General features: G+C 42.5%; 1 protein-coding gene across 1 annotated transcript; it reads right to left on the reverse strand.

Moving 5' to 3' along the window:
• Positions 1–33,423: 33,423 nt before the first annotated feature.
• LOC123443525 (glucosidase 2 subunit beta) lies at positions 33,424–41,697 on the reverse strand. Its single transcript, XM_045119916.1, has 16 exons — positions 41,497–41,697; positions 41,288–41,401; positions 40,920–41,015; positions 40,512–40,751; positions 40,252–40,430; positions 38,502–38,576; positions 38,339–38,410; positions 37,674–38,025; positions 37,467–37,571; positions 37,285–37,386; positions 36,653–36,710; positions 36,488–36,556; positions 34,231–34,318; positions 34,073–34,134; positions 33,922–33,973; positions 33,424–33,834 (listed from the first exon to the last, which is right to left on the reverse strand). The coding sequence occupies exons 1-16, from the start codon at positions 41,588–41,590 to the stop codon at positions 33,775–33,777; spliced, it is 1,818 nt and encodes a 605-aa protein (XP_044975851.1). The 5' UTR covers positions 41,591–41,697; the 3' UTR covers positions 33,424–33,774.
• Positions 41,698–72,089: the final 30,392 nt, after the last annotated feature.

The raw sequence follows: 72,089 nt of genomic DNA on the forward strand, positions 1-72,089 counted from the left end.
ATCTATATTGGGGTTGGGCTACTGTATTCTCACTTTTCCATGCCTAGTACCCCCCGATACTAACCATAGTTTCATCAAAACAAGCAACCAACTCAACAAAAACAGAATTTGTCAAAAACAGACCAGTCTGTAGCAATCTGTATACTTTGTATACTTATGGTACCTCAAAAAATCTGAACAATTACGACTGCCTGGTAAAAAGGCATATTGACCAGAAGCAAAAAGAATCAACTCAAAAGCTCTTTCTGAATAAAAATGAAAAATCATCTTGTGAGCGAAATGTTTCTGTCTTTTTCCAGCAGGATCAAACAACCATTACCAAGACTAGTCATAAAGGTTTTGCTTGGCACAAACACAAAAAAGAAACACAAAAAACACAATCACAACAGAATTATGATGGTGTGGATGCAACAAAACATAAATAAAAAGATAAATCCATTGGGTTGCCTCCCAACAAGCGCTATTGTTTAATGCCCATAGATTAGGCATTGATAATTCAATGATGCTCACACAAAAGACAGGAATTGAGGCACAACGAGAGCATCATAAAGCATGTGAAAATCACATCTAAGTCTAACATACTTCCTATGCATAGGCATTTTTTAGGAAAACAGATTGTCAAGACAACCAATAGTTACCATATGCAAGGAAGAAGAAAGAGACAATAGCAATCTCAACATAACGAGAGGTGATTTGGTAACATGAAAGTTTCTACCAAAATATTTTCCTCTCTCATAGAAATTACATGTGGGATCATATTCAAATTCAACAATATAGCTATCACAAAGGATATTCTTTTCATGATCCATATGCATGCAAAGTTGACGCTCTTCAAAAATAGTGGGATTATCATCAACTGAAGTCATGAATTCTCCAAACCCACTTTCAATCTTATTGCAAACATCATATTCATCATGAGGCTTAAACAATTTTTCAAGATCATAAGAAAAATCATCACCCCTATCATGATCATTGCAACAAGTAGGGGGCATAGCAAAACTAGCATCCCCAAGCTTAGGGTTTTGCATATTTTTAGCATGATTGACACTAATAGGATTTATAGTGAAACCATTGCAATCATGCTTTTCATCCAAGGAGCCCTCGTGAATCACTTCATAAATTTCTTCATCACGATTTTCAGATTCACGCATCTCAAGAAAAAATCCAAAGAGAAAGTCAAGTGCACTCAACTCACTAGCAATTGGACCAACATAATTGGATCTCTTAAAGAGATTAGCAAGTGGATGAGGATCCATATCACTAGATTTTTAGCAAGCGAAGATGCAAGCATATTGGAGGCACATAGCACACAAGCAAAGGAAAGGCAAACTAAAAAGGCAAATTGGTGAAGTGGGGGAGAGGAAAACGAGAGGCAACTGGCAAACAAAGTAAATGCAAGAGATGAGTTTGCGACACTTACTTGGATGAGTTCTTGACTTGATCTTCCTCCCCGGCAACGGCGTCAGAAATCCTTCTGCTACTTCTGAAACAACAGCGCCAGAAATTGACATGTTGACGGAGACTTGCTTGCGTTGGTTTTTCCCTTGAAGAGGAAAGGGTGATGCAGCACAGGAGCAGTAAGTATTTCCCTCAGTTTCAGAACCAAGGTATCAATCCAGTAGGAGAATCTTGCCAAGTCCAAAGTACCTGCGCAAACACAAAAGAGCTTGCACCCAACGCTATAAAGGGGTTGTCAATCCCTTCAAGCCTGTTTGCAAAGTGAGATCGGAAGGCGGAAAGTGCAACGAAGTAAAAAGTGTAAGGCTGAAAATATGGTGTGGAGTAGACCCTGGGGGCCATATTGTTCACTAGAGGCTTCTCTCAAAATAGCAAGTATTACGGTGGGTGAACAAATTACTGTCAAGCAATTGACAGAACCGCGCAAAGTCATGATGATATCTAAGGAAATGATCATACATATAGGCATCACGTCCGAGACAAGTAGACCGATACTTTTTGCATCTACTACTATTACTCCACACATCGACCACTATCCAGCATGCATCTAGTGTATTGAGTTCATGACGAACAGAGTAACGCCTTAAGCAAGATGACATGATGTAGAGGGATAATCTCAAACCAATGATGAAAACCCCATCTTTTTACCCTTGATGGCAACAACACGATACGTGCCTCGCTACTCCTTCTGTCACTGGGTGAGGTCACTGCACGGTATGAACCAAAAACCAAGCACTTCTCCCATTGCAAGAATCATAGATCTAGTTGGCCAGTCAAAACCCACAACTCGAAGAGAATTACAAGGATATGAAATCATGCATAAGAGAGATCAGAAGAAACTCATATAAGATTCATAGATAATCTGATCATAAATCCACAATTCATCGGATCTCGACAAACACACCGCAAAAGAAGATTACATCGGATAGATCTCCATGAAGATCATGGAGAACTTTGTATTGAAGATCCAAGAGAGAGAAGAAGCCATCTAGTTACTAGCTATGGACCCCTAGGTCTATGGTGAACTACTCACGCATCATCGGAGAGGTCATGGTGTTGATGAAGAAGCCCTCCATGTCCGAATCCCCCCTCCGGCAGGGCACCAGAACGTGCCCCAGATGGGATCTTGCGGAGACAGAAGCTTGCGGTGGCGGAAAAGTACTTTCGATGATCTTCTGATTTTTTGTGGAATTTTTGGGGATATATAGGTGCAAAACCTAGGGCAATGGAGGTCCAGGGGGCCCACAAGCCTGAGGGCCGTGGCCTCCCCCCTGGCCGCGGGGTGGGGGCTTGTGGGGCCCCTGGGGACCCCCTGCCTTGGCTCTCAAGTCTCCTGATCTTCTTCCGTTACGAAAAAAATCTTTTCGGGGATTTTATTCCGTTTGGACTCCGTTTCAAATTCTCCTCTGAAAGGGGTCAAAAACATGGAAAAAACAGGAACTGGCACTTGGCACTGAGTTAATAAGTTAGTCCCAAAAAATATATAAAAGGCATGCAAAACATCCAAAGTTTGACAAGATAATAGCATGAAACCATCAAAAATTATAGATACGTTGGAGACGTATCAACGACCCTTATCTATTTTACCTGATCAAGAAGAAGTTGGCGGAGGCCTTCCGAGCTATTGAGTTCCATGCTCCTGGTTGGATTCACCATGAGCCTATTAAGGTGCGACAGAAGAACAAACGGGCCAACACCACCACTACACATGTTGTTGCCACTGTGGATTCTGGTGAGGATGAGGTTGCGGCTGAGGATGAGGCCATTCCAGAGTCACATGTGCCTTCCTCTGACGAGCCATCTTGGGCCAAGAAGCTCACGGACTGGATGAAGACCTTATTCTGCATGTAGGCGAAGGGGCAGTACATGACTCATCTTGCTCAGAAGGAGAGCCATGAGCACGACAAGCTGATTATGAGGAAGCTCGACGTGCCCATCTCCAGTGGGCCTGAGCAATACATCACTCCTGAGGCTGCTTGGATGAAAAATAACAATCTTCAGTGGGTTGAGTCTGACAAGGAGTCTGATGAGGAGACAGAAGTCGAGACTAATGAGGAGTATGTTGAGGAGTCTGATGGCTGAGTCCTCTACAGTTCGAGCTACCACATGTGTCGTAGGTGTCATCTTTGCCTTTTTGGTGTCCCGATGCCAAAGGGGGAGATAGTGTAGGGTTTTCGAGTTTCCTCATTTTCTATGTTGCTTTATTTGTTGAACCTTCGTTGCTACTTTGGTTGTCTTTGCTTTGCGTGCGAGACAAGGAGACATCGTACTTTATCATATGGTGTGAGACATATGCTATCACTCATCTATCTTTATTATCTCATTATTATTCAGTTTATTAGTAGCTTATGAGTCTAATTATTATGTGCCCTTATCTTCATGCTCACATGATATGCCTTGCTTCCATGCTTAGTGTTTATTTAGTTTGTTGCAAGGATTGCCTCGTCTATAAAATCTAGGGGTGCTTTTCTTTGGTTGTGTGATGGGCAGTCCATATCCTTTATCTAAAGTATGCACACATCCAGGGGAGCCTGTCTCTAGTTTGTATATTTTGGGTTTGCATATGCTATTGTTATATCCTTTAGTGCAAATCATGTATTGTCATCAATCCACCAAAAAGGGGGAGATTGTTAGGGCATATTTCTCCCTAAGTGGTTTTGGTGATTGATGACAATGCATATGTGGACTAATCGTGTGCATTGAGCATTTCAGATAATTCATGACTAGGCACAAGACAATTCGGTGCCCCTCGGAGTCTTTCAAAGACGGTTGCTTTGACGTTTCTCTTTGGTGGATTTGAGTCGTGGGAAAGTCGTACTATTAAGAGGGGGTCTGCTTCGAAAAGGTTTGGGTAGAATCAACACGTACACATTTCTATTGCACCACCTTTCCCTTTCTTCAAATGGGGCTCCAACCATGTTTTCCATGTATGTGCAAAAGAGTCAGCGGTAGTACCGCTGGCAAAGTGGTAGTACCGCCCTCGGGGCAGTACTAGTTTTTTACTACCGCTCTTTGGGTGGTAGTACCGCCCTCTGGGTGGTAGTAGTTTTTTACTACCGCTCCGTGGGACTTTTTGCGCATCCTTTTTGCCTCAGTTGTGGTAGGCACGGTAGTATTTTCTTACTACCGTGGTTGGTGAGTTGTCGTGCGGTAGTACCGCTCCTAGGAGCGGTAGTACCGCTTGGCTAGTGCAGTAAGTGGGGGGTAATGGTTGGATTGTTCCCCCCACTATATAAAGGTGTTTTCTTCCCTAAGAAGGTCACCTCTTACCTCCCTAAGCTCCATTGTTTCTCCAAAGCTCATTCTTGCCCGATCTCTCTCCCTAGCCAATCAAACTTATTGATTTCCTAGGGATAGGTTGAGAAGGCCCTCATCTACACTTCCACCAAGAGATATTTGATTCCCCCCGCTAATCCCTTGCGGATCTTGTTACTCTTGGGTGTTTGAGCACCCTAGATGGTTGAGGTCACCTCGGATCCACATTCCATTGTGGTGAAGTTTCATGGTCTTGTTGGGAGCCTCCAAGCTTTATGTGGAGATAGCCATAACCTTGTTTGTAAATGTCCGATCGCCGCCTTCAAGGGTACCAATAGTGGAATCACGGCATCTCGCATTGTGTGAGGGCGTGAGGAGAATAAGGTGGCCCTAGTGGCTTCTTGGGGAGCATTGTGCCTCCACATCGCTCCAATGGAGACATACTTCATGTCAAAGGAAAAGAACTTCGGTAACACATCCTCGTCTCCACCGGTTCCACTTGAGGTTACTTCTTACCTTTAATTTGTACTTACTATTGTTGTGGTGTATTCCTTGCTTGCACTTGTTGTCCTTGTTTTTAACATCATATAGGTTGCTCACCTAGTTGTTCATATACATAACCTTTTTTGCTAACCCTAATTTGTTAAAACAAGCTAAAAATTGGTAGTTGCCTATTCACCCACCCACCCCCGTCTAGTCAACCATATCGATCCTTTCACCAAGCCTTCCACCTTATACCAAGTATATATGTGCATTAAATTAAATAGCAATGCTAATGTGATATCTCAATAAATCCATGTTGTCACATGGAAACAACCTGCACCTGGGACTAGCAATGTTATAAGAAGGGAGCTATGATGACGAGATGATGGATATACTTCTCGCTCCTTGTTGGTTACCACAAGTGGAAGGTAGATATGTAGTCAGCAGCAAGTTTTCCCTTACACGGAGATTGTAAGGTTTATCGAACCAGGAGGACTCCTAGGATCAAAAAGTAGGTGTCCCCTGCCCTGGCGCAAGCAGAATACATGGACCTGCACACATAGAAATAACTTTGCTCCCAACGAGTACAGAGAGATTGTCAATCTCTCCAGCCTTGTAGTTTGCAAAGGATCAAAACACAAGCGGGAATAGTGATAGTTATTGCAACGGAAAAGTAAATGAAAGCAGTAAATGATGGGGGTGTAAGCAATGGTGGTGATATGGACCGGAGTCACATGATGTTCACTAGTGATGTCTCTCACCCAAAAGACTATAAACAACTATGCTTTGGTAAACAAATTACAGGTGGGCAATTGACAGAATTATGAACGCACCGCAATGCTAATTATGCTACTTCAAAGTTAGAGGCTCAATAGTAATGGCCAGTACGCCAAGACAAGTAGATCGTTTATTCATCATCATCTTCTTACTAATCATCCACCTTGAGATATCTATCCAGAACATCTCGCTGGTATTAAGTTGCGAGCCCCACCCAAAGTGTAAACTCCAAGCAACGGACAACTACATTAACGAACTATGTGTAAGGTAAACAATCCTTGCAACCGTGGTCACAAGCACCGTCGTTTTCTCCCTGGTGGCAACAGCACATACCCTAGTCTCAAGTTTCTGTCACTCAAGCTAGACATGAGGGGGCATGAACCCACAATCATGCATAATGCTCCCTCTTGGTGTTACAATCTACTACTCGGCAAAAGAAATACAAAGCAACAGAAAACATGCATGAATCACTAAGGAACATAATATAAAAGGATAATCAAATATATAACTCAAAACAATCTGAACATAATCTCGTAATCCATCGGATCCCAACAAATCGAGCATAGCAATAGCAAGAAAATTACATAGATACCTTGATCATGTAGGGCAACTCACAAGGGATAATTATGGAAGCATAAGATTGGAGAGAAGACATCACATAGCTACGTCATGCACTCATGGTTCAAGGAGGACTACTCACGGCACGTCCGGGAAGCATCCATGGCGGTGGAGAAGCTCCCGGAGGTCAATCCTCCCTCCGGCAGGGTGCCGGGAAGAGGTCTCCTGACGCTCCCAATCTCGGAAGCGCTGCGGTGGCGGAACGATGGAGAAATTCGCGATTATGGATGTTATGGAAGGGTTTCCTCTTGGAGGAGTAAATATAGGCCAAAGGAGGGCGTCAGAAGAGGTGGGGCCCAACCAAGTGACCTGTGGGCATGGCTAGGGGCCAGGCCGCCAGGACGTCGCCTGGGCAGCCCTGCCTCCCCTCTGGCCCATCTTCGGTGATCTCGAAGCTTCCATTACGCTAATTTTTATATATTTTTATCGGGATTTTTGGGGCTCCAGAAATTTGGATAAAAGCTCGTGCAAAAAAGACATCAGCAGACAGAAACTGGCACTGGGTGCACTGAGTTAGTAGGTTAGTCCAAATATGTGTAAAAAGACATAAAAGTGTAGCAAAACATATAACAATGTCACCCAAAAGATCATGGAGCAAGAAGAAATTATAGATACGTTTGGGACGTATCAACATCCCCAAGCTTAATTCCTGCTTGTCCTCGAGTAGGTAAATGATAACACAATAATTTATGTGGTGACATGCTAACACACATATAAGAACTTCAAAGTAAAGCAAGTAAGATATGAAATTCAAGTCAAGATAATAACAAGCAAGAGTCTATATTTAGTATTGAGTTTAGCAAAGTAAGAACATAAAGGTGCAAGAGCTCTCGTTGTGCGTGACTCGAACGTCTCCAAATGGTGTTTGCGTGCAAGAAGTGGGAGATGGGTTTAGAGAATAAAATATATTTTTTAATTGAGAACTCAATCTACTAAACCTCACGCCTGGTCTCCTTCGGAATCTTACTTTGACTCATCCTGGACCACTAGTCAGGCACAAGTCAAAATGATCCTCTCCCTTTCGACTTTGAGCACTCATCTAGTGCAAGCAAGATATGTTGGCACTTAGAATGGCAAAGAGAATAATGATGGGGAAGGAAGAAAAAAAAGGTGTGAAATTCTCACATCAATGAGGACAACCATAGGCGAGAGAAAGCCAAATGATAGATATGATGTGAGGAGTAGGGATTGCCATGTAACGGATGCACATAGGAGCTAAGGTAAGGTCTCCAATGGAACTAGTGGGGGTGCATCCAACTTGCTTGCTCATGAAGACCTAGAGCTCATTTGAGGAGGCTCATCATTGGAATATGCAGGCCAAGTTCTATAGTGTAAGGGTCCCCACATAGTTATGCATGAATGATAATCTCGATGTAGTACACATATAGCAATGGAGTACGAGTGTGGATCTTTCAAAAGGAATAGTAGTGTTGCCCCCTTCTCTTTTTTTCTATTTTCTTGTGGCCTATTTGGCTCTTTCTATTTATCTCTCGTTTTTCCTCTTTGGGATCTTTTCATTTGTCCTCTTTGGGATATTTTCCTCGCTTAAGGGCAATACTCTATTTTTACAAGAATAAAAAGAAGATCATCACACTTTATAAGAAGTACTCAACATAAATACAAGTGAAAACTATCATGATGTATGCAAATGTATGCCTCTGCTAGTGTAGCAGGATATGCAATGAAACTAGCGTGTCATGTAGCAATAATAAGGGCAAGGCCCAACTAGCATGCGGCTCCTCGATCAAGAAAAAGCATGTATGACATGAAGATCAAGTCATGAGATGGTGGATGTTGCATGGCAATGTATCTCGGAAAGGCTATGGAAATGCCTTAATAGGTAGGTATGGTGGTTGTTTTGAGGAAGATATAATGAGGCTTATGATGACAGAGCGTATCATGCCAAGGGTTTGGATGCACCGGCGAATTTTGCACCAACTCTCAAGATAAGAAAGGGCAATGCACGGTACCGAAGAGGCTAGCAAAATATGGATGGTGGAAGTGCCAACAATCAAATACTCACATTAGTCTGAAGAACTCATACACTTATTACCCGTAACTCTCTATCTAGTTAGGAAATTCACAAAGAGACAAGTACCCCGAGGAGGAATGTTTGGGGGTTTGGTTATCCTTGCGCATCCTCGACCCATGGTAACGTGAGGATACTCTATATATTCCAACCCCTCCAGAGGTTAGCGATCAATTTAGTAGCTAGAGTTCCCAACTATTTTTTATTTTTTTGAAAAACACACGGATTTCCCAAAATAAGACACCTAACACTAATAGGCTCAAGCTCTTGGCACCAATAGTCCAAACATTACTCAAATCAATACCTCAAAACTATTGAAAGTTACTACTATACTTAAATAGCAACATCAATTACCTACTCATGCAAGACACACAACTCAGTGCAACGAGCCAACTCTCTAAACAAGATAAGTATGATAACTCAAGAGAGTTCCAAAATAAACCTAAATAAAAGCTCTTAAAAAGATATAGCATGAAAAATAAGCGCTAAGCATGACAGTAGCTATGTAAAGATAGAGAACACACAAAAAGGATAAGCATGAAAAACTATGTTGTGTTCTAGAGTGGAATGGAGCGTGTTTCTCTACCAAACAAGGTAGGCTAGGTTCCTACTTGTTATGAACAGCAAGCAAAACTAAAAAAACTAAGAAGTAAAGAGCGGGACGCTCTAAGCATAGCACATAACATATGAAGTGATAAAACTATATCATGGAGATGGACGAATTGATGATTGATGATAGAGAAGGGGGTGCATGGGGGCATCCCCAAGCTTAGACACTTGAGTCTCCTTGAATATTTATTGGGGGTTCATGGGTGCATACCCAAGCTTGAGCGCTTGACACTCCTGGATCTTCTTTCATCATCTTCCATCGCATACTTAAAAACTCCCTTCATACGAAACTCATCATAAGCTGATTAGCGTGGTTAGTACCCGTGATAAAATAATTCATTAACTAATGAAATAAAGATTTTCATGAAAATCTACTGTTTCTCATGATTGCCAAAAGGTTTTTGCAAAGGAAAAGCAAGCTTAAGATTTACAAAATGGTGAAAACACAAAATGTGGCAGAATCTGTGAAAAACAGAACAACGGGTAGTAGATAAATTTTTCGGGGCACTTCTGCAACTCAAATCCAAAAACTCAGAACATATACTAGAAAGACAATTATATATATCATGCTCTAAAAAAATTCAGATCAAAAAGATGATCTGGTGATTTTTGGCGAATTGTTTCGTCAAGCAGACAAAATCTGTTTCTGGACAACATGTCACAATTTTTAAACTTTCTTGCAAGCGGAGGCTAAAACTTGGCACAAAGCTTTAAAATAAAGATACAATGATGTTGCTACAGCAGTAACAAGCATCAAGACCACTAAAACTGAAAATAAAGACAAATTGGGTTGCCTCCCAACAAGCGCTTTCTTTTATGCCTTTGAGCTAGGCATGATGCAAAAAGATCAAGTATTATCAACTCCATAAGAATAACTTGACCGAATAACGGACTCATAAGATAACTTAATCTTTTTCGAGGGAAGTATTCCATTCCCTTTTTAAGAGGAAATTGGAATCTAGTGGTCCCTTCTTTCAAGTCAATGATAGCACCAACGGTGCGGAGAAAAGGACGTCCCAAAATAATTGGACATGAAGGATCACACTCAATGTCCATAATAAGAATATCAACGGGCGCATATGAAAGGACGTGGATGTCGCCCAAAGGGGAGGTGAATAGGCGCTTTAAAATAATTACGGCTTAGGCTTTAACAAATGCGGAACAAAACTAACGTTTAATTTGTCAAGCACAAAACCTACAACAACTAGGCTCACCTATGTGCACTAACAACTTATGCTAAGCAAGATAAACAACTAAGTGATAGCAAGATATATGACAATAAACAATATGGCTATCACAAAGTAAAGTGCATAAGTAAAGGGTTCGGGTAAGAGATAACCGAGGCACGCGGAGATGAGGATGTATCCCGAAGTTCACACCCTTGTGGATGTTAATCTCCGTTGGAGCGGTGTGGAGGCACAATGCTCCCCAAGATGCCACTAAGGCCACCGTAATCTCCTCATGCTCTCGCACAATGCAAGATGTCGTGATCCCACTAAGGGACCCTTGAGGGCAGTCACCAAACCCGTACAAATGGCAAACCTTGGGGCGGTCACCGATACCCATAAAAATTGCTCGGGGCAATCTCCACAACCTAATTGGAGACCCCGACGCTTGCCCGGAGCTTTACACCACAATGATTGAGCTCCGCGACACCACCAAGCTTTTAGGACGCCAAAGAATCCACGAAGAACAATATCTAGGGTACTAAGTACCAAAGGTAATAAGCTTCTCAAACTTCACTTCCACGTATCAGCGTGGAGAACTCAAACCGATGCAACTAATGCAATGGCAAGGGCACACGGAGTGCCCAAGTCCTTCTCTCCCAAATCCCACCAAAGCAACTAATGCTAGGGAGGAAAATGAGAGGAAGAACTAAGAAGAACACGAAGAACTCCACGATCTAGACCCAAGGGGTTCCCCTCACTTAGAGGAGAAAGTTATTGGTGTAAATGTGGATCTAGATCTCCTGTCTCTTTTCCCTCAAGAACTAGCAAGAATCATTGGAGGGATTGAGCGTTAGCAAGCTCGAAGAAGGTCAACAATGGGGGAAGAACTGTTGGAATTATGCCCTAGAGGCAATGATAAATATAGTTATTATTATAATTCCTGTATCAAGATAATCGTTTATTATCCATGCTATAATTGTATTGAATGAAGACTCATTTACATGTGTGGATACATAGACAAAACACCGTCCCTAGCAAGCCTCTAGATTGGCTAGCCAGTTGATCAAAGATAGTCAGTGTCTTCTGATTATGAACAAGGTGTTGTTGCTTGATAACTGGATCACATCATTAGGAGAATCACGTGATGGACTAGACCCAAACTAATAGACGTAGCATGTTGATCGTGTCATTTTGTTGCTACTGTTTTCTGCGTGTCAAGTATTTATTCCTATGACCATGAGATCATATAACTCACTGACACCGGAGGAATGCTTTGTGTGTATCAAACGTCGCAACATAACTGGGTGACTATAAAGATGCTCTACAGGTATCTCCGAAGGTGTTAGTTGAGTTAGTATGGATCAAGACTGGGATTTGTCACTCCGTGTGACGGAGAGGTATCTCGGGGCCCACTCGATAATACAACATCACACACAAGCCTTGCAAGCAATGTAACTTAGTGTAAGTTGCGGGATCTTGTATTACGGAACGAGTAAAGAGACTTGCCGGTAAACGAGATTGAAATAGGTATACGGATACTGACGATCGAATCTCGGGCAAGTAACATACCGAAGGACAAAGGGAATGACATACAGGATTATATGAATCCTTGGCACTAAGGTTCAAACGATAAGATCTTCGTAGAATATGTAGGATCCAATATGGGCATCCAGGTCCCGCTATTGGATATTGACCGAGGAGTCTCTCGGGTCATGTCTACATAGTTCTCGAACCCGCAGAGTCTGGACACTTAAGGTTCGACGTTGTTTTATGCGTATTTGAGTTATATGGTTGGTTACCGAATGTTGTTCGGAGTCCCGGATGAGATCACGGACGTCACGAGGGTTTCCGGAATGGTCCGGAAACGAAGATTGATATGTAGGATGACCTCATTTGATTACCGGAAGGTTTTCGGAGTTACCGGGAATGTACCGGGAATGACGAATGGGTTCCGGGAGTTCACCGGGGGGGCAACCCACCCCGGGGAAGCCCATAGGCCATAAGGGTGGCGCACCAGCCCTTAGTGGGCTGGTGGGATAGCCCAAAAGGTCCCTATGCGCCATAGAGATAAAAATCAAAGAGAAAGAAAAAAAAGGGAGGTGGGAAGGAAGGGAAGGACTCCCACCCACCAAACCAAGTCCAACTCGGTTTGGGGGGGGAGCCTTCCCCCCTTGGCTCGGCCGACCCCCTTGGGGCTTCTTGAGCCCCAAGGCAAGGTCCCCTCCCTCCCACCTATATATACGGAGGTTTTAGGGCTGATTTGAGACGACTTTTCCACGGCAGCCCGACCACATACCTCCACGGTTTTTCCTCTAGATCGCGTTTCTGCGGAGCTCGGGCGGCGCCCTGCTGAGACAAGGTCATCACCAACCTCCGGAGCGCCGTCACGCTGCCGGAGAACTCTTCTACCTCTCTGTCTCTCTTGTTGGATCAAGAAGGCCGAGATCATCGTCGAGTTGTACGTGTGCTGAACGCGGAGGTGCCGTCCGTTCGGTACTAGATCGTGGGACTGAACGCGGGATTGTTCGCGGGGCGGATCGAGGGACGTGAGGACGTTCCACTACATCAACCGCGTTCTCTAACGCTTCTGCTGTACGGTCTACAAGGGTACATAGATCACTCATCCCCTCTCGTAGATGGGCATCACCATGATAGGTCTTCGTGCGCGTAGGAAAATTTTTGTTTCCCATGCGACGTTCCCCAACAAGAACATGAGCTAAAGAGATAAGGTTCAATGGGGAAGAAGACCCCCTTTTATAGGTGGGGAAAAATCCAACCGTTAAGCCTCACAGCCCGCACAGAGCGGTACTACCGCTCATGGAGCGGTACTGCCGCTCGGTAGGTTCACCAACCATGTTGAGGCCAAAAAGGATGCAAAAAACAGTCCGACGGGACGGTACTACCGCTCCTGGAGCGGTACTACCTCTCCGGGGGCGGTACTACCGCTACACGAGCGGTACTACCGCTAGCACCAGAAGCGGTACTACCGCTGGATACTGAAACTGCTGTAACTTTCGTATACGGACTCCGAATTCAACGAAACCAAGTTTGTTGGAAAGCTAACGACATGGGATAAAACCATATTTATAGAAATAATAATAACAAGCAAGTGAGAAAAGTCCCATAAGAAAATGGTGAGAACCCTTCTTCGAATAAGACCGCTAAAAACTCTGAGCATCGAAAACATCATAGAAGATGCATATGGACTCCGTTTTCGATGAACTCGAGCTTGTCATGAAGATTACCATAAGCTCTAAAAATCACAAAGAGAAACACCAAACAAGAATCAAGAAGTATGATGCAAGGATGCAAATGGTTTGAGCTCGCAACGAACGATACGATCAAGCTACTCACTTGAGAGCCCCCCTTGACAGTACGGCAATCTATCCTAAAACAGAAAACCTATCAAGGGCAAACCTAGACCTGACACCTCGTCCTCTTGAGCTAGATGACGATGATCTTGGCTTCCTCAATATGGACCACCTTTCTTGATTACGTTGGCTTGATGAAGACTAGTTGATTGCTCCCCCATACGCACTATGGGTGAGCCGCTCTTCAACATATCTTCACAAGTCTATTGCCACCATCCTCCACCACTTGACGTCATCCTCCATGGGTTGTATGAGATTTTCCCGTAGACGCAAGCCCATGGAAACACACCTAACCCCACATAGAACTCTCATGAAGACCGTGGGTTAGCACACAAACACGTAATGGACAATGCTTACCATACCATGGGATCACTTGATCCCTCTCGGTACATCTTGTACGCTTTGTGTGTTGATCATCTTGATTTACTCTTTGTCTGAGATCTTGATCAACCTTGAGTCTCTATAACCATTCTTTGGATAATACCCTGAATACCTCCTTGGTCATCATATAAACTCCTTGAACCCAACATATGGACTTCAAGAAGTGCCTATGGACAAATCCTATAAATATAACTTAAGGCAACCATTAGTCCATAGGAATTGTCATCAATTACCAAAACCACATATGGAGAAATATGTTGTAACAATCTCCCCCATTTTGGTAATTGATGACAACCACTTAAGGAGAGTTTATATAAGTAAATAAGCATAACCAAGCACACACATGCAAAGCAGTAATGCATGCGTACAAGATGTAAATGCTTATGCAATAAAAGCAAAACCCTCTAAGCATAGCCAAACTAAACTCTATAAACATCTCCCCCATTGGCATCGATTGCCAAAATGGACAAAAAGTTTAGAAAGCCAATATAGTAGGTGGTCCTCCAAAAAGTGTGTACTTCTCAACAAACGTGTGCGGAGAAATACACATATACAGTGATAAGAAGTTGGAGGAAAACGAACTATGTCGAGGACCTAAAGATTACAAATAAAATGATCGTATGCCACAAAGACATACGAAAATAGAGGCAAGCAATCAAAAGATACCAGATGGAACAAACAATCATATGGTCCTTCGAACCACATGAATAAAAGATATTATGATAAAGGCAACAGAGTGTTTTATCAAAGCTAAAGAAGCTCCCCATGATTTGTGCACTAATAAGAGATTTTTGTATTTGATACAAGTCCACAAAATAGGGTCGTTGCTCCCCCAAAACTAATAAAAAACACAACGATTGCAAGAAGATAGATGAGACAATAAGCATATCACTTTGCACAAAACAAATGGTTAAGCAACATGTAAAAGAAGCAACTTAAGAATAGGCTCAACCAAAATAATGTGTGTGAGTCATGGCAAAGCACTTGAGAAGACTAAGATAAGGATGAGCATTACTCATCAACATAGTCTTGATGAAATGAGAAACAAAGTGCAAGACATATCATTCCCACACACATACACACACACTAGAAGATGGGTTCACAAGCTTACTAATAAACGAAATAAGAACCAACGCTTGTGACAACCCATGGTGAAGATAGGAAATAAGAACCTTGTCAAGAGGAGGGATACCAATCGAAATGGCAAAACCCTCATCAAGACAAGCATGAGGAAAAATAATCTTCACGGCCAAAGAGTGCATCAAGATGTAGGAAAATAAGATACGCACTCAAGACAAATCTTTTCATGAAGCCACCAAAACTAAAAAAGGAAATGCAACGGTGGACGTGAAAGAAAAGAGGATATCAATTAGAGATGTAACTTCTCTCATGTGTAAAAAATTCTAAGTAGAAGACAATCATGATGATATATATCCACAAAGAAGGATGTACACACGAAATGGTTACAAGAAGGAACAAACAAGATATCCAAAAGGAAGTCATAAATATATCAATAAGATATTTGCTTGGAAGCATAGCACATGGCCTAATATTTTCTTATTGTACAATATGAAATTCCAACATACGAACATCAAAGACATCCCAACTAGCAATAAGACATCATCGTTTGGATGCTTTGAGAAAGGAAACAAGTACTACAAGAAGGAATCAAGAGATCCATGCCATGATGCAACCTGGAAAAGAAAAGACAGGTTTGGGCCTTTGCAAGAAATGAATGCATGAAGTAGATACTTGTTACTGACACAACAATGGATTGATGTAGTAGATAGTTGTTCGTTGATCATCCTAACTTGGCTCCAATAATCACATGGTCTCAACACCTTCCTTGTAGGTGAGCCGAGCATCCAACGCATCTCCAATTGTTCCTGGAACAACAAAACAAACAAAATGGTGCCCAAGCTCATTGGGACCAAAGAGTTAGAAAACCAACAATACATAGGACAAACTCCACATACATATGTGCACAAGGATATGAATTTGAATTTCATGCACACTTTAGCCAATTTATGACAAGGTGGAGTTTCCCCTATATATTGGGTCAAAGAAAGAAAGCAAGCAAAAGAAGCTATATATAGTAAATATGCATGCTCAAGGCTTTCAAGAATCAACTCAACACAAAGTTGATAATACACCAAAAGACAAGGTATCAAGTGATAATAAGATACCAAACGAAAAACTATCACTTGAAGGATATCAATTAAAAGATACCTCAAGGAATGAGATATCCATTTCCACATGCCAAATAAAAGGAAACAAGATACCAATTGAAGGAAAACAAACACGAGGTATCTAGTTTCCAAAAGAGAGCTAGGTTCCAACAAACCAAACCCTCGAAGAAAATTCATGATGGCACAAAGCATAATAAAGAGCAAGACTTGCCTCCCATCAACACACACTTGATGGGGATCAAAAGATTTTATGATGGGCGAATAAAGAGAGTGTTCTAAAGAAAATAGGATAGCTCCCCCAAGGGATGTGCATTATATAGAATTTGCATTTAAATACAAAATGCACAATATGGGATCATCACTTTCTCTATATCTATAAAAACACTAGACATGTTAAAATAGATCCACAAGAGGCAAGGAAGACAAACGAAACACAAAATCCAATGTAAAGACGATTAGCAATTCCTACCACATGATGGGAATACCAATTGTCAAGGACAAGAAGTATTTTGGAAATGATACTCATTGGTAGATCGCAAATATATCCAACATCATCTTTACCCATAGAACGCAAGCAAATGACACTTGTAGAGCAAACATACCACCTAGGAACAAGATAATTTACAATATCAACACTAAGTGGCAATACCTCAAATGTACACATTCTCTAGGCTTGTAGTATGCACATAGCATATTACTCCCCCATAATGTGATAACCCAACAATATTAACAAGTGGCAAATTAAAACCATCAAGAGATAATTAATGGACCATATAGAATTTGAATTTCTCATGAGTAAGACATACCACATAGAAACTAGATAATCTTGAAATATCAATCCTAAGTGGTATTCCCCATGTATACACATGTATAGGATTGTGAGGTGTGCAAAGCACATCACTCCCCCACAATGGGATAATCCATTAATCTCTCACAAGAGCCAACAAAGATACAAACAAGATGCAAAAAGGCTCAAACAAGACTCGCATGTACATGATATGCAAACCAACATACACATACTCGATTACTCAACATAAGCAAGTTGGAAGCACAACATGTACAAACACATGCAAGGTAAAAAACCACAACATGCAAAGGGGCAAGCAACTAACAATGTAAACAATTTAAGTACAAGTTACCGTAAGGAGGCACATTGGATATAAGATAGAAACTCGATAATCCAAATGACTTTGCTTGAGAAAATATGAATGATGAAGACCCCTTAATTCTTCATTATGTATCCAAGTCTCTAATGTCCTCCACAAACACCTATTGATCAAGTTTGAGCTTGTTGGTCCCCAACCACGTTGGGTCCTAAAAGGTTAGTCACAATAGGCTTGGCAACCCAAATGGTACTTTTCTTGACACCACTTTGAGTACCAACAAACTTGGCAAACACATTGCCAACCTTATACTTCCCAAGTGAATAGATATCATCAATAATGATTGGGTTGGATAAATTACCTCTCGTGCAAGAAGAAGCGAAGTGACCCTTCTCACGACATAAGTAGCAACATCTACCCTTTAATTTCTTCCCTATTGATTTCTCAACATGAGGAGTGTTGGCTTGGGTCTTCTTGGGAAGCGGCCTTTCTTCAACTTGTAGTTGAGTATGTGAGTGCACTTGTGGCCTCTTCCCTTGTTTCTTGTGACTTTGGGGCTTCTTCTTTAGTGGGCAAGATCTAACATGGTGCCCTTCAATTTTGCACTTGAAGCAAATAATCTTGGCCGAATTCTTGACTTGTTCTTGGCCCTTCTTCTTGAAGCTTTTGGACTTATTCTTCTTGTTGGAGTTGAATCCAAGTCCATATTTGTAATTTGGGGATTTTTGCCCACACAAGACATTGTTGAGTGTGGACATTCCCTCATGACTCTTTTCCAAGTCTTTCTTCAAGGAAGTGACTTGGGCCTTGAGCTCTTTAATTTCCTCTACATGGTTAGTATCAACACAAGTACTAGAGGAAGTATAAGCTTCATTGTTAGAGCAACAAGGCATGGAAAGTAATTCATCACAAGATGTAGCAACATTGTGAGTAGATGAATTACGAGGACCAGCACATGGCAATATAGCTTTTTGACTAGAAGTAGTGCTAATGTCCACATGAGGCTCACTCGATGTTACCTTGGTTTCAAGCTTATCGTTTTTAGTTCTAAAATCATTAGCCACCTCGAGAGCTCTATCATGGGATTCCTTTAATCTAGATAATTTTATAGCAAAGGTTTCCTCAAGAGATTCCTTGGTGGTTTGTTCATTTTCAAGAGCTTGAGATAGCTCCGCGATCTCGTTAGCGTATTCACACTCATGACCTTCCATTGTCTCAATGGTGGCCTCATGCTCCTCTAGATGAGATTCCAACTCCTCAATGTATTTCTTGCCCTCAGTGGCAATAGACATGATTTCCAAGAAGTTGGAACAAGCAAGTTTATTCTTATAAAGAGATTTAAAAATCATTTCACCCTTAATTTTTAAGGATGCAATATTATCACTCTCTTCATCATTATTCTCATACCCATTATCATCAACATCATCATCATGAGATATATTGGGATTCAAAGTAGTAGATACCTTTGAAACCTTAGCCATAAGGCAAAAGTGAGTCACAATAGATGATGATGTAGGATCCCTTGAAGCATTATTCAAGGCCACATCTTGTTCCATGGAGTGATGAATTTTCTCTACATTGTTAGCATAACAACTCGAGGAAATATATACATTTTTATCATGGCAACAAGATATAGGAAGCATATCATCATGAGATTTAGTCAAGCAGTTTTTACATGATATGCAAGGACTATCAACACAAGCATGTAAAACATTTAGAGTGCTCAAAGTGTTAATGCCCAAAGATGAAGCATTGCAATAATATAGTGATGAAGGATCATCAACAATAAACCCACTATCATCGTTGCAATGATCACCACTACTCACCATATCATTACCTTGTGGCAATCCACATGTAGGTGAAGCAGATGAAGTTGAGAAGACCACACGACCGGAGGTGGAGGGAGAAAAATCATTCCCACAAATCTTGGACATACCATATTTATCTTGAAGCTTTGTCCACAACTCATGAGCATCCCGGAATGGAATGAGTTGAAATATAACTACATTGCTCAAAGCATCAAAAAGCACATTAGAAGCTTGAGCATTGAGATAAGAGTTTTTCTCATCCTCTCAAGATACATTTTGAGAATTCTTTGGAGGAGAAAACCCCATATCTACAATTCTCTCTAAATTTGGGTCCAAGACCCGAAAGTGATTAAGCATGCGAATTACCCAAACATCAAAATTTGTGCCATCGAAACTAAGGGTGTCAGTGAATCTTAAACCACTAGTCGACATCCTTACTCTCTAGGTGGTTAAACCTAATAAAGAGAGGCCTAGCTCTGTTACCAATTGAAAGGACGTGGATGTCGCCTAGAGGGGGGTGAATAGGCGCTTTAAAATAATTACGGTTTAGGCTTGAACAAATGCGGAATAAAACTAACGTTTAATTTGTCAAGCACAAAACCCACAACAACTAGGCTCACCTATGTGCACTAACAACTTATGCTAAGCAAGATAAACAACTAAGTGATAGCAAGATATATGACAATAAACAATATGGCTATCACAAAGTAAAGTGCACAAGTAAAGGGTTCGGGTAAGAGATAACCGAGGCACGCGGAGACGAGGATGTATCCCGAAGTTCACACCCTTGTGGATGCTAATCTCCGTTGGAGAGGTGTGGAGGCACAATGCTCCCCAAGATGCCACTAAGGACACCGTAATCTCCTCATGCTCTCGCACAATGCAAGATGTCGTGATCCCACTAAGGGACCCTTGAGGGCAGTCACCAAACCCATACAAATGGCAAACCTTGGGGCGGTCACCGATACCCATAAAAATTGCTCGGGGCAATCTCCACAACCTAATTGGAGACCCCGACGCTTGCCCGGAGCTTTACACCACAATGATTGAGCTCCGAGACACCACCAAGCTTTTAGGACGCCAAAGCATCCACGAAGAATAATATCTAGGGTACTAAGTACCAAAGGTAATAAGCTTCTCAAACTTCACTTCCACGTATCACCGTGGAGAACTCAAACCGATGCACCTAATGCAATGGCAAGGGCACACGGAGTGCCCAAGTCCTTCTCTCCCAAATCCCACCAAAGCAACTAATGCTAGGGAGGAAAATGAGAGGAAGAACGAAGAAGAACACGAAGAACTCCATGATCTAGACCCAAGGGGTTCCCCTCACTTAGAGGAGAAAGTGATTGGTGGAAATGTGGATCTAGATCTCCTCTCTTTTTTCCCTCAAGAACTAGCAAGAATCATTGGAGGGGTTGAGAGTTAGCAAACTCGAAAAAGGTTAACAATGGGGGAAGAACACGATCTAAAGAGATAAGGTTCAATGGGGAAGAAGACCCCCATTTATAGGTGGGGAAAATCCAACCGTTAAGCCTCACAGCCCGCACAGAGTGGTACTACCGCTCGGTAGGTTCACCAACCATGCTGAGGCCAAAAAGGATGCAAAAAACAGTCCGATGGAGCGGTACTACCGCTCCTGGAGCGGTACTACCGCTAGGGAGCGGTAGTAAAAAATTACTACCGCTCCGGGGGCGGTACTACCGCTACACGAGCGGTATTACGGCTAGCACCAGAAGTGGTACTACCACTGGATACTGGAAGTGTTGTAACTTTCGCATACGGACTACGAATTCAACGAAACCAAGTTTGTTGGAAAGCTAACGACATGGGCTAACACAATATTTATGGAAATATCAATAAGAATCAAGTGAGAAAAGTCCCATATGAAAATGGTGAGAACCCTTCTTCGAATAAGACCGGGAAAAACTCTCAGCATCGAAAACATCATAGGAGATGCATATGGACTCCGTTTTTGATGAACTCGAGCTTGTCATGAAGATGACCATAAACTCTAAAACTCACAAAGAGAAACACCAAACAAGAACCAAGAAGTATTATGCAAGGATGCAAATGGTTTGAGCTCTCAACTTACGATACAATCAAGCTACTCACTTGAGAGCCCCCCCTTGACAGTACGGCAATCTATCCTAAAACAGAAAACCTATCAAGGGCAAACATATACCTTGCACCTCATCCTCTTGAGCTAGATGACGATGATCTTGGCTTCCTCAAGATGGACCACCTTTCTTGATTGTGTTGGCTTGATGAGGACTAGTCGATTGCTCCCCCATACACACTATGGGTGAGCCGCTCTTCAACATATCTTCACAAGTCCATTGCCACCATCCTCCACCACTTGACGTCATCCTCCATGGTTTGTATGAGATCTTTCTCTAGACGCAATCCCATGGAAACACACCTAACCCCACACAGAACTCTCATGAAGACCATGGGTTAGTACACAAACATGTAATGGACAATGCTTACCATACCATGGGATCACTTGATCCCTCTCGGTACATCTTGTACGCTTTGTGTGTTGATCATCTTGATTTACTCTTTGTCTGAGATCTTGATCAACCTTGAGTCTCTATAACCATTCTTTGGATAATACCTTGAATACCTCCTTGGTCATCATATAAACTCCTTGAACCCAACATATGGACTTCAAGAAGTGCCTATGGACAAATCCTATAAATATAACTTAAGGCAACCATTAGTCCATAGGAATTGTCATCAATTACCAAAACCACATATGGAGAGATATGCTCTAAGAACATAATTATCACTGACAACAATAAGCACATCATAAATTCTCCCTAAAGGTTTCTTTATGGAAGAATCAACAAGACGAACACCACAAGAACATGGATCAAAAGGTTTCAAATCAAGCATATTATACATTCTTCTAGGCATAACGGAGGCAGTAGCTCCAACATCACATAAAGCAAATCAGGAGATATTATTCAATTTAATCTTGACCATAGGATCCCAACCATCTTCTAGTTTTCTATGAATATAAGTCTCTATCTTGAGCTTATTCTCCCTAGCTTTGATAAGAGCATTGGTAATATGCTCGGTGAAGGCAATATTGAGTGTACTAGTGTGGGGGTCTTTAGCCATTCTTTGCAAAAAAGTGATAACTTCAGAAAGACTACAATTGTCAAAATCAAGGTTACTACCATTAATTAAAGTGGTAGTAATGTCATCTAAGCTCATTATTTTGGTAGTCTCTAAATTCAAAGGACCTTCTTGTCCTATAGTTGAGGTATTAGCATCACCATTAATAGGTCCTTTGGGACTAGGGATGCGATGGGTGCTAGAAGTTTCGAGATCCTCAAGAACTTGTATAGTAGCAATGGTAGTATGTGTAGGAAGGCTCTTAATCCTATCTTCCTCTTCTTGAGGTACATTCACTTCGGGTTTGGCCGCCATTTGATTTATCAAAGTGGCCTGTGTGTGAGACATATTGGAAACTTGGGTCTCCGTGGTGGTGAGTCTAGTTTGGAGATTGGAAATTTCACTATTCAGGCTCTCAAGTTGTCTTCCAATGTTTTGCAAAATAGAAGAATTATCATCTAATTGTCTAGAGAAGGCCTTGTTTTGTTCATATTGGGTGTACATATAATTCTTTGTAGCCTTCTCTATCTCTAAAAGTTTTTCTTAACTAGGCATTCTTCTATCATTAGGAGTGTAGCTATAGGTGTTGTTGTTCCCATAGTTGTTGAATGGGAAAGGTCTAGGATTGCTACCAAAATTACTCCTATAAGCATTATTATTAAAGTTGTTCCTAGAGATAAAATTAATATCAACTTGCTCTCTTTCTTGAGCAACCAAAGAATTTAAAGTAACGTCATGAGGATCAATAGGAGCTGGCTTAGTGAGTAAAGTCATGGTCATGTCAACCTTATCATTAAGGGAGGAGATCTCCTCAACATAGGTTACCTTCCTACCTGTTGGAGCTCTCTCGGTGTGCCATTGAGAATAATTTGCCATCATTTCATCCAATAGCTTCGTGGCAGCACCAAGTGTAGTTGACATAATGGTTCCTCCCGCGGCCGAGTCTAACAGCTTCCGTGAGGTAAAGTTCAATCATGCATAGAAAGTTTGGATAACCATCCAAGTAGTCAAACCATGTGTAGGGCAATTATTAACAAGAGATTTCATACGTTCCCAAGCTTGAGCAACGTGTTCATTATCCAGTTGCCTAAAATTCATTATGTTACTTCTTAACTGGATAATCTTAGCAGGCGGGTAATACTTCCCAATAAAAGCATCTTTGCACTTATCCCAAGAATCTATGCTATTCCTAGGCAAAGATTGAAGCCACACTTTAGCTACTCCTCTCAAGGAGAAAGGAAAAAAGCTTAAGTTTAACAATATCACCATCTACTTATTTATATTTTTGCATATCACAAAGCTCAACAAAATTATACAAGTGCAAAGCAGCAGCATCTCCAGCACCGGAGAATTGATCTTTCATAACAAGGTTCAGTAAAGCAGGTTTAATCTCATAGGAGGTCGCCTCAGTGGCGGGAGAAACAATAGGAGTGCAGATAAATTCATTGTTGTTTTGACTAGTGAAGTCATACAACTTGTTGTTTTTAGTGGAACACATAGCAGAAACAACAAGCAAGAACGAAGCAACTAATTTTTTTGTGTGGTTTTTGGTATAAGCTTCTAAATCAAAAACTAGAAAGCAAACTAACAAGACTAAAAAAGTAAAAGTAAAAGATAGCGTGCAACTCCCCTATCTTGAAGACTTGAGTCCCCGGCAACGGCGCCAGAAAACTTGCTTGATGACGATATGATGGATATACTTCTCGCTCCTCGTTGGTTACCCCAAGTGGAAGGTAGAGATGTAGTCAGCGGCAAGTTTTCCCTTACACGGAGACTCTAAGCTTTATCGAACCAGGAGGACTCCTAGGATTAACAAGTAGGTGTACCCCGCCCTGGCACAAGAAGAAGACGTGGACCTGCACACACAGAAATAACTTTGCTCCCAACGAGTACAGAGAGGTTGTCAATCTCTCCGGCCTTGTAGTTTGCAAAGGATCAAAACACAAGCGGGAATAGTGATAGTGATTGCAACGGAAAAGTAAATGAAAGCAGCAAATGATGGGGGTGTAAGCAGTGGTGGTGATATGGACCGGAGTCACATGATGTTCACTAGTTATGTCTTTCTCCCAAAAGACGATAAACAACTATGCTTGGGTAAACAAATTACAGCTCGGAAATTGACAGAATTATGAACGCACCGCAATGCTAATTATGGTACTTGAAAGTTAGAGGCTCAATAGTAATGGGCAGTACGCCAAGAAAAGTAGAACGTTTATTCATCAGCATCTACTTACTAATCATCCACCTTGAGATATCTATCCAGAACATCTCGCTGGTATTAAGTTGCGAGCCCCACCCAAAGTGTAAACTCAAAGCAACGGACAACTGCATTAGCAAACTATGCGTAAGGTAAACAATCCTTGCAACCGTGGTCACAAGCACCGTCGTTTTCTCCCTGGTGGCAATAGCACATCCCCTAGTCTCATGTTTGTGTCACTCAAGCTAGACATCAGGGGGCATGAACCCACAATCATGCATAACGCACCCTCTTGGAGTAACAATCTACTACTCGGCCAAAGCAATACAAAGCAACGAAGAACATGCATGAATCACTAAGGAACATAATATAAAAGGATAATCAAATATATAACTCATAACAATCTGAACATAATCTCGTAATCCATCGGATCCCAACAAACCGAGCATAGCAATAGCAAGAAAATTACATAGATGCCTTGATCATGTAGGGCAGCTCACAAGGGCTAATCATGGAAGCACAAGATTGGAGAGAAGACATCACATAGCTACTGGTCATGGACTCATGGCCCAAGGAGGACTACTCACGACACGTACAGGAAGCGTCCATGGTGGTGGAGAAGCTCCCGGAGGTCAATCCTCCCTCCGGCAGGGTGCCGGGAATACGTCTCCTGACGCTCTCGATCTCGAAAGCGCTGCGGTGGCGGAACGATGGAGAAATTCGCGATTCTGGATGTTATGGAAGGTTTCCTCTCGGAGGAGTAAATATAGGCCAAAGGAGGGCGTCAGAAGAGGTGGGGCCCACCCAGGCGGCCTCTAGGCGTAGCCAGGGGCCAGACCTCGCCAGGAGGTCGCCTGGGCAGCCCCTGGCTCCCCTCTGGCCCATCTTCGATGATCTGGAAGCTTCCGTTACGCTGATTTTTATATATTTTTCTTGGGATTTTTGGGGCTCCGGAAAATTGGGTAAAAGCCCCTGCAAAAAAGACATCAGCGGACAGAAACTGGCACTGGGTGCACTGAGTTAGTAGGTTAGTCCAAATATGTGTAAAAAGATATAAAAGTGTAGCAAAACATATAACAATGTCACCCAAAATATCATGGAGCAAGTAGAAATTATAGATACTTTTGGGACGTATCAAGCTAGCGGTAACATAGCCAAACAATGGTTTGCTAGGATGTGGACGGGTTAGAGGCTTTTCATGGGAGTGTTGGGAGGCTTGCCATTCAAGTGGTTGGTAACAAGACATAACAATAGAAGTGAGACAACTAGCATAGCAATCATAGTAGTGGTATCCAGGGAAATCATCATCTTGCCTCAGATCCTGCTTGGAACAAGAACGAATCCGTGAAGAAGACGAACGGGCGTAGTCGAATGAATCCACATACTCCAAATCGGTTTCGGAACTCTATCAAGAAGAAACAATCCGGAAACAAACAATCAACACACGATAAACACCACAACATATTCATGGCGTGATGCACAATCAAATATGATGCATGTCCATTTAATTATGCATGACATGGCAATGACAACAATTAACTTCTACACATTAAGTGAAACTCAATATGCAACAAGTTGCATATTGATGAAACTCGACATTCCAATTATTTAGTTCACTCCTATTTAGGTACACTACAATATTAAATTTTATCAAACATGGCAAGAGGTGAAGCATAAATAAACTATCTATCTACGCACTTTAAATGAGGTCGGAAACAACTTATAGTATTTCCAAGATGACCCCATATGTTAATTTCGAAATTGGTCCAGATCTTCCTAAAACATATTTTATATTTATTAAACAGGGAAACAAAATGCACCATGTGATTCCACACGTCATTCTAGTCGATTTGCATATATGGATCATCTAAAATGGAATTACGGTCTAAAAGATATGACCAACACAAGACAAATATGCCATGAATGCAAAATGCATGCACATGACAATCACAAACATTTTAAGTCATCGATGCAACAAAATATTATGAAACTACATGAAATTCTAGGAAAGTTTCATATATGGCATGTTCAAGCCAGAGCAACAGTTCAACAAATACAACCAACACAAGTTATAGTGATGATATGTCCAAAAGAGCAACATGGCATTTTGCACACATCAAAACAACAAGCTACGGGAATCTAAATTGCACAAACAAGACATGGGGCAGTAGTTAGCATGATACACAACAATTCATCTCATAACAACAAATTGAATAGAAGCACGGGTCGATAGGAAATGAGCTCACAAGATGGCTACTTGAACAAAGTTTCAGACTTAGTGAAAATAACAGTTTTACACAACCAGAGTTCTCATGAAGGCATACTGAAAGCAATAAAACTACATTCTACAAGAACTTTCATGGCATGAAATTCTACAACATGATAGTAAGGATGATGCACTTCATTTCATTCGATACTAGCAAGGTCTAATTATGCACACAATCATAGCTAGCATCAATACAACATTGCATTGTGAAATAATCAGATTCTCAGACTTAGAAAAATTAACATGGTGCAAAGAACAACAATTTTATCAGATTGACATGTTTGACAGCAAGATTAACTAGGATGCAAAACATATACTTGAAAACTAATGGCACAAACTAACAGAGGATGACATGCTTTACAAATCACTCCATTGTACCAACCACAAAGGGGTTGTAGAACAATAGCAAATGACATGGAAACATAGCAACAAAATATAGCAGATTCCAGACTCGGAATTATTTTGGACCCTCAAAATAGCAATATCTTTATCAAAAGTTCACATGATGAAAACTACAGCTAAAAATATCTCCCTAATAATAAAGCAAATACGGTTTCTAGTCGTCCGTCGTGGCATTTTTGCAAAAACACCCTTTCATTTCTTCTAAATCACCCGCAGTCCTTTGCAGTCCTTTATTAAGTTGAAAAACATTTCACTTTTACAGAATCTCCCCTCCCTGCACGATGGGCTCAAGCACAGCGTACTCGCGGGAGATTCGGGCGTAGGTCATCGGCAGCTCGTGCCGGCGGTGTCGAGGCGGAAGGAAGTCGGTGCTCCGCCGCCCCTCCTCCACCTCCTCCCTCCCTCCCCTCCCCATCCTCCTCCTCCCCTCGTCAGGGATAGTGTGGTGGCTTCGCTCCGGCCGCCCCTCCTCCTCCTCCTCCCCTCGCTGATGCGAGAATGGGCCTGCGGGGCGCCCCTCCTCCTCCTCCCCTCACCGAGGATAGCGCGGCGGCTTCACTCCGACCGCCCCTCATCCTTCCCTCCTTGATGCGAGAATGGTCCTGCGCGCCGCCCCTCCTCCTCCCCCCTCCCCTCCCCCCTCCTCCTCCTCCCCTCGTCGGGGATAGCGCGACGAAGGTGGTGTGGCTGACAGAACGCAGGCGAGAAGGTGGCTACACAAGGAATGGAAGAGAGGGGGTGGCCACCATTGGAATGAGGAACCGGTAATAACAAAGTGAAGAGATAAGGAGGACTTTTTTAAAGATGAAGATGAGGAGAAGTTTTCTTTAGGGGTAAACCAACTTTTATTCATCAAAAAGCACAAAAGGTGGGATTACATTTGAGTAACGGGGTTGCAAAAGCCATATATGACGATCCTGAACTAACGAGAAGGAAAATCTAGCTAACTTATGAGCATTCTTATTGGCTAAGTGACTTTCAGAAAAAATTACAATAGAAGTTACTTGTTCTGTTTTTAATCTCTTCGATAATGATTGCATGATGCCCCGACTTCCTTTACATATGTCATATTTATTTGACTAGCGCATATTTTTTCTCCCGTTGCAACGCACGGGCTCTTTTGCTAGTAATATTAATGGCACGACAAATCTACTAACAGCAATTAGACATGGCACACTACAAATCACTCCATTGGCACACATTCAAAAGAGGCATGGTTTGCTTAATTTGAGCTTCGCAAAATGTAACTTAATGTTAACAGATTGGCAGTTTTAACATTATAGCACCTTTAGAGCAACATATTGACATGCTAGAGAAGATTTACACGCCAACCAGAGGCATGTCATCAAAGTAGACAACAACAAATTCCATGAAGGAGCCATATGCAAAAGACCCACGAATTAGATCAATCATCCATGCAAGTTTGAATAAAATAACAGTTTTAGTCTTATTCTTGAAGCACTTACAATAGATATTTGAGCGTGTAGATGCAACCTATTACGCATGCAAATGCCACAATCATGTAGATCACAAAGAGTGGATCATTTTCAATTTAAAGTTTATTTAATTCGAAGCTACAGTTATTTAGATATGAATTAGATTGTTTTAACATGGCATTTAATGCATATTGATGCAATCAGCAAGTTTAAGCATTTTAATCATGCATGACAGTTGGATATTGTGAATCTACATGAAATTCTATGCATTTTTCATTTCAATTTGATGCACGGTTAATTAACTATTAGCATTTTAAAACGTGGCATTTTCTATAATTAGCAATGTCCTGGTTAATAATTAGCAAAATTGTCGTGTAAAAAAACGTAACATGGGCCAAATCTAGTGGCGCAAGACATCTATATTGCGCCCTCGGCACGAAATAGGGGTGGGGCTGCTCACCTTAGTAAGTCGTTGACCAGTTGGAGGCGAGCGGGCTTGGAGTGGTGCTCGCGCTTGGGAGGACGATGTTGGGTCAAATCCGGCCCACCTGGCGCTGGGTAGCCCACGCATGGGGCGTCGTGCTCCTCGATCCCGCCTGATCGAAGCCGGCATGGGCGGCAGCTGTGGCGACCTGGCATTGGTGATGGCGGGGCATGGAAACGGTGGCCGGCAGCGGACCCGACGGGAGGCAGTGGCGGTGCTCCAGATCCGATGGCGGGCCGCACATATGAGGCGAGGAACGCGGAGCTTCGAGCTCACATGTCCAAGGCGGTGCCCTTGCGCATCCGAGAGGAGAGAGAGGTTAGCACGGGGAGGGGGGAAGAGCGAGGAAAGGGGAGGAAGAGAGGGGAGGCGGTGAGGGTCCGGCGGCACACTACGGCGAAGGTCCCGCACGGAGGCGGCGCGAGGCCGAGGCGACGGGGTTGGCATGACAGGGCGCTTGGGAGCGAGCCATGAGGTTGGGGCTTCTCGGCCGTCGGCGGCGGCGCGGTTCGGGCCCGGCTCGTCCCGGGGTGGGTCGTAGATGGGCTCGGGCGGGCCCACATGGCTGGAGGTGGGAGAAGGTAGCGGCTGGCATGGATTTCGAGGCGAGGTCTAGGTTTAGGCCAGATCTTGCATGGATAACTTTCCTTATATAGTGGGGGTAACTAGGTTTAGGGGGTATAGTCCATTTTTGAACCGTTCGGTCGCAATTGGATGGCTCCTGTCGCGGGGATAGGGTAGGTTGGGCTAGGTGGGCTGTAGAGGGGGGTTGGGCTGAGAAGAGAGGGAAGTAGAAAGTCCTTACATGTTTGAAATACCAAAAACGACTGCGGTTTTACCGGCTATAGTGTCATGATATGTCTAACGGTTCGGGTATCAAACAACCACCGAATGCGACGAAATTTGGCAGGCGGTCTACCTACAATAAAATAAGAACGCACGCCAACTATCATTCCATTTCGAAAAAGTTTTATACACACTTTTAAAAACAATAATTTAAACGATGTCGCGGGCGCGTGCGTGTGTGGTTGGTCTCGAACGGTCGTCGACGAGAACGGGGGGAACCTACAACTAATAATGGATGTGTGTTTTGAAAAAAATGATGGCAGCGGAGTGTCAATGCAATGCGCATGATGCGATGATGAATGCGACACCAAATAAATCACACAGCGATAACAAAATAAAAAGGGAATCTTCTGGAGCGTCGATCTCGGTCTGTTACAGTGAAAGCCCAAAATCTCCTCGATTGGGCGGCGGCGGGGTTCTGGCATTGTTTTCTTCCTGAAGACGCCGCCGTGGGTCGGAGGTGGTGGTGGTGTGAGGTTTTGGGCGAGTTGGTCGTCGATCATCTCAAGTGGAGTCCCCGTTCGACGGCTTGCAGTAGGCACCATACTCTTTGCCAGAGATGATGTGTTGGTGGAGGAATTGCTCTGCTTGGTGGGGTCGCCGCACTTGTCGTCCTTCTCGGCCACTGCCTGGGCCGGCTATGCGTGCTCGGTGGTGAGCAACTTTGTGTGCCGACGGCGTGGCGTACTACGGTCCAGGACGAGGGGGCAGGAGGCCCTCTTTGGGGGCGGGGCGGATAGCGGTTTTGTTGTGGTGATGCATGAAAGGTGACAGTGTGGTCGTCCACCGACAGGGAGTAGTCTCCTTGGCTTCACCTTATCAATGGCAGGATGTGGCGCTTGCTAAGGGCTTCAATGCTCAAGCCTTGCTTGGTGCATTGGTATCCCGTTAGCCGTTTTGTAGCATCGTGTATCTTTGTCATTTCTCCTTTGTTTCTTTTTATTTCTTTTTATTGTATGTTCGGACGTATCGTGGTGATAACTATTTTATAATACGAAATAGAGAGAAATCCTTTTTCATCAAATGTGTCCAAGAACACAACCACGTCTCATCGGACAAAACAAAACATTGATCAGTTCGTAAGGCCCAAAATTCTAGAGGACAGCAAAAGGCAAAGATATTGCAATATCAGCAAAGCAGGCTCGCAAGTGTGCATTGAAATGTTTATATGATTGGTCTTCTTCTGTTTTTAAATATAAATATTTAAAAAAATCACTATAAACTACATATTTAAAGTATAAATTCATTTATTTTGTTTCATATATAGTTTATAGTGAAAACTTTTTAAAAGATTTATATTTAAAAACGAAGGGAGTAGTTCTTCCGAGGTTATACATTAGTTGTTCGGTTTGTACTTATGGTCTATTATTAAAAAATGTAGGTATGGAAAAGTTTGTGTTTGACTCGAATTATCCCGAAGTCCAGCTGTTAGAGGGCAGTTCCTTTCTGTATTGTCCAGCTATATAGGCCGCGCCAGTGGTTCGCAGTATGTGATATGTATTTTTTTTTCTTAAAGCAAATAGACTGTATTCCTCATATGATGGTCATGTTGTTTAAAAATAAATGAGAAACAAAGTCAAGGATTACATCCCAAGAACCTGGATATCTTGTACGAAAAGAACGCTTAGCTACTAGCTCATCTGCTATCTGATTAGCTTTCCAGAACAATGTTTAAATGATATTTTGGCAAAGTTCATCGACAACTGCTTGCATTTAGAAACCAATGCAATGTCTCGCCCTAGATAAGTATCTACTCCCTCCGTTCCAAAATATAAGACCTTTTAGAAATTCCACTAGAAGACTACATACGAAGCAAAATGAGTGAATCTATACTCTAAAATATGTCTATGTACATCCGTATGTAATTTATAGTGCAATCTCTAAAAGGTCTTATATTTAGGAACGGAGGGAGTATTTGTTTGCCTCTACCGCAAACAAGCTGTCAGATTCAGGGGTGTTCGAAGTTCCTCCGCTTCAGACTCACCTTCCGAAGCTGGCGAATCCGCGGAATCCCTCCGCTTCAGATTCAGCTCCCGAAGCTGGCAACCAAAGAAAGCTGAAATATTAAAGTTGGAAAATAGGTGCTCCGCAGATCCGCGGAGCTGGTAGACAGCCGAACAGGCCTTCAATCTCCACATCGTTACGTCCCAAATTCGCTAGTATATTTCGTTTGTACTTTCTCTGTTTCTAAATATATGTCTTTTTTATATATTTTACTAGCGAAAATGCCTTTTGGAGCTCAGGCTCGATGCCATCCTTTATTTTTGAAAAAATCATAGTTTAAGTTTTCTGTTTCAAAAAAATCTGAAAAAATATATGCAAGTACACAAAGATGAAATGTATATTTGTGCAAAAATTCAGGATGAAATACCTTAAGATGCGATCTATGCAAAAAAAACAAATTCATGAACTTTTGAGATGAATAGTATCATGTGTTAAAAAGTCATAAATTTGTCTTTTTGCACAGACAATGTTTCAACGTATTTTGTTCTAAAAATTTGCACACATGTGTGTTATGTCTTCATGTATATCTGATTTTTTCAGAATTTTTTGAAATGTAAAAATACGAATTTATTGAATTTTGGGGTTTTCAAAAACAAGGCTTCATGGAGCCCGAGCTCCAAAACGCGTAACTCTTTCACTAGGAACTACATACGAAGTAAAACGAATGAATCTACATTTTAAACTATGTCTATATATATTCGTATGTAGTTTATAGTGAAATTTTTAAAAACATTTATATTCAGGAACGGAGGGAGTAATTGTCATTAGCTTCGCTGAATAACACCCAGATATGCGGAGGCTTTATCTCACAAAGTTCCTTTTAAAAAATATGAGCAATGTACAAGCTGTGAAGGTTACAAACTTCTGGTCACTCTTTATCTATTATTTTAAAAGTGTTACTCCATACACACAAATGACCCCCCCCCCCCCCCCCCCCCACACACACACCAAAAAAAAAAAGGAGTTTTGAAAATATTGCAAGGCAGCTTCTGATTCTAAAAATGACAAGATCAGTAGAGCTCAGGTCATAAACTGTAGTGACCTCTCCGGGTGCTAATAACATTGGACTTGTTAAAACATGTTTTAAAGTCGTATTATCACCGTTTGTTCTGCCCAAAAAAGAATAGTCATCCTTTGGTCACAAAGAAACGACATGGTAAACATGTTTTAAAGTCGTATTATCACCGTTCGTTCTGCCCAAAAAAGAATAGTCATCCTTTGGTCACAAAGAAACGACATGGTGCAACGCCCATGCAAAGAAGCTTTTCGCACATGTGTTCATCTCATTTCCCGGTCAAATTCACAAATTCATAATAGTCTCAGTACATACCTCATACTCCCTTGCATGATAGGAGTACGTACTAGTTTCGATACAGAAAAGAATTGGGCCAGCAGCATATGAGACACAAGTTCCATCCAGAGAAAGTAAATATAGTATCACTACTAGTATAATTCAGAACACAGTGCATAACTGATAAGTTACAAACAGAAGGCTTAGTCTCTTTCAGATGACCTACATAAACAATTTGAAGAAACGTCTTCAAAGGAAGCTAAAGTAAAAGATATCCAGTTGCAGCTACTAGCAAATCAGGACGATGTGAAAATTTCAACCATCTGACCACTTTGCTCAAAAAATTCCCTAGCCAAACTAAAGCTGCTTTGGCGGCTACTCACAACACCAGGCTTTTCTATCCAGCATGCATCTCTGTAGCCTTTCTTATGGTTATATGGTTGTAATAGTGGAGTCAATGTTTCCTCGTGACAGTTTAGAGCTCGTCATGGCCAGACAGTTCTGAAGACGCAGCGTCGAGTTTCTGTTGCAGCTCCTGTTACATATATAAAGCAAAACTCCATTAGCTCCCAACCTCAATGCGAAGAAAGAAAACATATTCGTGATAGGGACAAGAAAGAACCTTCAGCTTCTCTTCAATGCACATTGCAGGAGTTGACAGTACAGCGACATACCTACCATAAAAAACAGACATAGAAATAAGCAAGATGGTATAATGTGCATTTGGGTAAAAAAAAATCAAAGGTATTATCATGGACCAAAAATATACGCACTCGCATCTGCTGGGCTCATCGACACCATTAAGCTCGTTGCTTAGCCCACATCTAAGCCTCACCTGCAAAATAGTTCAGCCACACAGTTATAATTTTAAGACCTGCAAACGGAAATAACTGTGCATAGAAAGAATGCAACCCTGAGTAATAGCAAGTACCTTTAGGCTTCGGTCAGGGCCATTCCAGCATTTGTCTCCATTTGCAAAGTGCATCATCCTGTATGATTCTTCAAATTTGTCCCAGCGCCTGACCAACAGAGAATTTCCACATTTTCACTTACGGCACGAGATAACTGCACTAGGAATGATAACATAGTGCAATGCATGTTTGTGTGCCCCCTGCACGGAATAGGATGTGTAGGCTTGTGAACGTTACTAGCAAAACGGCCTGTGTGTTGCAACGAGAGAAATAAAATCATAATCTCGAATGGTAATGACCACATTTTACTACATCACTATCACTCTCATTTTTTTGAAATCGTGAATAATTTTAAAAATCATGAACATTTTTCAACTCGTGAACATATTTGAAATTGTGGACATTTTCAGAATTCATGAATATTTTATACTATTTGCAAACAGTTTTTTTCTAAAGTGAACATTTTTAAAAATATTTTTCATTAATTGGCGAACATATCTAAAATCGACCAACAATTTTTTGGGACTTGATGGAACAATTTTCGAAATTAATGAACATTTTTTGAACTGCATGATCGCTTTTGAATCAGCAAATATATTATGAATCAATAAACTATATATTTTAATTTATGAACAGTTTTTGAATTTTTAGGATATTTTTCGCTACATGAATGTTTTCTGAATTGGCAAAATTTTGTGCAATTTCATACACATTTTTTTAATATACGTAATCTTTAAAAAACGTACGAACATATTTTTATTTCCCAAACATTTGTTTCAAAACTTGTGAATATTTATTAAAAAACGCAAACATTTTCTGAAGCCACAAACATTTACGAATTATTAAATATTTATTTCAAAATTCTTAATGTTTTAATTTACAAAACTTTTTTCAATTCTCAAATTATTTAAAGTAGAAAAAAACAACAACAGAAAAGAAAAACCAAAAATTAAAAACTGGTCGCCCATACATGGGCCGGCCCAAACTGGCAAGCTGTGTCTTTTTCTAGCACATAGAGCGCAGTATAGGAGTTTCCTGCATGCGCCGGCCTAGTCCAAGATTTTTCTGTATGAAACGTTTTTTTGTCACTTATAAGTGGCATTGGTGGGTAATATATTTAAAATTTAGGGGCAATTTAGATAACGGACGACCAGAAGCAGCCAGTGCTTTATTATTAAAGTAGAGAGTAGAGATAGAGATATACAAGAGAAAATAGAAACTATAATTCTCTTCCAAGTAACTTTCAAAGTAGCTCTAAGCTAGTTGGTAGCTAAACCAGCCAGGATTGTTCAGGCAATTCTTTAAAAAATGGCCCATGTTCAAAGATAAAATGGCAGGAACAATGTTGATAGTAAGAAAGGTTGCACTCCCATAATCTATTCCTGGAATTGCATTCCTAAGAGAACATGAATGGAATTAATCATTTGAAAACATGGCCACGTAAATAGATAATATAACAGAAAAAAGTTGCTTATATACACAAACCTACATAGTAAGGAAGCTATTCGGGTTGCCTATGTAGATGGTCGCTGAATTGTAACTTCGACCATTACTTGTTCCGTGCAAGTATCAACTCTAGAACATCATTCAGTTTCCAAGATAACGGCCAGCATGGCTCAACCTTTCAAGATTCTATATTTGTTTCGCAAGCTATTGTACTGGAAGATGTAATCACGGTAATGATGAAGAATGAACAAGATCTCAGCTCGTGCTCTCTAAAACTCCGTTATTAATCTACACAATGCATTTTCTTGAATAGCATTACCCACTGTTTTTCCATACTGAATATGAATGTGAGAATGTCCATTGTTAAGCTTCATGCACTAGCCAACGCAACCAAAAGTCCGAACTGATGGAAAGGGCTAGTGCAGTCCACATATACTGTAACACCCCCTCTCACGTGTGACGGGGAAGACAAGTCAACACGTGCAACCGGTAGAGCGCCGGCACGCGAAACTCACGTATGACTCAAGAGGCCTCTACGTGGACACAAAGGGGGGCTACCAGCAATTTTTTCAAATAGGACTTTGACTCAAGACCTTAGCTCCGATACCATGTTAAGCTTCATGCACTAGCCAACGCAACCAAAAGTCCGAACTGATGAAAAGGGCTAGTGCAATCCACATATACTGCAACATCCATACATATCAATATGATAGTGGTAGTGGACCAAACTAAATATGAAGTTACATCTGAAGTTTAGCCAATGGATTACATTAGAAAATATTGAAATAACCAATAACAATACTAAATCTGAAAGGAGCACGAGAAACATACCCCAGGTTGGTGGAACTGTGTCCTTCAACCTGTGAAGCTTTCTTGTATGGACAGACCTTGTAAACATACCTGCCAATAAGGATCATGATTCAAAAATCAGTAAACTTAACCAAATATAAAGTGGGGAAAAAAGTATGAATTTTTGTTTAGAGATGGAATACATACTTGCCCTCCTTGCCCTCAAAGCACTGGTCATAGAAGTAATAGAACTCCTTTTCCTTACCTAACAAGGATGCATTTCAATAAGTTCCAATTTTTCACAAGTTTACAGAGGTAATGTATTAACTAGACTAACAAATCAGATGAGGTCAGCATCTAGAGTAGCAGTTAACTTGTAATGCAGAGCAATAATGTTCTAAAGAAATGAAGCCTCAAAAAGAGAAAAATGAATTTTAAGTACCACAGGTCGAAATGCAAACTTTGTAGATTCCGCTAAAAATAAAGCCGAAAAGATATATGAAAGAAACATACAATGGGCTGTTCTTTATCTATGGTTGGATTACACTATCCTGCAAATGACTCTAAGTTATTCTTTGGCCATTTTAAGAAACAGCTTATTTTACAGAACTTCAACAAAATCTCCGGTCGAGGTAAAAATCATGCTAACAGTGTGTTTTTGCTCAGGAACCATGTTAGCACAGTTCTCATTGACATTTACTGGATGGCTTAAGAAGTAATTTCATCAACGGAAAGCACGATATTTGATTAAAAAATCCCTAACAAAACTAATAGCTGCAAAATATACAAGTGGGTGATGCACTCAGCCACTGAGGGGGGCAAAGTTTCAATTAACTTACCAAAGTCTTGCTTTAGCTTATCTGTCAGAGAGGTTATCCTAGACTGAATTTTGGACAGCTTTGAGCTGGCATCATCATACTCCTTCCGAACATGAGCAGCCTCTATAATCATAAATGTGTAAGTGTTACTACATCCTCATATAAATCATGAAGGATCAACAGAAGTAGTATGTACGACTGACCTGATAAATCAACAGGGGTCTTGAAAAAGTTGAATTTTTGTAGAACATTCTGTACAGTTTTCTGAATCTTGTCTAGCCATGATGTTTGTCCTGAGGCAGTTAAATCTGAAGGAACAAATCAAATATAAAAAACCCACATACAATAGGATAATTTAAAACCGCATACAATAGGACAGGAATTATTGTGGTCATGTAGAAATACTATACCTGAATGGTCATCACCTTTCCGGTCGTCATCAGATTTATAGGATTCATCAGGTTCTTCATGATCATCAACATATTCATCATCTGATATATTAGACAACTCTTCGTCTTCAAATTTGTGCCTATCATCCTCAACTTCTGAATGATAGCCAGCATAATTTTCTTCTACAGGTTCTGGTATATCATGCTCATCTTCAAATGCTTCTTCTGCAGGTTCTGGTATATCCATCTCATCCTCATGGCCCTTTTTATCGCTTTTACCAACATCATCTACATTTTCTCCAGTCCAGCGAGAAGCCACCAGACGACCCAATTCCTCCTTTGACAAACCTTCAGAGTCGGCAGAAGTAGGGTCCTGCAGAACATACAATAATGCTTCATAACTTGGAATGGGAAATGCATTCCCAAAAGATCAACAAAAATTGTACAAATATGTTTTGGGTATCATAATTGTATAAGTAATAAATAATAGCGTCCACACAAAAATTCAATCATCCTTAACCGAATATAATGGGAGATATGGACAACAATGTGAAAAGACAAGCAAGTGCTGTTTTGGACAAAGCTTATTAGTCACAGGACATAGAAATCTAGACAAACACATCACAATAGCAAATATTAAACAAGTTCAGTGACATGAATCAGCTGCAAAGCAGTTACTACACCACCTGCTCATCTGTAGGTACTGCAGATGTCTCCACCGGTGGTGCATCATCTCCAGTTCCAGCTTTAATGTCAGGCTGACATGGAAAAACAGCATATATATACACTCAAGTTTGATACTGAAACGAACTAGCATATCGATTTCCTCGTACCAAAGGTTAACTATACCTCTTCAACAGATGTCTGGCCTTCCGGTGAGTGATGGTCATGGTCCGTGACATCTCCATCATGATGTTCAGCTACCTATGTTAAACAGTAAGTAACAAAATAACATAAATATATTTTTATAGAGGTGAACTAACAAGATGTGCAATGAGGACCTATATGGTTATATCTCATACGTGAGGAGTGAGGACTTCACTAATTTGCCAATGGTTGCCATTTCTGTGTTAGTCATATGGGCTTTCTTAGTTAACCGTGGCAATTATTATGAAGCTGTCACTTATTGTTAACCGTGGTAGTCTCTGCTGGAGGTCCTGGGTTCGAACCACCCTCCTTGCACAATTATTTTGCAAGGGTGAGGCTGTCTAGAAATTCCCTTTCCCAGACCCCACCTTGTGTGGGAGCTTTCAGCACTGGGTACGCCCTTTGTCCATTAGGTTTTACGTAAGCAAAGCAGTTGACAAAGCATCAAAGGGTTCTGAATTGTCATAGGCTCATAGCAACAGATCATCCAAACTTCGTCGCAATGCTTTTCACCTTGAAGCCATGGCGTCTCCATGGCGCAATCAGGAATCGCCACGAGGCAGGGCGAGCAGCATAAATTGTTTGGCGGGTAGGGAACATGGCATGAGAAAATAAGGGACCAATAGGTTGGTTGAGTCACCAAATCAGAGAAGAGAAGGGGATGGGACGGGGACCATCCCCATTGGCTCTGGCGCGGGTGCAACTTCTCCCTCCATTACCATCCACAGCAGGAAAGCTCAGTGTTCGGATTTTCCTCGTCCCTCTGTTTTTGGCATTTTGCTGGCTCTTATTGCTTCATCTCTGTTTTTTGGGGTATGTCTCTTATTCCTCCCTTCCGTTCTTCCTGGCTAGATTGGGGCCTTGATGAGCAGACGTTGAGAGAGTGAAAGAGAAGGGCTACTGAAGATAAAGAAGAAACCATGGGAAGGAGGCCAGTCCACTGGATCTGTCAGGGAGGTTGACAATGATTCATCATTCAACGAAGGGGAAGGTCAGGGAGGCTGCATTACTTAATATTATAAAACCTGCTGCCATCCAGGGGCGGGGGGAGGGGGGTCATACGATATCGCCTCAGGCAGTTAGGTGGTGGTACCTCGCCTTACCCTACCTTGACTTGAATTGAACAAAATACTTCTTGATAGATTTACTTGGAACATACAGCCTCCAGGGAACACGGGCTGTATCTGTTTCTTGATGTGTGCATGCTTATGAAAATTGCAACCACAAGAAGGGGAGTTAGCAATCCATTTTTTCGATGTTAATAATTCAGTTTATCTAGCGCAAAACCCTAAAATTGAAGTACTAAACCAACCATTCAAGGCTTTATTTTGTAAATGGACAGTTTAAATGATTTTAAAAATATAAAAAATACAAGAGACTAAATTCATGATTATTTCATTACTTCTGTGAATTGTTCAAGTACAAACTGTACTCCTATCAAGGTAAGTCGACTTATGATATTATGGACGAGGATGACGAGTTATAGTTCTTCAAAGTGAGGCAATGTTCAGGATATCGGTAACTAGTACCATATGTCCATATCAGCCGGGTGCTGAGTAGGGATAAATAAGTAGATTTTCAGTTTCAGCTATTTGGTGACCCACCGGGTAGCGATTAACTGACCAAGATGCCAATTAACTGGCCAATATTTGGAACAATGAACTTACGTGATAGTAACCAACATGGAATAGGTGGACGAGGGGTCAACCAATATATAGGAAGAAACGCCAACCTTGCTTTCACCTTCTTGTGACTTCTCATCAGTGTCCTGAGAATCTGTTTCCTGAGAGGCATCAGATGCTTTCTTTTCCTCAGCAGCTTGCTTTTCAGCTTCTTCTTTAATTCTCTTTTCTTCCTTCTCTTTTATTAGGCGCTCCTCTTCCTCCGCCTTTTCTATTAATCTCTTTTGCTCTGCACAGCATGGACAGTATTGGACACATAAAAGCTACACATAACTCTTTGCAAAACGACGAGTTAGCTATGAGGGCACACCTTTGAGCTTGTCGACAAGCCCCTGGAGTATCTTCTCTTCACCCTTCAGTTTTGTTAACTCTGCTTCATCTTTAGCAATTGCCAATTTTGCCTTTTCAACTTCCTGATTCCGAATAACGACACCACTTTTATATGTAGCTACCTTCTTCTTTAACTTCTCCCTCGCCGCCTTCCCAGCTTCCCAGCATGTATTCTTACAAGTGCCATTGCTACCGTATTCATCACTCCCATCACAACAATCTAGCAAGCAATGAGGAACAAAAATAGCTAGTTATAAAAGGATTGATGGAACAGGAGCTCCAGCCATTTTCTCGGGCTCAAGTCTTTGTTGTACATGAATCTTTAGTTCTAACAAAAAACAAGTAAATCAATGGAACAAAGAAAAAGCAACTGCTATTAGCCTCTTACCGCATATACCATCATTCACTCGCGACGAGAAGATGGTGATTGGAGAATGTCCGGCATTCTTGCAGTAGAATTTCGCCTCCGGGCAGGCAGATGTCCCTGCGAAGGAAAAAGGGAACATGATTCAATGAACTGATCTCCTGCAATAAACTACAGCATTGGCACAAATACATGAGCCTAACAGAGAAAATATCCAAATTTTCACACATCTCCGGCACGCATGGGTTCCCAAGACTCCCAGAGTTTAAAACTAACGCGCACAGGCCATGAAAGTAAGGGAGCCTGGCTCTACAGCAATCTCGGAGAAATCACACCAGACGCGGAAGAAAAAGAACATGTATTTTAAGCAAAGAAGAAGAAAGAGGCGGTACCTGGCTCGTCGGTGCCGTCGGGACAGTCGCAGAAGTCGTCGTTGAGCTGATCCCTGGTGAACTTGCCCGACCCGTCCTTGCACTTGATCACGCCGCCCCTGTAGTACGCCTCATCTGCGCCCAGCAACGCTAAATTAAGAACCGCATCTACCTGGAGACGGCAGAGAAGGCGCAAAAGAAAGCAAAGCGCGGTCAGATCCGGGGGGAACCTTGCGGAGGGATGCCGAGGGTCTCGAGCGGCGGCGCGGATGCAGCGGCAGCGGCGGAGATCCATAGTAAGAGGAGGAGCGCGAGGACCCTCATGGCTGGCCGGAGCAGCAGTGGACGGGTCGGCTAACAGCGTGGGTTCGCTTCAGGTTTGGGTGTCACCAGGCAAAGAACCTCCGCCCCGCAGGGAAAAACGGAACGAGACTCGATTCGACTCGAGTGTGTACTCTATATGTATCCGTACCCTTGCACACTTGTATTCCTAACCAGGTCTTTTTGGTTTCACTGATTTTTTACAGAGCTCCGCGAGCTGTAGATCGTCAACAAGTTTGCAAGAGTATTACTTCACCAATGGCTAAGTATTTCTGGAATAGTTATCTTGATAAGAAAGGTATATGCATTGGTTTTCTTGGAAAAATATGTCCACTCCCAACTCCCAAGTGTCAAGGTGGGATGGGTTCACGAGATATGCATAAGAGCATCTTCACCCGTTGAGCTCCCTGGAAGGCCTTTTTTACATCGATTAAGGTTCCACTGGCGTAACTTTTATTTTAGGGGTAAACTTTTTTTTAGTCATTGGACTCCCAGCCACCTGACGGGCCACTCCACGCCGGCCATGTTTCCTGTGCGTGGTTCCTATGCCATGTGCGGAGGAGAGAGAAAAAAAGGAGAGAGAGGGGATGGGCGACTAATGATGGGCCATTTGCATGCAAAAGGTAGCGTCGGCGCTTTCGATTGCCCCCCGATGGGCTGGGTTTGGCCTGGGAGCGTCGGCTCTAATTTTGGTCAAATCCGACGAAAAGTGAGGCGTTGTGGGCACGAGTGGGACTTTTTTCGTCCGTCGGCGCTGAAGAAGTGCTTTTGCAGGGCGACTTGGGGGCGGGTGGAGATGCTCTAAGTTTAACCAAGCACTACTTGGAAAACAAGGATGGCGCCTGATGATGAAGCCTGACGTAACTTCCCAGATACTGACTTTATGCAAGCATCAGCCCCTAAATCTGCTTCGGCCACTTGGCGAGCGATCATTGCGGACAGAGAGGCTTTGCGTTTGGGACTGATTAAGAGAGTTGGTGACGGCAGCTCCATCCCAGTTTGGACTGAAAAGTGGATCCCCAGAACTATCTCAATGAGGCATGTAATGAGCCCGGCTAATGTGTGGGTGGAAGTTGTCTCTCATCTTATTGACTCTGATAACTCGACGTGGCGCCAACAGGAGGTTCGGGACAACTTCATTGCTCCGGATGCGGAGGCAATTCTTAACATACCACTCCGATTCGGAGGAGGTGATGATTTTTATGAGTGGGCTTTTGACAGAACAGGTAACTACACTGTTTAAGACGGCATACCGTGCTCTCGTGACTCAGGTAGAGCGACTTGCTCTAGAGGAAGGGACGGCTACTGGAGCTTCAACGGTTGATCAACAGTTGCGGAAGACCTTGTGGAAGTTAAATGTCATACCAAAAGTTCGTGTTTTTTGGTGGCGTGTTCTCCGCAGAATTCTTCCCGATGAAGCTACCTTAAAAACAAGGCGCATTGCAGAAATTGGCCGTTGCAAATTTTGCTTGACCATGGATGAAGATTTACAACATGCACTTATTGTTCCCATGCAAGGCATTTTTGGGACGAAGCATTTGCTATGTTTGAGATACGTCTACCCAGACTACATCCAGATTCTTGGGCACGGGACATCTTGTGTGATTACCGGTTTAGAGACAAGGATCGGGCCATTATCATTACTATCATGTGGTCAATCCAGCACTCTAGAAACCGAATTAAGCATGAAGATGGAGGTGTAGTTCATGTCTTATGTATGAAACGGACAAAACAAGCATTAGCAATTCTGGAATTGCCTAGGTCCATGGCAACGGTGCTGCCGGGCTATGGGTGGAAGCCACCAGAATTGGGAGTGATCAAAATCAACACTGATGGTGCTTTAAACCCTGAAGGAATTTGCGGTGGTGCTGGTGGGGTGGCTAGGTCCTCCACTCGTTTCCTTGGAGCTTGGTGCAAACCACATATGAGTATCACGGATCCACTTATAGCTGAAGCAATGTCGATGCGGGAGGGTGCGCGTTTTGCTAATATCCGTGGTTTCTCCTACGTGATCATGGAAGTTGATTGCCTGGAGATGGTCCATCTCTGGAACACTCGCCACAATTCTCGTTCGGTTGTGCCTCCTATTTTGTTAGAAATTGGAGAGCTAGCTAGAAATTTTCAGTTATTTAATATTGTTCATGTAAACCGAGCAGCTAATGTTCTGGCGCATCTATGTGCTAAGTATGCTGGCACACTGAATGTAACAAAGTGTTGGCTCGATCAGACTCCTAGTTTCTTGGTCACCAGCTTTCCGGTTGATTGTCCTAGGATGACGTTTTTATGAATAAAGCTCTCTGAATTACCCGCAAAAAAAAGATCATCAACACAGTTGGCGGTTCTTGCACTCTTCATGCTATACCACATGTTGCTTGGTTATGCATGGGAGATTACAATGAAACTTTGTATGCCAATGAGCACTTTAGTAGAGCGGCACGATTTGAGAGTCATATGTTTGCTTTTAGAGAGGATGTTGATGAGGTCTCTTTACAAGATTTGGGCTCGCTTGGTACTGCCTATACTTGAGATAATCGCCAAGGAGGTGAGGCAAATGCCAAGACAAGACTAGATCGAGCTTTTGCAAATGAAGAGTTTAGGCACCTCTTTCACCATATATGGGTAAGACACATCCCTTCGGTTGAATCTGATCATTGTTTCGTGGTTGCTGAAATTAAGGAGAGTATGTCCAACAGGCTGACGTCAAAGAAACCGTTATGTTACGAGAATTTCTAGCATACACATGTTGATTATGACCGCTTAGTTCGCGACACCTGGCGGGGCATACACCGCACGCCCGAGCTTCGGGGTATTGCATCGACGCTGGGAACTTTGCAGGCGATGCTTGAGCCATGGGGTCATAGGGAGTTTGGAAGCCTGACTCAGACCGTCAAGCAGCTTTAGGAGAGGCTAGATTGTCTTTGATGCCTATCTATCGGTTCGGGCCCTATGAAGGAGGAAAAGTGTCGTCAAAAATTTGAAGGAGGCTCTACATCAAGAAGAGGTGTGTCTCCGAGAGCGATCTTGAGTTCCTTGGCCCCGGGAGTGAGACCGAAACACTTCCTATTTTCAGGCACAAGCGGCACACCACAAACGAATGAACAAGATTGCAGGCCTCCGACGTGCGGATGGCTCGGTTTGTGCTTTTGAAAGTGAGGACAAGCTGGATGTGCAAACTTTTTATCAGAACATGTATCAATCGCAGGGCTTTGCTGATGCCAGTCATCTATTATCTCATGTGCCTATGAAAGTAACTGAGGCTATGAATGATGATCTCAATAAACCATACACGGTAGAGGAGGTTAAAGTGGCGTTGTTTCAGATGGCACCGTCCAAAGCTCCTAGTGTGGACGGTTTTACTGCAGGGTTTTACCAACGTCATTGGGAGCTGTTAGGCAATGATGTGACTCTCGCAATTTTGGATTTTGTCAATGGTGGTGAGCTACCGTCCGGTTTTAATGATACATCCATTACTCTAATACCCAAGGTATGCCATCCCCAGTCAATTTCACAGTTTCGTCCTATAGCTTTGTGCCCGGTGTTGTACAAGATTGCAGCTAATGTTATCACGAATCGTTCGAGAAGCATGATGGATTTGATCATCGGTGAAGAACACGGTGCTTTCGTTCCCGGACGCCTCATCATAGATAACGTACTAGTCGCATATGAAAGTGTTCATACTATGAAGAGGAGGAAGAAGAATTTTTCTTGCACGGTCAAGCTTGATATGATGAAGGCTTACAACCATGTCGAGTGGCACTATCTCGAAGCAATATTGTCTAGTTTGGGTTTCAGCATGTGCTTTGTCAGGCTGATAATGAAGTGTGTTTCTTCAATCCGGTTTCCAGTGCGTGTCAATCGGGAGCTGCTTCCTTTCTTCACCCCCAACAAGAGGGTTCAGGCAGGGTGACCCAGTGTCACCGTATCTATTTCTGTTGTGTGTTGAATGTTTTTTCTCATTGTTGACGTATTACAATGGTGGTACAATTGAGGGGGGCCTACAGGTGAGATATAGATCACCATGTGTTACCCATTTAGTATTTGCACATGACACCTTAATATTCATCAATGCAAGTAATCCTAGTGCATTGAGGTTGAATGAAATTTGAAGAATCTATGGAGACGCCTCTAGTCAGTGTATTAACAGAGATAAAAGCTCCATCTATTTCACATCCAATACACCAACTCCTCTGAGGCAAATTTTGAAGGCAACCTTGAACATTCAGGTTGAGGCTTCCATTGAGAAATACCTGGGCCTCCCTACTGTTGTTGGTCGGATTACAGGTGGAACCTTTGACCACATCAGTGAGAGGGCCCCTTCCAAAATTCAGTGGTGGTCGGAGAAACTATTAGCTTGTGCAGGTCGTGAGACATTGTTGAAGTCGGTGGTTCAAGTTATCCCCACCTACCCAATGAGCACTTTTGTGTTAACCAAGAAAGTTTGTAAGAGTATAACTTCTCCCATGGCTAAATATTTTTGGAGCAGCTCTCTTGATAAAAAATTATTGCAACACCCAAGTGTAAGGGCGGGATGGGCTTCAGAGACTCGCATCTGTTTAACCTTGCTATGCTGGGACAGCACGGGTGGCGTTTTCTGACAAATCCTAACTCCCTATGTGCAAGAGTTCTAAAGGGACGTTACTTCCTCGACATGGACTTCATGCATGCTACTACACCCAAGTCGGCCTCCGCCACTTGGAAGGAAATCATGGCAGGGAGGGACGCCCTAAGAAGTGGATTGATCTCCTGTGTGGGAGATGGCAGCACCATCTCTGTATGGATCGACAAATCGATTCCACGAACGATATCCATGACACCTCTCTCTAGGCCACCCAACACCAACATTAAGAGGGTGGAGGATCTCGTCAATACAACTAATTGGTACTTGAGACATGATATGGTCAGGGATAATTTTACTGCTTTGGATGCAGAGGCTATTATTAATATTCCTATCCGACAAGGAGGAGGTGATGATTTTCTTGCTTGGGCATTCAAAAAGTCTGGCAACTACACTACTGTGCTCTTGTGACTAAGAACGAGCGATTGGCTCTAGAGGAAGGGACAGCTACTGAGACCTCAAATGATGATTAATAGTTGTGGATATCCTTGTGGTAATTGAATGTCATTCCAAAAGTGAGGGTATTCTGGTGGAGAGTTCTTCGCGGGATTCTTCCATATGAGACCACTCTCAAATACCGACATATTGCAGAGACTCGTCGATTCAAGATATGTTTAGCCAGGGATGAGGATCTGAAACATGCGCTAATTCATTGCTCACATGCTCAACGTTTCTCGAAGGAGGCATGTGCATGGTTTGGACTCCGGCTTCCTAGTCTACACCCGGACACATGGGCCAGGGACATCATTTGTGATCCCAGTTTCACGGAAGATAATAGCGCTAAGATTACTACCATTATGTGGCCCATTTGGCATTCCAGGAATCCATCAATCATGGCGATGAAGGTAGAGATCCCATAGCGATGATGAGAGCTACAAAGGAGGCTATTACGCTCCTTCATCTTCCACGAAAGGACGCGATGTATTGTCGGGCTTCGGGTAGTGGCCGCGTGATGATGGTTTCATAAATATCACCATAGACAGAGCCCTCAATCTGGCGGATGGTAGGGGGTACCAGAGGGGTTGCCCGCTCCTCCTCGACCCTCCTAGGTGCATGGTGCAAGCCATTCACCAGGATCTCGGACCCTTGATCATGGAGGGTCTTTCTTTGCGACAAGGCGTTCATTTTGCTTCTCTTTGAGGGTTCTCGCGGGTGATTATGGAAGTTGATTGCATGGAGTTGGTGACACTCTGGAACACTCGCCACAATTCTCGCTCAATTGTGGCTCCTTTACTATTAGAGATAGGAGAGCTTAGTAGTCTTTTTACCTCTTTTGTTATTCAGCATGTAAGTGATACGTCTCAATCGTATCTACTTTTCCAAACTCTGTTGCCCTTGTTTTGGACTCTAATTTGCATGATTTGAATGGAACTAACCTGGACTGACGCTGTTTTCAGTAGAATTGCCTTGGTGTTGTTTTTGTGCAGAAATCAAAGTTCTCCAAACGTCCTGAAAATTTACGGGGAGCATTTTTGGAAAATATGAAAAATATCTACGCCAAGATCCACCTGAGGGGGTGGGCGAGTGGGCCACAAGCCCTGCCTCCGTCCCCCTGGTGGCGGTGGGCAAGCTTGTGGGGCCCACATAGCTCTGCCGCCCCAACCTCAGGTCTATAAGTTCACTTTCGTCCCAGAAAAAATAAAAAGAGAAGATTTCGTCGCATTTGCGATACGGAGGCGCCGCCACAACCTGTTCTTCATCTGGAGGGCAGATCTGGAGTCCGTCTTGGGCTCCGGAGAGGGGAAATCATCGCCATCATCATCATCGACCTTCTTCCCTCTCCAATTCCATGAAGCTCTTCGTCGTTCGTGAATAATCTATTCGTACGCTCGCTGGGCGGTGATGAGTAGGATGAGATATATCATGTAATCGAGTTAGTTTTGATGGGGATTGATCCCTAGTATCCACTATGTTCTGAGATTGATGTTGCTACTACTTTGCCATGCTTAATGCTTGTCACTAGGGCCCGAGTGCCATGATTTCAGATCTGAAATCATTATGTTGTCACCAATATATGTGTATTTTAGATCCGATCTTGCAAGTTGTAGTTACCTACTATGTGTTATGATCCGGCAACTACTCCCGGTGATGACCATAGTTTGAGGAGTTCATGTGTTCACCAAGTGCTAATGCATTGGTCCGGTTCTTTATTAAAAGGAGAACCTTAATATCCCGTAGTTTCCTTTTGGACTCCGCTGCCACGGAAGGGATGGACAATAGATGTCATGCAAGTTCTTTTCCCTAAGCATGTATGACGACACACGGAATGCATGCCTACATCACATTGACGAACGGGAGCTAGCCACATATCTCTCCGTGTTATAACTGTTGCATGATGAATATCATCCAAACAAATCACCGACCCATTGCCTACGAGTTTGTCCTACTGCTGTTGTTACTTGTCTTGCTCTGCTACTGTTACTTGTTTTGCTCTGCTGTTGTTACTTGTCTTGCTCTGATGCTACTGTTACTACTACTGTTGCTTGCTACTGTTGCTACTTGCTACTGCTGTCACTACTGTTGTTCCTTGCCACTGCCGTTACTTGCTACTTTGTTGTTACTACTTTGCTTGCAGATACTAATCTTTCAGGTGTGTTTGAATCTGATAAATTTAGCTTCTAATACTCGATAGTATCCTCTCACCTCTTGTCTGGCGAATCAACAAATTTGGGTCGAATACTCTACCCTCGAAAACTGCTACGATCCCACGCGCTGGTGGGCCGTCAACAACATTCTTCTAGTTTCGATTGCCGGAGAGTGCTAGCAGCATTCTTCTGGTGCTGTTGCAAGGGAAGGTCTGTTGTTACGGAGTCAGTAAGCAGGCCAGTAAATGTTCTGGCACATGTGTTTGCAAAGCATGCTTGTACACTGAATGTGACTGACAGCTGGCTAGATGAAACTCCTAGTTTCTTGGTGTCCATCCTCTTGGCTGATTGTTCCAAAAATGATTTTATATGAATAAAACTCTTTGGTTTCCCCGCAAAAAAGGTAATTTTGGTTTAGAGGAATTTTATAGGAAAATTTCCTTTAAGTTCTTTGTTTCTTGGAAATGGATATTGTGTATCATAGAAATCAACTAGTGCATTGCTCTGGTTGATTTAATTTTGTTTGATATAGGTTGCATGGAAAACAACACTTTTCCTAGGCATACGCAAAATTTATCCATGGAGATGTATAGCTACGAGATGTGGGGTGGATCTACATACCCTTGTAGATCTCTAAGCGGAAGCGCTAAATCGCGATTGACATAGTCGTACGTCTTCACAATCCAATCGCGGTTCGTCTCGATCAAGTGTCAAACGGACGACACCTCCATGTTTAGCACACGTGCAGCTCGATGACGTATACGCCTCCTCGATCCAGCGATCAAGGGGAAGAGTAGTATATGAGATCTCTGGCAGCATGACGGCGTGGCGGCAATGGTGGTGGAGTAATCCCGGCAGGGCTTCGCCAAGCGCTACCGAAACTATGATCGGAGGAGAAAACGATCTACGGAGAGAGGGAGGGATGCGCCAAGGATTGTCGTGCAGTTGCCTTCCCTCTCCTCTCATATATATAGGCGCAATGGGAGGTGGTCGGACGCCCTAGGGTTTCCCCTAGGGCTGGGGGCGGCGCCCTAGGGGTTGTCTTGGCCCCCAAGGCAAGGGGCAACAACCACCCCATGGAAACCTTAGCCCTTGGCCGCATGGGCCTTGGGGAGGTGGGGCACCCGACCCAATAGGGGTTGGTGCACCACCCTTCTCAGCCGATGGGGCCCTCTGGGACAGTTGGACCTTTCCGGTGGACCCCGGGAACCCTTCCGGCATTCCCTACCAAAATCGGTAAAACCTGAAACCATTCCGGAGTCCTAATACCAGCTTTCCATGTATGAATATTTATCTCCGAACTATTCTGGATATCCTTGTCATGCCCGGGATCTCATCCGAGACTCCAACCAACATTCGTCACCAACATACATATCCCAATAATATTACATCATCATCGAATGTTAAGCATGTGGACCCTACGGGTTTTTGAGAATCATGCACACATGATAGTGACACCTCTCTGGTCAATAACCAATAGTGGGACCTGGATGCCCATATTGGTTCCTACATATTCCACGGAGATCTTTATCAGTCGAACCACAACGTAAAGGGTTCAGTCAATCCTGTATGCAGTTTTCTTTGTCCATAGGTATGTTACTTGCCCGAGATTCGATCGTCGGTATTACTATACCTAGTTCAATCTTATTAACGACAAGTCTCTTAACTCGTTTTGTAATACAAGATCATCTGACCAACTCCTTAGTCACATTGATTGCAAACTTCTTGTCATGTTGTATTACCGAGAGGGGCTGGAAATATCTCTTTGTCCTACTAAGTGAGAACTCCCAGTCTCGATTCATGCCAACCCAACAGACACCCTCGGAGATACCTGTATAGTACTTTTATGATCACCTAGTTACGAAGTGACATTTGATACACACAAGGCATTCCTCCGGTGTCAGGGATTTGCATGATCTCATGGTCTCAGAAACAGATACTTGACATGTGGAAAGCAGTAGCAATAAACTTAGTGATACGATGGAATGTTAAGCTTACAGTTAGGTCTTGTCCATCACATCATTCTCCTAATGATGTGATTCCGTTATCAAATGACAACTCATGTCTATGGTTAGGAAACCTTAACCATCTTTTATCAATGATCTAGTCTAGTAGAGGCTCACTAGGGACACGGTGTTGTATATGTGTCCACACATGTATCTGAGTTTGTAGTCAATAAAATTATATCATGGATAATAAATGATTATCATGAACAAGGAAATATGATAATAACCACTTTATTATTGCCTCTAGGGCATATTTCCAACAGTATCTCACTCGTACTAGAGTCAATAATGTAGATTTACAAGGTAATGAATCTAACACACATAGAGTTCTGGTGCTGATCATGTTTTGCTCGTGAAAGAGGTTTAGTCAATGGGTCTCCAACATTCAGATATGTATGTGCTTTGCAAATGCTTATGTCCTCCTCCTTGATGTAATCGGGGATGGAATCGAAGCGACGCTTTATGTGTCTCGTCCTCTTGTGAATCATGGGCTCCTTGGCCACAACAATGGCACCAGTGTTGTCACAAAAGAGGGTTGGATCGAGTGCACTCGACATAACTCCAAGATCCGTCATGAACTGCTTAATCTGTACACCTTCCTTCGATGATTCTGAAATAGCGATGTACTCCGCCTCACGTGTAGAATATACTACCACGTTTTTCTTGGAATTACACCAGCTGACTGCTCCACCATTCAGAAAAATATGTATCCAATTTGAGACTTAGAGTCATCCGGATCTGTATCAAAGCTAGCATCAACGTAGCCCTTTACGATGAGCTCTTGATCACCTCCATAAACCAGAAACAACTCTTTAGTCCTCTTCAGGTACTTAAGGATATTTTTGACTGTTGTCCAATGTTTCACTCCTGGATCACTTTGAAACCTTCCAGCCATACTCAAAGCACAACTTCTCCCTAAGGTGGTTTTGGTAATTAATAACAACATATGTGTCATTGATCTAATGATTCCATCTAGTATATTTCAGGAAAAATTCAATGATGCATTGGCTAAGGACTATAAGGAGAACTCCTAGATGCAGGAAACATCTATTGGCAACAAGCTTGAAGACTCTACATTATATATTTTGTGAGAAATCACATTTGAGTCCATAGGAAAGCCAATAGTATTGAAAAGGGATGAGTTTTCTATGATGATCCGGTTGCTCATGTGCTTATAGATAGCCACCAAAAATACTCATGAAATCCTCACACAAATATTCTGTCAAAATCCACAAAGTCCAAAATTTTGTGCCACCAATATTGTCCATTCGGCCCTACCGAGTTTTAACCCACACAGATCCCATGCCAAACCCTAGCATCTCGGTGACACCAAGTGCCATTTTGGTGCAACGGAAATCAGTGCCCTTGGCTCGGGTAACCAACTTCTTAAACTCAGAATTTCCTAGTTTTGAGAATCAGTCTCACCGATTTGTGGAAACTGACTAGGCCAGCCAAAATCGGTAACACCAAGATCCCTATATCGGTCTCACCGAAAAGACAAAAGTTGCCACATTTTGCACTTGTCGGTGCCACCGAGTTTTATTTCGGTTTCACCAAATTGTGCGATAATGTTGTAATGGTTGGATTTTTGGAGATACCTATATATACCCCTCCACCACCTCTTGTTTGTAGAGGAAGCACTCAGAACTACCCAACACTTGCCATATTTATTTTTCTGAGAGAGAGCCACCTACTCATGTGTTGACATCAAGATATTTTATTCCTACCATATGAGTCTTGATTTCTAGCTTTCCCAAATTGCTTTCCACCCAATCAATCTCTTCTACCCAAGCAAAATCTGTGATAGAGTGATTGAGTGTTGAGGAGACTATCTTTTGAAGCACAAGAGCAAGGAGTTCATCTTACTACCGCATCTATTACCTTTTGGAGAGTGGTTTCTCCTAGATTAGTTAGGTGTCGCTTGGGAGCCTCCTACCTCGTGTTGTGGAGTTGAACCAAGAAATTGGTAATGGCAAGGAGATCGCCTACTTCGTTAAGATCTACGACGAGTGAGGTGATACGTCTCCAACGTATCTATAATTTTTGATGGTTTCATTCTATTATCTTGTCAAACTTTGGATGTTTTGCATGCCTTTTATTTATTTTTTGGGACTAACTTATTAACTCAGTGCCAAGTGCCAGTACCTGTTTTTTCCATGTTTTTGACCCCTTTCAGAGGAGATTTTGAAACGGAGTCCAAACGGAAGGAAATCCCCGAAAAGATTTTTTTCTGGAATGGAAGAAGATCAGGGAGCTTGGGAGCCAAGGCAGGGGAGCCCCAGGGGCCCCACAAGCCCCCACCCCGCGGCCAGGGGGGAGGCCACGCCATCCAGGCTTGTGGCCGCCCTAAGCGTCCCGTGACCTAAGGGTTCCGCCTATATATTCCCTAAAAATCCCAAAAAATCAGGAGATCATCGAAAGTACTTTTCCGCCGCTGCAAGATCCCATCTGGGGCACATTCTGGTGCCCTGTCGGAGGGGGGATTCGGACACGGAGGGCTTCTTCATCAACACCATGACCTCTCCGGTGATGCGTGAGTAGTTCACCATAGACCTATGGGTCCATAGCTAGTAACTAGATGGCTTCTTCTCTCTCTTGGATCCTCAATACAAAGTTCTCCATGATCTTCATGGAGATCTATCCGATGTAATCTTATTTTGTGGTGTGTTTGTAGGGATCCGATGAATTGTGGATTTATGATCAGATTATCTATGAATCTTATTTGAGTTTCTTCTGATCTCTCTTATGCATGATTTCATATCCTTGTAATTCTCTTCGAGTTGTGGGTTTTGTCTGGCCAACTAGATCTATGATTCTTGTAATAGGAGAGGTGCTTGGTTTTGGGTTCATACCGTGCAGTGACCTCACCCAGTGACAGAAGGGGTAGCGAGGCACGCATTGTGTTGTTGCCATGAAGGGTAAAAAGATGGGGTTTTCATCATTGGTTTGAGATTATCCCTCTACATCATGTCATCTTGCTTAAAGCGTTAGTCTGTTCGTCATGAACTCAATACACTAGATGCATGTTGGATAGTGGTTGATGTGTGGAGTAATAGTAGTAGATGCTGAAAGTATCGGTGTACTTGTCTCGGACGTGATGCCTATATGTATGATCATTGCGTTAGATATCGTCATGAATTTGCGCGGTTCTATCAATTGGTCGACAGTAATTTGTTCACCCACCGTAATACTTGCTATTTTGAGAGAAGCCTCTAGTGAACACTATGGCCCCCACGGTCTACTCCACACCATATTTTCAGCCTTACACTTTTTACTTCGTTGCACTTTCCGCCTTCACATCTCACTTTGCAAACAATCTTGAAGGGATTGACAACCCCTTTGAAGTGTTGGGTGCAAGCTTGTTTGTGTTTGCACAGGTACTCTGGACTTGACGAGACCCTCCTTCTGGATCGATACCTTGGTTCTCAAACTGAGGGAAATACTTATTGCTCCTGTGTTGCATCACCCTTTCGTCTTCAAGGGAAAAACCAACACAAGCCTAGCCTCTGTCAATGTGTCAATTTCTGGCGCTGTTGTCTATGGGATAGCAGAAGAATTTCTGGCGCCGTTGCCGGGGAGGATCAAGTCAAGAACTCATCCAAGTAAGTGCCGCAAACTCATCTCTTGCATTTACTTTGTTTGCCAGTTGCATCTTGTTTTCCTCTCCCCCACTTCACCAATTTGCCCTTTCCTTCGTTTGCCTTTTTCGTTTGCCTTTTTCGTTCGCCCTTTTCTCTCGCTTGCTTTCTGTTCGCTTGTGTGTTATGTGCCTTCGATATGCTTGCATCTTCGCTTGCTGAAAATCTAGTGATATGGATCCTCATCCACTTGCTAATCTCTTTAAGATATCCAATTATGTTGATCCAATTGCTAGTGAGTTGAGTGCACTTGACTATCTTTATGGAGTTTTGCTTGAGATGCGTGAATCTGAAAATCGTGATGAAGAAATTTATGAAGTGATTCACGAGGGCTCCTTGAATGAAAAGCATGATTGCAATGGTTTCACTATAAATCCTATTTGTGACAATCATGCTAAAAATATGCAAAACCCTAAGCTTGGGGATGCTAGTTTTGCTATGCCCACTACTTGTTGCCATGATCATGATTGGGGTAATGATTTTTCTTATGATCTTGAAAATTCATTTAAGCCTCATGATGAATATGATGTTTGCAATAAGATTGAAAGTGGGTTTGGAGAAGTCATGACTTTTGTTGATGATAATCCCAGTATTTTTGAAGAGCGTCAACTTTGCATGCATGTGTATCATGAAAAGAATATGCTTTGTGATAGCTATATTGTTGAATTTGAATATGGTCCCACATGTAATTGCTATGAGAGAGGAAAATATTGTGGTAGAAACTTTCATGTTACCAAATTACCTCTCGTTATGTTGAGATTGCTATTGTCTCTTTCTTCTTCCTTGCATTTGGTAACTGTTGGTTGTCTTGACAATCTGTTTTCCTATAAAATGCCTATGCATAGGAAGTATGTTAGACTTAGATGTGATTTTCACATACTTTATGATGCTCTCTTCGTGAACGATCGCTATCTTTTATGTGAGCATCATTGAATTATCAATGCCTAGCTAAGGGCGTTAAACAATAGCGCTTGTTGGGAGGCAACCCAATGAATTTATCTTTTTCTTTCTATTTTTTTTTGCGTCCACACCATCATAATTCTGTTGTGATTTTGTTTTTTGTGTTTCTTTTTGTGTTTGAGCCAAGCAAAACCTTTATGACTAGTCTTGGTGATGGTTGTTTGATCGTGCTGGAAAAAGACAGAAACTTTTCGCTCACGAGATGATTTTTAATTTTTATTCAGAAAGAGATTTTGAGTTGATTCTTTTTCTGTCTGATTGATAGGCTTTTTTCCCAGGCTGTCGTAATGTTTCAGATGTTTTGAGGTACCAGAAGTATACGAAGTATACAGATTTCTACAGACTGGTCTGTTTTTGACAGATTCTGTTTTTGTTGAGTTGGTTGCTTGTTTTGATGAAACTATGGTTAGTACCGGGGGGTACTAGCCATGGAAAAGTGAGAATACAGTAGCCCATCATCAATATAGATGGAATTCAAGTTTCCTACAGTACCAAAAGAAGTGGTAGTTTGTTTTCTTGTACTAATGTTATCACAAGTTTCTGTTTAAGTTTTGTGTTGTGAAGTTTTCAAGTTTTGGGTGATGTTCTCATGGACAAAGAGATAAGGAGTGGAAAAGAGCTCAAGCTTGGGGATGCCCAAGGAATCCCAAGCCAAATTCAAGGACACCAAAAAGCCTAAGCTTGGGGATGCCCCGGGAAGGCATCCCCTCTATCATCTTCAATCCATCGGTAACATTACTTTGAGCTATATTTTTATTCACCACATGATATGTGTTTTGCTTGGAGCGTCTTGTATCATAGGAGTCTTTTATTTTTGTTGTGTCACAGTCATCCTTGCTGCACACCTTTTTAGAGAGATAGACATGCACTCATCATGATTTTGCTAGAATGCTCATAGTGCTTCACTTATATCTTTTGAGCTAGATACTTTTGCTCTAGTGCTTCACTTATATCTTTTGAGCTAGATACTTTTGCTCTAGTGCTTCACTTATATCTTTTGAGCTAGATACTTTTGCTCTTGTGCTTCACTTATATCTTTTAGAGCACGACAGTGCGTGATTTGGTAGTTCGCTTATGCTATGAAAGTAGTCCCAAATGTGCTAGGTACCCAAATAGGATGCAAAAACCTCCATCTTCATGTGCATTGAGTAGAAAGAGAAGTTTCGTCCTCTCAATTAGTTTTGAGACATGGATTCGGTAATATTAAGAGTTATGTTAGTAGGGTGTTGTGAATCTAGAAATACTTGTGTTGGAGTTAGTGATTCCCGTAGCATGCACGTATGGTGAACCGCTATGTTAGGAAGTCGGAGCATAATTGATCTATTGATTGTCATCCTTTGTGTTGAGGTCGGGATCGCGCGATGGTTTACACCTACCAACCCTTCCCCTCGGAGTATGCGTTTAGCACTTTGTTTCGATTACTAATAAAAACGTTCGCAATAAGTATGTGAGTTCTTCATGACTAATGTGAGTCCATGGTATAGATGCACTTTCACCTTCCACCATTGCTAGCCTCTCTAGTGTCGCGCAATTCTCGCCGGTGCACAAACCCACCAAATTCCTTCCTCAAAACAGCCACCATATCTACCTACTATGGCATTTTCATAGCCATTCCGAGATATATTGCCATGCAACTACCACCGTTCCGTCTCATGACTTGTGCCGTCACACTCATATTGCCATTGCATGATCGTAAGATAGCTAGCGAGATGTTTCAACGTCATACGCCATGCTAGATCGTTGCACACTGCCGGAGGCATTTCCTATGGAGTCATCATCATTGTGATCTTTGAGCTGTGAGTAAATAAAAGTGTGATGATCATCATTATTAGAGCATTGTCCCATGTGAGGAAAAAAAGGCCAAAGAGACCAAAAACAAAAAAAAGAGAGAAAAGAGAAAAAAGAGAGGCCTAAGAGCCCAAATGAAAAAAGAGAAAAAGAGAGAAGGGACAATGGTACTATCTTTTTCCACACTTGTGCTTCATGTTAGCACCATGTTCTTCATGATTGAGAGCTTCTTGCTTTGTCACTACCATATGCTAGTGGGAATCTTCATTTTATAACTTGGCTTGTATATTCCAATGATGGGCTTCCTCAAAATTGCCCTAGGTCTTCGTGAGCAAGCAAGTTGGATGCACACCCACTAGTTTTCCTTTTGAGCTTTCACATACTTATAGCTCTAGTGCATCTCTTGTATGGCAATCCCTACTCATTCACATTAATATCTATTAATAGGCATCTCCATAGCCTATTGATACGCCGAGTCAGTGTGACCATCTCCTCCTTTTTTGTCTCACAACCACCACCACACTCTATTGCACCTATAATGCTATATCCATGGCTCGCGCTCATGTATTGCGTGATAGTTATAAAAAGTTTGAGAAAGTAAGAGTGCAAAAACAATTACTTGGCCAATTCCGGGGTTGTGCATGATTTAAATTAGTTGCGTGAGGATGATGGAGCATAGCCAGACTATATGATTTTGTAGGGATAAGTTTATTTAGCCTTATTATTTTGAAAGTTCATGATTACTTTGCTAGTTTGCTTGAAGTATTATTGTTTTCATGTCAATAGAAAACTATTGCTTTGAATCATACAGATCTGAACATTCATGTCACGTGAAATAAGTTGCAAAGGACAACTATGTTAGGTAGCATTCCACATCAAAAATTCATTCTTTATCACTTCCCTACTCGAGGACGAGCAGGAGTTAAGCTTGGGGATGCTTGATACGTCTCCAACATATCTATAATTTTTGATGGTTTCATGCTATTATCTTGTCAAACATTGGATGTTTTGCATGTTTTTTATTTATTTTTTGGGACTAACTTATTAACTCAGTGCCAAGTGCGAGTTCCTGTTTTTCCATGTTTTTGACCCCTTTCAGAGGAGATTTTGAAACGTAGTCCAAACAGAAGAAAATCCCCGAAAAGATTTTTTCTGAACGGAAGAAGATCGGGGAGCTTGGGAGCCAAGGTAGGGGAGCCCCAGGGACCCCACAAGCCCCCACCCCGCGGCCAGGGGGGAGGCCGCGCCATCCAGGCTTATGCCCCCCTGAGCGTCCCCTGACCTAGGGGTTGTGCCTATATATTCCCTAAAAATCCCAAAATAATCAGGAGATCATCGAAAGTACTTTTCCGCCGCCGCAAGCTTCTGTCTCCGCAAGATCCCATCTGGGGCACGTTCTGGTGCCCTGTCGGAGGGGGGATTCGGACACAGAGAGCTTCTTCATCAACACCATGACCTCTCCGATGATGCGTGAGTAGTTCACCATAGACCTACGGGTCCATAGCTAGTAACTAGATGGCTTCTTCTCTCTCTTGGATCTTCAATACAAAGTTCTCCATGATCTTCATGGAGATCTATCCGATGTAATCTTCTTTTGCGGTGTGTTTGTCGAGATCCGATGAATTGTGGATTGATGATCAAATTATCTATGAATCTTATTTGAGTTTCTTCTGATCTCTCTTATGCATGATTTCATATCCTTGTAATTCTCTTCGAGTTGTGGGTTTTGTCTGGCCAACTAGATCTATGATTCTTGCAATAGGAGAGGTTCTTGGTTTTGGGTTCGTACCGTGCGGTGACCTCACCCAATGACAGAAGGTGTAGCGAGGCACGCATCATGTTGTTGCCATCAAGGGTAAAAAGATGGGGTTTTCATCATTGGTTTGAGATTATCCCTCTACATCATGTCATCTTGCTTAAAGCGTTACTATGTTCGTCATGAACTCAATACACTAGATGCATGCTGGATAGCGGTCGATGTGTGGAGTAATAGTAGTAGATGGAGAAAGTATCGGTCTACTTGTCTCGGATGTGATGCCTATATGTATGATCATTGCCTTAGATATCGTCATGACTTTGTGCGGTTCTATCAGTTGCTCGACAGTAATTTGTTCACCCACCGTAATACTTGCTATTTTGAGAGAAGCCTCTAGGAATACTATGGCCCCGAGGGTCTACTCCACACCATATTTTCAGACTTACACTTTTTACTTCGTTGCACTTTCCGCCTTCAGATCTCACTTTGCAAACAATCTTGAAGGGATTGACAACCCCTTTGAAGCGTTGGGTGCAAGCTTGTTTGTGTTTGCGCAGGTACTCTGGACTTGACGAGACCCTCTTCCGGATCGATACCTTGGTTCTCAAACTAAGGGAAATACTTACTGCTCCTGTGCTGCATCATCCTTTCCTCTTCAAGGGAAAAACCAACGCAAGCCCAACCTCTGTCAACGTGTCAATTTCTGGCGCTGTTGTTTGTGGGATAGCATGAGGCTAGTCCTTCGTGGACGTAAGGTGTGATGGAATATACAAGGTTGCTTCTTCGTCGACCCTTCTTGGGCCGATCCCTCCGTGGACTCGCACATCTGTTATCCTCCATGGGTTGAAGTCTCCATCAACGTGGACGTACGATAGCACCACCTATCGGAACCACGCCAAAAATTATCGTGTCAATCTTTGTGTTTGATCTTCCTTTCCCTACCCTTTATTTTACATGTGCATGTCTTTACTTTCTGCTGCTATACTCTTAGACTTGCATGTGTAGGGTGTGTTTGACTTGCTACAGTTTCTAAAACTTGCCCACAACTAAAATTGGGAAAAGGCAAAGTTTTTCTTTGGTCAAGTAGTCTAACCACCCCCATCTAGTCATACTTCAGATCCTACAAGTGGTATGAGAGCTTTCGTCTCCATTGCATTTGTTTCACAACCTAGGAGAGTATGACGTCTAGTGAGGGAAATTACCGCTGTAGAGGTCCATACTTTGATGGTACAAACTTTGCTAGTTGGAAGCATAAGATGAGAAATGCATACTCTTAGTCATAACCCTGCCGTTTGGGTTGTTGTTCGTGTTGGTTTTCAAGGTGAATTCTTTGGTTATGGAAGGGAACCGGATCATGAAGCAACCGCGAAAGAGTTAAAGATGTTGCTATAAAACGCTCAAGGATGCGACATTCTATTCAAGTGCCTATGCCTCGAAGAGTTCAACAAGATTAGCCGTGTTGAGAATGCAAAGGAAATTTGGGATACTTTGGTTGATATGCACAAAGGTACTGAATCCGTGAGAGAATCTAAGGCCCAGTTCTTTTGAGCAGATTCTATAGAATCTCAGTCCCGAAAATCCCGAGCCAAAAGAACTCGAATGAACTACCAAAATCTGAATCAGATTCTGTAGAATCTCAGTGCAATTCAAAATCTGAGAAAAACCTGGTTTCTCCCACAATCTCAAGATTCTACCAAGTCCCACAAAAGAAAACCTTTCGGATTAATACCATACCCCTATTGTACCACGTAATTACACGCAAAATGCCACCGAGCAGTCAACCAAAATGCCCCGCATCTGCACACCTCGCCTCTGCACCGAGCAATCCTCAGGCGCATCTGCGCGCGCTCCTCAGGCCGCCCCCGCCCCGCCGCCGGCAGGCCCCATCGCCCCGCCGCCCGCAGGCCGCCCCCGCCCCGCCGCGCCGGCAGGCCCCGTCGCCCCGCCGCCCGCAGGCCCAGTCGCCCCGCCGCCCACAGGCCCCGTCTCCCCGCCGCCCGCCGGCCCCGCCCCGCCCAGCCGCCGGCCGGCCCCGCCCCGCCCCGCCGCCGGCAGGCCCCGTCGCCCCGCTCGTCAGGCCGGCGTCCGCCCCGCTCCTCAGGCCGACCCCGCCCCGCCCAGCCGCCGGCCGGCCCCGCCCCGCCCCGCCGCCGGCCGGCCCCGCCCCGCCTCCGGCCGGCCAGGCCCCGCCCCGCCCACGCTGCAGTCTGCCCCAACTGTGAGCTTCGTTCTTCTTCTCTGTAAATAAACAGACATATATTGCTGCTTATTTGTTAGATGGATGGATGGATTTGCTGCTTATTTGTTAGATGGATGGATGGATGGATTTGCTGCTTATTTGTTAGATGGATGGATGAATTTGCTGCTTATTTGTTAGATGGATGGATGAATTTGCTGCTTATACAATTTGGGATAGTGCTGTCAATGATGTCAATGTTTCCTGCTGTCAATGTATTGCTAGATAGTGCTGTCAATGTTTCCTGCTGTCAATGCTAATGTGGTAATGTTGAATAATAATGGTAGATGGAGAAAGTTAAAGAGCCCAAAGCAAATTGGGATAGTGCTGCTCATACAATTTATATGACTGCTTGCGTAGAGGAGGTTCGAGGAAATAATCGCAGCGGCAGCTTTTTGTCGGACATAGGACAAGCTAATTTGCATAAAAAGTTCAATGAACGCTCCGGAAGAAACTATTCAACCCGGCAAATCAAAAATAGGTGGAGTGTGTGTAGGAGCGACTACAATACATGGAAGACATTGATCCAGCAAGCATCTGGCCTAGGAAGAGATGAGCATACGAAGACTATTGCTGCTACAAATGAGTGGTGGGCATTGGAGATAAAGGTATTGTTTTTGTCATGTCATTTTTAAATAATGAGTCATGTTGCTTCACTTTGATATTAACATGTGGTGGCTTATGATTACAGGCACATCCAGAAGCTGCCAAGTTCCGGTATGCTCCACTAGCGGAGGAGGAAAAAATGTCAGAGGTTTTCGATAATTGTTGTGTCACAAATGAGCATGAGAGGGTGCCAACTCCCTCTTATCAAGGTGATCCCTCCCGAATTATTTTGGAGGATGACTCAGGGTGTGAAAGTCAGGATTGCCAAGTTACCCCTATTCAAAATCGAGGAAAGAGTGGGAAGAAGAGGGCGTCTCCTTACTCGCCAAGTCCAAAGATGAATGATAAGTGGGCAGGTGAGAATGCTAAAAATGAGGCTTTTGTACGCATGGTGGATCTCTTTAGTGCAAGAGACAAGAGGGATGCAGAGGAGAGTGCAAGGGATAAGAGGGAGGCAGAGGAGAGGGCAAGGGAGAAGAGGGAGCCAGAGGAGAGTGTGGATCAAACAAGACAAGAGATTCAACACATGATGGCCATGGTGGAAGCGGATGGTGCAAAACCAGGAAGTGATGAGCATTTCTATGCTACCTTTCTTTTCATGGAAAAGAAATATCGCGATGTTTTCTCCTCTTTCACGGCTCATGAACCTATTGCGAGGCTTGGATGGATAAAGAGGATGTGGCAGTTTAACAACAAGTAGAACATGTTTGAATTGTATTTACCGTTATTTCCTTTCACGACTCATGAAGCAGACTATTTGCTTGTAATGCTATTTGCTTTCAACATGTACTATTGTGATTTAAGCTATTTATTGGCACTGTTGTGAACCTGATATGAATTGTGTTGTATCTAATATTATATTTTGTGCATGTTGTTCTGGCAGATGGATATTTCCAAAAAGATTGCCAAAAAGAAACAAGATGATAAAGAATTTGAGGCGGCAATGGTTGCATTTGCTATGGATGTAGCGTCGTCAAGTATGACACTACCGTATGCACCAAGAAAGTTACATCTTTTTACAGGCCTCCAATGGGTAGAAGAGAAGGAGAAAGATGCAAAAACTTTCTATGCGATGTTTAGAATGAGGAGGTCAGTGTTTCGCACATTGCATGATCTGCTAGTTCAGAGCTATGGGCTTGAGCCAACTTCCAACATATCATCAAAAGAGGCATTGGCACAATTTTTATGGACTGTCGGTACATGTCAAACCACTGATAATGTCGCGGATCGGTTTGCACATAGTCGTTCAGTCATTAACAAAAAATTTCACGAGGTTTTGGAGTGTGTAGACCGCATGGCTGGCGATTACATTAGACCAATTGATTCAACTTTCTCTGAACCGCACCCAGTACTTACAAAAACAAAGTTTTGGCCTCATTTTCAACATGCTATTGGAGCCATTGATGGAACACACATCAAGGTAATTGTGCCCAAAGAGTTGGAGCCCCAACACAGGAATAGAAAAGGTTACACAAGTGAAAATGTTATGGCAGTGTGTGATTTTGATATGAGGTTCACGTTTGTTGTTCCCGGATGGCCCGGATCTGTTCATGACACACGTGTATGGAGCGATGCCATAGTTCGTTGATCACTTTCCACAACCCCCCACAGGTAATCTCTCTCATGTGCCCATATAGTAATATACATGGTATGCTATAAATTTATAATGTCTTATGTTGATGTCCTACTGTAGATAAATATTATCTTGTCAACTCCGGATATCCAAACAAGGTTGGTTATCTAGCACCATACAAAGGGCAACGATACCATGTACCAGATTTCCAACAACACCAACCAGTTGGGAGATATGAGACATTCAACCATCGACATTCTTCTTTGCGAAATGTCATCGAAAGAACATTTGGTGTTCTGAAGATGAAATGGCGAATTCTCGAAGGCATACCTCGGTACAAACCGGAGACCCAAAAAATGATTGTCACTGCATGCATGTGTCTTCACAATTGGATCCGTGATAGCAAGTTACGTGATGAGCATTTCGACAAGTTTGACAATGATGCATACGTGCAACCTGTATTGCCGTTTACAGGTGCCAACGCTCTACCACCAGAAGATGATGGTACCATGAACGCAACACGTGAGGCGATTGCTGCTAGTCTTGTACCTTGAGAGTATTGTCTTTTTTTAGTTTATGCACTTGCCGTCATGAACAAAACTTTACACCCATTGTAATATTTAGCAATTTTTATGCCATTCGTAAAATACACTTTCGTCACTGTTAGAAACAATAGAGTGTTAACAATTCAGCAAACAACTTCTATCTAAGGGCAGTACAGACATTTCAACAGACAACACTTTCCAGAATCTCAAACTACAATCTCTGAAAAGAACTCGACCACAGATTCTGGGAGAAGCAGATTCTGGGAGAATTTTCCATAATCCTGATTCTCTAGAATCCAGGGTGAAAAGAACTGGGCCTAAGTTGGATGTGCTACAAAGTCAGCTTGACAAGTTCAAGATGAATGATGGTGAAGGAGTTGTTGAGATGTACTCTAGGCTTGCTCTCATCACAAATGAGATTGTCATCTTAGGAAGCGAAGAGATGACCGACAAATTCATCATCGAGGAGATCCTTAGAACCTTGGATGGAAAGTACGACACTATGGGCACATTGATCCAAATGACGCCAAACTACAAAGATCTCAAGCCAACAGAAGTCATTGGAAAGATTGTTTCTCATGAAATAACACTCAAGGACAAAGAAGAGCTTCATAACAAGTCAAGCGGTGCTTATAAAGCTTCAAGTGATACTCCCTCTATTTAAAATGAAAACCTTGTCTCAAATGAAGAGATAAGCCTCATGGTCAAAAAATTCAACAAGTTCTACAAGAGTAGAGGCAAAGCGAGAAGCTCCAATTCTAGATATGAAGAGAACCATTCATCTAGTCGTGACCAAAACCGCTACAATTGTGGAAGGTCCAAACACTACTCCAATGAGTTCTCCCCCCACAAAAGAAGAGAAGATCCACCTAAAAGACAAAGCTCAAGAGATGAGACACCTCAAAGAGAGAGAAGGAATAGAGAAGATCGTTATGAATGAAGACCCTCCCGGAGAAGCAAGAAATCGAAGAAGAAGGACAAGTACACCAAGAGCCAATAAGAATACATCAAGCTCATGTTGGGGAATGGGTATCTCACTCCGAATCCGACAACCAATCCAAGAGAAGCTACTACTCTAACTCCGACTATAGTCAAGATGAAGGTGTTGTCGATCTTGCACCCATATCCTCAAACTCCTATGATATATTTGATTCACCAAATGAAGGGATTGGAAACTGCTTCATGGCTAAAGTCTCCAAGGTATCACACCCGAGTACTTTTACTTTAATAGTAATGAGGATGACTTACTAGGATATGATGACTTGTTCTTTGATAAAACTAGTGATAACAATGAAAATGAACTTGATGATAATCATGCCAGTAAAGATAAGTCGTGTGATGAGGATAAGAAGGAGATTGAGCATATAACTAAAGAATTAAACACTTTTAAGTTAACCCATGAATATATTCTATAATATAATAGAGAGCTTGCAAGAACTCATGAGAAGTTACGCTTCGAGAAGCTAAAATTAGAGCAAGAGCATGAGTTTCTAAATGCAATCAACGATGATATTCGAAAGAGGATTTCTTATTATCTAGCCAAGCGATTACTCTTTTCTACTTTTGTTCCACAAGTTAAATCTACGCAAACTAGTAACAAAGGCAAGAAAGTTTCTTCATCTAGTAACAACAACACTAATGCTAAATCTAATGATGTTGTTGCTAGTAGCTCTCTAGCCAAGTTACACTTGAGAAACAAAATGATTTATTGAAAGGGATTATAGAGAGAGGTGTGTTTAAGAGTCTTACCGGAAGTAAGCAATTCAAGGAGATTGTATGCAAGCAAGGAGGACATCAAAAGAAACAAGGCATTGACTACTTCAATGCCAATGGAGTTGAATGTGAAGGAGGTCAATACCCCAACCCGAACTTTGTTCCCAAAATGGAGAAGTATGATCCTACTCTCCCCAAGGGAACAAATCCTAAAGATGAACTTCCACCACAAAATCACAAGGTCAAGGGAAAGGACAATCTCCAAGAGGATATGGTGTCATTTGGAGAATAATCACAACCCATGGTCAAGTGGATTCCCAAGGCCACCACAAGATCTACTTCATCAAGCGCTACCTCAACTCCAAGGATCCCCATCAAGTTGATGTGGGTCCCTAAGAAGAAGAACTAGATAATTTCTTGAGGGGTGACTCCGCCAATGAAATTCACTCTTATTCATTTTGTCAAGAACTAGTTGCAATCAACTCCAACTCTATGCATTAGTTCAAGGAGTCAAATATTCCCTCAAAGGCAAGCAAGGGACAAGGTAATTAATGTATCAATGGACATCATCTGATGCGTACTTCAATCCATGTCCATAGATATCCTTGTATTTGTTCCTTGTGTGGGACTAACCAATGTAGGTGAAAGGAGTATGAGACAACAAGGATAGCTCCCAACTCAAGATGATCTTTATCAACAACGGGCATCCACCACTACTACCCCCACATCAAGTCTTCTACGATAAAACCCAAGGTTAATTTATCCCTCTAAGGGGGGATGTCGCATCAAGGGGGAGCTTTACTCTAAGACTTGAGTTGAAGCATCTCTTAAGATATGAACACACTGAAAGCTTTATGTAAAAGTGGTAACCGCACTTGTGCTTAAACGATGAGTATGACTTATGATCAAGTATTCTTGCTTGGCTCCTAAGGCAATATACTCATATATAGATGACTTCATCATCGCCAAAGTGCTTAGTAGATACTGGAGTAGATGAGCATGTTTGCCATGGTTTATTTGACATCTTATTGTGTGAGCATGTTGGTATGCATATTTTTGCTCATTCGAGGATATCCAATTGTTGTTATTTGGCTTTTCATTTTCTTTGGCCAATTGGATATACAAGAATGACTAAGTACCCCTCTGTAGCTATCTATGATTTCTCATCTCAAATTCTATTCATGTGTCATCACAAAATTTGGGCAAGCACTTTTCAGACACTCTGTGTGAGGTCCACTCGGAGTTCCGTCTCGACAAATAGCTAACTTCCAAAACCTCCCATGTGCCACTTGGTGTGACCAACTGTAGGATTGAAAGTATGCCCAGAGGGGGGGGGTGATTAGACTACTTGACAATTTTTTTTTGCCTTTTCCCAATTTTACTTGAGAGGCAGCTACGATAGTTATAACAGGTCAAGTACACCCTACACATGCAAGTCTAATAGTATCACATCGGAAAGTAAAACATGCAAGTGTAAAGTAGAGGAGTAAGGTGGAGAGATCAAACACATGAGGTTCACACGGTGATTTTTGGCATGGTTGCGATAGGTGGAGCTATCGTACGTCCATGTTAGTGGAGACTTCAACCCATGGAGGGTAACGACTGTGAGAGTCCACGGAGGGCTCCACCCATGGAGGGTCCACAAAGAAGCGGCCTTGTCTGTTCCACCACAGCTTTTGTCCACGGAGGACTAGCCTTACTCACGGTAGGTCTTCATGAAGTAGGCGATCTCCTTTCCCTTACAAACATCTTGGTTCAACTCCACAACACGAAGTAGGAGGCTCCCAAGTGACACCTAACCAATCTAGGAGGCACCACCCTCCAAAAGGTAATAGATGTGGTAGATCAATGAACTCCTTGCTCTTGTGCTTCTAAACATAGTCTCCTCAACACAAATCACTCTCTCACAGAATATGCATGGGTAGGAGAGGTTGGTTTGGTGGAAAGCAGTTTGGGGAGGCTAGAGATCAAGTTTCAAATGATAGGATTGGAATATCTTGGTCTCGACACATGAGTAGGTGGTTCTCTCTCAAAAAATGGATCTGGCAGTGAAGTGTCTGTTCTGAGTGCTTCTCCCATGAATGAGAGGTGGGTGAAGGGGTATATATAGGCAACAACCAAAATCCAACTGTTACACACAAAAGGGCAAACTCGGTAACAACATTCAGGGTATCTTGGAAGGTGCCCTCTCGAAAAGGTCATGCTAGTGCCATTATAATGGATAAGTTTAAAACTCTGACACAATCATTAAAAGGATGACCAGTATTTCTAAGATCAAAGCACTTCTAGGTAAATGCAACCAGGTGATCTTACTTCTGGACAATCTTGAGGAACTGAGACCTCTGTTCAGACCTGAATCCAATTTCAGGGTGATTGTAAAGCTGCACTTAGAGAACTTCCTCCACTTGCAGTTTCTTTACTGGAAAAGGAGAGCCACTATCAGATTTATCAAAGTTGGAGAAGAAAACACAAAAAAAATTCATACCATGGCCACTGAAAGATATAGAAGGAACTCCATTTCATCTCTAAAGCTTGATGATGGAACTGTCATCACGGAGCATGAACAAATTGCTGGTTGCTTTTGGTTAGCCTTTAAGGGCAGGATGGGCTCCTCACAAGGAATAAACATGGCTTTTGACCTTCAGTCTATACTTCATAGGGTAGAAGGGTTAGATGTTCTTACCCTCCCTTTCACCAAGGAGGAGATGGACAGAACTGTCAAAGAAATGCCCACTGATAAAGCTCTAGGACCATATGGGTTCAATGGTTTATTCTTCAAAAAATGTTGGCATATCATCTGTGAGGATTTTTATAAGCTTGCAAATGAATTCCATGCAGGGACTACAAAGCTTGAGAATATAAATTCTTCTTACATAACCCTGGTTCCCCAAAAGAGATCCCCTGAGCAAGTTGGAGACTTTAGACCAATTTCTCTCACTGGGATGGGTCTGAAATTCTTGTCCAAAATGGTTGCCAATAGGTTGCAGTTAAAATCATGAAATGCATTCACAAGAATCAATATGGTTTCATCAAATCCAGGACTATTCAAGACTGTGTAAGTTGGACCTCGGAGTACCTGCACTAGTGCCATCACTCAAAGAGACCTATTGTCATTCTCAAGCTTGATTTTGAGAAAGCTGTTGACTCTATTGAACATGAATTTATCTTTCAGGTTCTGATACACAAAGGGTTCAATGAGAAATGGATCTTATGGGTACAACAGCTGCTCTCCTCAGGATCTTCCTATGTATTGCTAAATGGGGTGCGTGGCAGAAAATTTATGTGCAAGAAGGGTGTCAGGCAAGGAGACCCTATGTCCCCTCTCCTCTCTGCTATTGCTGCAGATTTCCTTCAAACCTTGGTAAATCAATAATTGAGGAGTGGAAACATTAGGCTACCCATCCCTTGTCATGATAAGGACTTCCCAATTGTGCAATATGCAGATGACACTCTTATCATTTTACCTGCTGTGGAGTCCCAATTACTTGAGTTCAAAAAATGCTTCTGTTGTTCTCTCAGTCTTCTGGCCTTCAAGTAAACTACCATAAATCTGCCCTATTGCCAATCAACATTGATCAGGTGGATCTACAAAGGTTGGCTGATTCCATTGGGTGTAATGTTGGTTCCTTACCTTTCACATATCTAGATTTGCCTGTTGGGACAACCAAGCCAAGAATTATAGATCTAATGCCTCTAGTTAATATCATGGAAATAAGACTTTCTGCTAGCTCTTCCTTCTTGGCTCAAGGTGGTAGACTGCAATATCTCAACTCTGCACTATCTTCAGTACCCATCTTCTTCCTCTGTAGTTTGGACATACCTCCAAGAATTCTCAAGCAGTTGGAAAGGATACAAAGGCAATGACTTTGGAGAAGAAATGGTCAAGATCATGCACCTCCTCTTGCTGCTTGGGACTTGGTATGCAGACCCAAGATGAAAGGAGGCTTGGGTATTATGAATCTGCCAGTCCAAAATGATGATCTTTTTCTTAAACATGCTGATAAGTTTTTTAACAGAGCAGAAGTGCCATGGGTGGACTTAATATGGAACACATACTACCATAACACAGTACCACATGGCACAACACTATGTGGATCTTTCTGGTGGAAGGATATCTGCAAGAGGATGGACACTTTTAGAGCTGTCACTTACATTCAACCAAATAGAGGGGATACTTTCCTCTTCTGGTCTGATTCTTGGGCACTGGGTGACTCAACTTTGCCCCTCACTCATAGGTTCCAAAGACTATTCTCTTTTTCTATTGACACCTTCTGCACTGTTGAGGAGGTTTTCAAAGCTTTTGAGACAAGCACCATGACAAGTCTGTTCCATCTACCACTTTCTAACAAAGCCTTCCAGGAATTGCAAACAGTTCTGAGCCTTCTTCAGAACCTGCACAGGGAGCAGTCAAGCAAGGATGTCTGGCTTTGGAGTGGGGATAGTCACTACAGGAATCTGAGAATTTGCCGTCTGCCATGGCTGACGACAAAGGGGGGAACCACGGACGGCAAAGGCTTTGCCGTCCGTCAGAAGACGGCAAAAAAATATCCGGTGAAGAGGTTCTTTGCCGTCTGCTTTTGTAAGGCGGACGGCAAAGAATCTTTGCCATGAGGGGGCAGACGGCAAACTAAATGGGACGGCAGATCCACAGACGGTCCCGTTAAGTGTTAACGGCAGGGCTCCCCTCTTTGTCGTCTGCCCCCCCCTTTGCCATGAGGGGTAGACGGCAAACTAAATGGGACGGCAAATCCACAGACGGTCCCGTTAAGTGTTAACGGCAGGCCTCCCCTCTTTGCCGTCTGCCCCCCTTTGCCTTGAGCGGGCTGCCGGCAAAGGGGGACCCAACCCCTCTCTCTCTTCCCCCTTTGTCGTCTCCCCTTCTCCCTTTGCCATGAGGGGGCTGACGGCAAAGGGGGGACCCAACCCCTCTCTCTCTCCCCCCTTTGCCGTCTGCCCTTCTCCCTTTGCCATGAGGGGGCTGATGGCAAAGGGGGGACCCAACCCCTCTCTCTCCCTCTGCCCTGAGTCCTTTGCCGTGTGCCCCCTCATGGCAAAGGCTGTAAACAACCCCTTTTTATTTTATTTCCTATCATATCCAGCAATTTTCACAATAATCAGGATATATATATATATATATATTTGACAAAAATAAATTTGTTTCCATACTCATAACCATATTAAAATAACTTTCATCCATAGTACATACATATTATGCAAGTTGCATCCGTACCAAACCATATATTACACCAGTTTCATCCATGCATACAAAGTTTCATATACATCCATATACTACAATAGTTTCAATACAAGCTTCCGTGAAGCCATGGTAAAAGAAATCATATTCAATCATTCCATCAATATAATCCAAGCTTCCCGTGAAGTGAATGTAATCTGCAAAATGACAAATAAGAAAGTTAGAAGAAGAATACTAGATGAAGAAGTATATATAGGTTATTTCGGAGAGAACTTAGCTAAGTATAGGCCATTTAATAGCTAAGTTAGGTGTAATATGTCATCTTGTAGCTACATAGCCTTATTATGTCATTTATGAGAGAACTTAGCTAAGTATAGGTCATTCTAGAGATAACTTGGATAAAATATGTCATTTTGTAGACAACTATGATTATTAATCCATTTTGACCTTATCACGTCATTTTGGAGCTAAATTTGTCATTTTAATGAGCTAACCAAGGTTCTTATGGTGTTTTTACGTAACTATGCTAATTATGTCATTTTGGAGGATAATTAGCTAAGTATGTCTTTGTTGGGGAAAATAACCTACGTAGAAGAAGAAAGAGAAGAAGCAAGAAGAGAAGAAGCAAGAAGAGAAGAAGAAGGATAAGAAAAAGAAGAAGAAGAAGAAGGAGGAGGAGGAGGAGAAGGAGAAGGAAGAGGAGAAGAAGAAGAAAAGAAGAAGGAGAAGAAGGAGGAGAAGAAGGAGAAGGAGCTTCTCTCCTCCTTCTCCTTCTTCTCCTTCTTCTTCCTCCTTCTCCTTCTCCTTCTCTTCTTCTTCTCTTCTTCTTCTTCTTCCTTCTTTTCAATTTTCCTCTTTCTTCTCCTCTTGTCCCTTCTTCGGGCTAAATTAGCTAATTATGCCTTTTTGGAGCTAATTATGTCATTTTGAGGATAATTAGCTAAGTATAGGTCATATTTTATTAAATAGACCATTTTGGACCTAACTAAGCTAGTTATGTCATTTAGGTGGAAGCCTAGCTAACTATAGGTCATTTCAGAGCTAACTTGGGTAAAATATGTCATTCTAGAGCAAACTATGCTTATTAAGCCATTTTGGATCTAGCTAAGCTAATTATAGGCCATTTAATACCTAAGTTAGGGGGAATAGATCATCTTGGAGCTAAGTTAGCCTTATTATGTCATTTAGGAGAGAACTTAGCTAACTATAGGTCATTTTTTATTAAATAGGTTATTTTGGAGCTAACTAAGCTAATTATGTCATTTAGGTGGAAGCCAAGCTAACTAT

Source organism: Hordeum vulgare, chromosome 3H, assembly GCF_904849725.1.
Source record: "Hordeum vulgare subsp. vulgare chromosome 3H, MorexV3_pseudomolecules_assembly, whole genome shotgun sequence".
In the NCBI taxonomy this organism is placed as follows: domain Eukaryota; kingdom Viridiplantae; phylum Streptophyta; class Magnoliopsida; order Poales; family Poaceae; genus Hordeum; species Hordeum vulgare.

What these genes read in the sequence shown, in the direction of transcription:
- LOC123443525 (XM_045119916.1), bottom strand. Translation starts at nt 41,590, where the DNA reads ATGAGGGTCCTCGCGCTCCTCCTCTTACTATGGATCTCCGCCGCTGCC. An exon ending in AGTGAATGATGGTATATGCG is followed by an intron (nt 40,752 to 40,919) that starts GTAAGAGGCTAA and finishes ATTGCTTGCTAG; the next exon opens with ATTGTTGTGATGGGAGTGAT. An exon ending in GCTTGTCGACAAGCTCAAAG is followed by an intron (nt 40,431 to 40,511) that starts GTGTGCCCTCAT and finishes CATGCTGTGCAG; the next exon opens with AGCAAAAGAGATTAATAGAA.